The sequence below is a fragment of the Salvia splendens genome, chromosome 1 (assembly GCF_004379255.2).
Source record: "Salvia splendens isolate huo1 chromosome 1, SspV2, whole genome shotgun sequence".
In the NCBI taxonomy this organism is placed as follows: domain Eukaryota; kingdom Viridiplantae; phylum Streptophyta; class Magnoliopsida; order Lamiales; family Lamiaceae; genus Salvia; species Salvia splendens.
Window position 1 is genome coordinate 10,500,852 of NC_056032.1, and position 72,089 is coordinate 10,572,940.

Here is a 72,089-nt window from a genome sequence, read left to right on the forward strand (position 1 = left end):
TTGTTTATGCGTATTGTCAACACATTATCCGTCCGTGTTGAATACTTTCAAACAAGTATAGACGCAACCGGTCGGCAAAGTCTCTCGGCGTTGCAGAAGTGTACGTGTGTCATCCAACAACTTGCTACTGAGCAAACGGCTGACCACTTCGACGAGTAATTGCATGTCGGTGAGTCAACTGGAATCCTTTGCCTTGAAAATTTTTTGCAACGGCGTTCGTTCAGCTTTCGGTGAGGAATTCCTTCGGGCACCCACCACCAATGATTGCCAACGGTTGCTTCATCTTCACGAAACAGTCAATGGTTTTCCCGGTATGCTTGGCAGCATTGACTGCATGCATTGGAGGTGGAAGAATTGTCCGACTGCTTGGAGGGGGCAACACTTAAGCGGCCACAAAGGCGGCGGCCTAACACTTATCCTTGAAGCGGTCGCCGACTACTGCCTATGGATTTGGCATGCATATTTTGGTATTGCCGGATCCAACAACGACTTGAACGTGCTCTATTCTTCACCACTCTTCAATGATGTTTTGAATGGTGTAGCACCGGCGATCGACTTCACCGTCAACGGAAATGCATACCACATGGGTTACTATCTCGCCGATGGTATCTACCCAAGGTGGTCGACTTTCGTGAAGACGCTCAGCAACCCGCAAGACCCGAGATGGATTCTTTTTGCGCAGCGTCAAGAGTCCGCTTGGAAAGACGTCGAAAGAGCTTTTGGGGTCTTTCAAGCTCGATTCAACATTGTGAAGGCTCTGTATCGGCTGTGGTACGTGAAAAATATCGCTGACATCATGTACACGTGTATTATCTTACACAACATGATTATAGCTGACGAAGGACCGATGGCGGCTAGCTTTTACGAAGAGGATGAAGCCGGAAGCTCAACCGCGAGGTCTCCCCCACGCCGAGGTGTGCATATGACAGTGGGCGAGATGATCGAAACAAGGAACACAATGCGCGATACCCGAGGCCACATTGAGCTATAAAAAGACCTAATCAAACACATTTGGGTGAAATTCAGCCACGAGTAGTGGGTTTTTTTAATTTTATGAATTTAATTATGTAATTTTTAATTTTTAGGATTTTAATTATGTACTTTTAATTTTTAGGATTTTAATTATGTAATTTTTCATTTTTTGTAATTTGTAATAGTATTCTAGATATTTTTAATGCATTTTAATTTTGTGGAAATGTTTTTATTTAAATTGAATAATAAAATGGTGGGATCATTGAGTTTGTCCTTGCGAAAGAGCAGATGTGGGTGTTGTGCTCTTGCCTAAGAGCAGTGAGTAAAAGTGGGTCCGGGCTCACATCCGTGCTCATTGGTAAGAGCACGGAGGGGGATGCTCTAAGAGGTGATATGTGACTCAGTGAATAAGGCCATCCGCAATGGGGCGGACGATGGCACGCCCGATGGCGCGCATCGTCCGCGCCCGCCATCGTCCGCCCAATTGCGGGTGCGTGACATAGGCCGCGGACGATCGTCGCGCCCTATACTAAGGGCACGGAGTATAGCCGACTGCCACTAATTGCCAGGGTCTGATGCAGATGCACGAGACGGCGCACGGGTTTCCTGGGATGCTCGGGAGCATCGACTGTATGCACTGGCAGTGGAAGAATTGTCCGACGACGTGGAGAGGCCAATTCACAAGTGGATACAAGGGCAGCCACTCGACGATGATCCTCGAAGCCGTCGCTGACCATCGACTCTAGATCTGGCATGATACTTCGGCGTAGCCGGGTCGAACAACGACATTAACGTCCTCAACTCGTCCACCCTCTTCACCGAGCAATGTAACGGCAACGGCCCGGCCATCGAGTTCACTGCCAACAGACGCCAATACCATATGGGGTACTACTTGGCCGATGGCATCTACCCACGGTGGCCAGTTTTCCTAAAGACGATCAGCTGCCCAATTAGTGAGAAGAGGGTTTTATTTGCGCAAAAGCAGGAGTCGGCGCGGAAGGATGTCGAGCAGGCATTTGGTGTGCTCCAATCACGGTGGGCAATTGTGAAAGGGCCGGCTCGTTCCTGGTACAAGGAAGTCATCGCCGATGTCATATATGCGTGCATAATCATGCACAATATGATAGTCGAGAATGAAGGCAGAAGCATCACCGATTGGAATGAAGATGACCTGATAAAGGTTCCTTGTGATGGAAACCTTCCATGTGCCCAAGAAATACCCAAAGCGGTGTTTGATTTCAATTTTTTTGTGTTTTCAAGGATAAAGTAAAGATAAAGAGCCTAGCCTCCAAAAACTAAACTCAAAATGGTTTTGGATGGAGAGAAAGAAGGTGAGAAGAAAGTGTAAAGAAGGAGGAATCCTCTTTGAGGACCTATGACCTCCCACAAAAAGATGTGGGCAACCCTAGGCTACTTTCACCCAAAGCAAATACTCCATTGGCTCCACATTCATGACTACACAACCATAAATGCATACCTATACTTGATTTAGCCAAATGAACATAAAACAAGCAACCTACAATGTAGGAATTTGGATAGAAATCTCACATGAGAGATGCTCTCAAAGGAGTCTTCATAATAACATTCATCAAAGTCTCCCTTAAAGTCTTACAAAAAGGATATTTATAGTTAGGGTTGGAAACCCAAGAAAAGGGCTAAAAAAATAAGGAAAAACGGATGTAAAAGTTGAATCGCCCGGCCGGGCGTTTTGGGAAAGTGAAATCGCCCGGTCGGGCGAACTTTCTGGATTCGGCGCTGCTTCTTCAAACGCCCGGTCGGGCGTTCTGGGATGGTGAAATCGCCCGGTCGGGCGAACTTTCTGGACTGTGGACGATGCTCAGCGCACAAACGCCCGGTCGGGCGTTTTGGAGGTGTGGATTCGCCCGACCGGGCATTCCATCTGCCTCCTCTATTCCCCTCCTAATGAAGTTTGAAACGCCTTCCCGAAGCCTTTGTCTCATTGATCTCGTGACGGGTCTTCCGGGCAGCTTAAGGGGAGTCGTGGTCGGGTCAGCCCGGGCCTTGGACTTCCCGTTTGTATCATCCTCTCCCTCTTGAGAAGGATTTGTCCTCAAATCTGGGTCGTCCCCTACAAAATCAAACGGGCTCAAGTCAGCCACATTAAAAGTACAACTCACGTTATACTCACCGGGAAGATCAATGATGTAGGCATTGTCGTTCACACGCTCTAGGACCATAAATGGGCCATCCCCTCGCGGGGCAAGCTTGGATCTTGCTTTGTCCGGAAAACGTATTTTCCGAAAGTGTACCCACACCCAATCTCCGGGGTTGAACAACATTTTCTTTCGCCCTTTGTTCACCCTTTGAGCTACTTGTTCCCCCATCTTGCGGATTCGTTCTTGCACTCGAGTGTGCACGTCTTGTACAAACTTGGCCTTCTTCATCCCACCTACATCAACCATATAAGACAAAGGCAAATCGGCCGTGGACAAGTCCAACGGGGTGAGTGGATTGAAACCATAGACAACCTCAAAAGGGGATTGTTGGGTGGTGGAATGTATGGTCCTATTATAAGCAAATTCGGCTATAGGCAAACATTCTTCCCAAGAAGTTTTATTTTCAAAAACCAAGGCACGGAGAAGAGTTCCCAATGAGCGGTTTACAACTTCCGTTTGACCATCCGTTTGGGGATGTGCGGTGGTAGAGAAAAGAAGTTTGGTGCCCATCCTACCCCAAAGCGTTTTCCAAAAGAAACTCAAAAATTTGACGTCTCTATCACTTACAATAGTTCTCGGGACCCCATGGATTCTTACAACCTCCTTGAAAAATAAACTAGCAATGAATTTGGCATCACTTGTCTTCCGACATGGAATGAAGTGAGCCATTTTGGAAAACCTATCCACCACCACAAAGATGCTATCATTTTTCCGAGGAGACATTGGGAGACCTAGAACAAAGTCCATGGACAAGTCTACCCAAGGATGTGTAGGAGTAGGCAAAGGGGTGTAAAGACCATAATTGTTAGATTTAGACTTGGCTTGCCTACACTCTAAGCAACTACTACAAAACTTTTCAACATGCTTCTTCATGCAAGGCCAAAAGAAATGCTCACTTAGTATGTCAAAAGTTTTAAGCAACCCAAAATAACCCATTAGGCCCCCTAGGTGAGCCTCCTTAATCAATAAGTTTCTCAAAGAGCATGATGGTATGCACAACCTATTCTCTCTAAAAAGATAGCCATCCAACTTATAGTATTTATCAAAAGCACCTTTTTCACAAGCTCCGTAAATAGAAGAAAAGTCATGATCATGCTCATAAAGGTCTTTAATAAACTCAAATCCAACATATTTGGAGGCACACATAGTAAGCACACGCTTTCTCAAACACACGGTATCACTCACAAGTAAAGTGCCATCATGCAAGGTCTCAAAAGGCTTCCTAGAAAGAGCATCGGCAACCACATTGTCCTTTCCCTTCTTGTACCTAATGACATAGGGAAAAGTCTCTAGGAAAACACTCCATTTAGCATGCCTTTTATCAAGTTTATGTTGACCTCCTAAGAACTTAATAGACTCATGATCTGTGTGTATCACAAACTCCTTGTGCATCAAGTAGTGTTGCCAATTCTCAAGGCAACGGACTATAGCATACAACTCCTTGTCGTATGTGGGGTAGTTCAATTGGGCTTGATTTAGTTTTTCCGAGAAGTAAGCTATGGGCTTACCCTCTTGCATGAGAACTCCCCCGATCTCCACACCACTTGCATCACACTCAAGTTCAAAAGTTTTATCAAAATTAGGGAGTGCTAGTAAGGGAGCATGCGTGAGGTCATTTTTCAAAGTACTAAACGCTCTCTCTTGCTCCTCCCCCCACTTAAACTCAACATTTTTTTTGACAAGGTGGTTCAAGGGTGAAGCTTTTGTGGAAAAATCCCTAACAAACCTCCTATAGAAGCTAGCAAGGCCATGAAAGGACCTAACCTCACTCACATTCCTAGGTGTTGGCCATTCCCTAATGGCTTTCACCTTTTCCTCATCTACCTGCACTCCTTCCTTTCCCACAACAAAACCAAGAAACACAACTTCCTCAACACAAAAAGTGCATTTAGGCAACTTGGCATATAAAGTATGCATTCTCAACACTTCAAGCACATTCCTAAGATGACTAGCATGCTCTTCAACACTACGACTATAAATCAAGATATCATCAAAATATACCACCACAAATTTCCCAATAAAAGGACGAAGTACATGATTCATCAAACGCATGAATGTAGAAGGGGCATTAGTTAAACCAAAAGGCATCACAAGCCATTCATATAAGCCAAATTTGGTTTTGAAAGCGGTTTTCCATTCATCTCCCTCTTTCATGCGAATTTGGTGATATCCACTAGTCAAATCAATTTTAGAGAAACATATAGAGCCACAAAGATCCTCTAACATGTCGTCTAACCTAGGTATAGGGTGTCTATATTTGATGGTGATTTTGTTAATTGCCCTACAATCTACACACATCCTCCAACTTCCGTCCTTCTTAGGTACAAGAATGACCGGTACGGCACAAGGAGATAGAGATTCACGAATTAGACCTTTGGCAAGGAGTTCCTCGACTTGCCTTTGTATCTCTTGTGTCTCCTTGGGGTTCGCCTTGTATGCGGCCCGGTTTGGGAGTGATGATCCCGGTAAAAGGTCAATTTGATACTCGATCCCCCTCATGGGAGGGAGTTCACTCGGGAGTTCTTCCGGGAATACATCTTCAAATTCCTGCAACACACTTTGGACAATCAAAGGATACGGGTCAAGGTTAGTAGCTAAGCACAAATCCTTACGGACCACGAGGAGAACGGAGAGGTGATTGTTTAGTGCCCACCCAAGGTCGGTTTTACTAGCTATCAAACATTCCTTTCCCCCTCTTGTTTGTGGGTGCTCTCCTTTGGGCGCTTTTATTTTTCTCTCACCACCCCCACTCTCACTTGGCTTTTTTAGCTCACATTCTTCTACTAGCCTTTTTTCCCTATCTCTCTCTCTTTCCTTTTGTAGATGTTGGCTAGCCTCAAACACGGCACTAGGTAGCAATGGCTTCAAACGAACCTTCAACCCGTTGAGCATGTAGAAATACTCATTCGTGAAGCCATTTTTGTAGGCCCTTCTATCAAACTCCCAGGGCCTCCCTAGCAAAACATGACATGCCGTCATAGGAATGATATCACATAGGATTTCTTCCTCAACTTCTCCAATCTTCAATGGAACTTTACATTGAGCCTTCACCCTCAACTCTCCGGAGTCCCCTAACCATTGCAATTTGTAGGGGTTTTGGTGTTTAAGTACCTTCAATCCCAACTTGGCCACCAACCGGTCACACACCACATTTGTACAACTCCCTCCATCTATGATGACCAAGCCCGTCTTGGACTTCACCTTACACTTCATATGAAAGATGTTGCACCTTTGCTCCTTATGCTCCTCAAGGTTGGGTTGTACATTGAGCATTCGGAGTACAACCATAGCCCTTAAGGGTGTATCTTCTTCTTCGCCACTAGAAAAAGCTATGTCGGTGTCCGGGCTCACTTCTTTAGTGCCCACACCCTCCCCATCTTCTTCATCTTCCTCACTATACACGCTACCATCTTGCCCGATAACCATTACCCGTTGGTTTGGGCACTCGCGTGCATAATGGCCATACCCCTTGCACTTGAAACATTGAACCTTCTTGTCTTCCATAGGGGCTATAGCTTTAATAGGTTGAGTACCCGGTAAAGCCTTCGCGATCGGCCTCCCTTGCGTGTTTGGATTGGCCATGTTTTCCACCTTCTTGCCGGGAGCACTCCACTTGCTAGTCCCCGTCCCTCCGGTTTGGCTAGACGCCCATTTAGCCCGGCTAGAAACCAACTCCTTACTTTGCCTCTCAAAAGTGTCGGCAAACCCAATCACCTCATCCAAGGAAATTCCCCTCAATGCCTCCACTTGCACCTTGTGCTTCAAGTTGATGTTAAGGCCATGGATAAATCGATCTTGAGTCGCCTCTTCTCGCTCCTCCACTTCTACCTTGCTCATCAATGATAGGAGTTCATAGTAGTACTCCATTACGCTCTTCGTCCCTTGCTTCAAATCTTGAAACTCCCCTCGAAGTCGGAGGAAATAGGACTTTGGTACAAAGGTAGTCCTCATGAGCTCACACAACTCCGCCCACGAACCCACTTCCCCTCCCCTAACCATCCTTCTCCTCCTCATCGTATCATTCCACCATGTATCCGCATTGCCACGAAACTCGGCTATTGCCACCTTCACCTTATCACCTTCCGAAAAGTTATGGAGTGAGAAAATTTTGCTCATTTGTGACTCCCATTCCAAGTAGGCCTCGGGATCAAACTTGCCGTGGAACTCGGGAAATGTGTGCTTGATAGACTTGGTGGGATCATCATACCGCGGCTCCATCTCCTCCTCATAGTTTCTATATCTTCCATGCCTACCATTCCACCCATGGTGCCCCATGTTTCCATTCCCTCTTCCGCCCATCATGTTCCCGAACCTACCATTCCTATTCCCATTCCGTCCTCCTCCTTGTCCCCCACGCCCCCCATGATCGTACCAACCATATGGCTCTTCCTCTCCATTACTCCCCTGGGAGACATCATGATGTGTGTGATTGCTCCTAGGGGTGTTTGACCTTGATAGTCGCACGGCCTTCAAAGCGTTGAGCTCGTCGTGGAGAAAAGTTTGGTTTTCATGGATGGATGCTTGGTTCACCTTGAGTTCCTTCAAATCCCCGAACATAGCATCTTGAGTGACATGCATTGTGGTTTGGCCTTCTTTTAGATCCCTCAAATCCGTCATAATTTTTTCCATCAAGTTTTTCAACTCATCCCCCGCCACACTAAGACTCGTGCTCGCACCCGGTTGCGGATCCCCCATCGTGGTGGATCTAGTACGATGTGGCATTCACAATGGTACCTACAATAAGAAATAAAAATAAACTAGGATCTAGTCCTAAGGGTTAGTAAATTCCACACTCACACACACAAGAAGGGGAGATTTTAGTAAGAACTCACTTCCCAATTGGTAATCCCACCCCCAATTCACTCACCAATGTCACTCGAAAAAAGGCTTAGAATATAGTGAGGGCTAGGTTCACTCACTCTCAATATCCAACTTCCAAAATGCAAGTGCTAAGACAAATCAATCAAGGTATACACATAGGCAATATAACCAAGCAAGTAAAGCCAATAAAGCATGTGAAAGTAAGGTTCAATGCCTAAGGAAGCTAACAAACAAACTTAGTTGAGCTGAAAATTTATGTAACTCTTGGCTGATCTTTAGGAATTTTTTTTGATATGACTACCCAACCCCAAAATTGATGAAACTTAGTAGATAACAAGATTAAAGGGTTTAGAATGAGGGAAAAATATCCCCAATATAGCAGGTTATCAAGAGGACCCTCGATTTTACGTTTTCCCCAAATCTGTCAAACTAGGGCACAAAACAGGGTAGCAACTTCACACATTAATTTGACCTATCAAACGATGGAATTTTTGGCTGAGATTTTTCAGGAAAATAGTTCATATCTCAAGGTTCATGCACACCAAAAATCAGCTCAATCCTACAATAATTGACCAATAAACAAGCAAAGGCTAAAACAAAAGAAATAAGGAAAAACAAGGAAAATGAAATTTCATAGAGGTTTAAAATCAAACACTTGGTAGGCACCTAGGCTCTGATACCAAATGATAAAGGTTCCTTGTGAGGGAAACCTTCCATGTGCCCAAGAAATACCCAAAGCGGTGTTTGATTTCAATTTTTTTGTGTTTTCAAGGATAAAGTAAAGATAAAGAGCCTAGCCTCCAAAAACTAAACTCAAAATGGTTTTGGATGGAGAGAAAGAAGGTGAGAAGAAAGTGTAAAGAAGGAGGAATCCTCTTTGAGGACCTATGACCTCCCACAAAAAGATGTGGGCAACCCTAGGCTACTTTCACCCAAAGCAAATACTCCATTGGCTCCACATTCATGACTACACAACCATAAATGCATACCTATACTTGATTTAGCCAAATGAACATAAAACAAGCAACCTACAATGTAGGAATTTGGATAGAAATCTCACATGAGAGATGCTCTCAAAGGAGTCTTCATAATAACATTCATCAAAGTCTCCCTTAAAGTCTTACAAAAAGGATATTTATAGTTAGGGTTGGAAACCCAAGAAAAGGGCTAAAAAAAATAAGGAAAAACGGATGTAAAAGTTGAATCGCCCGGCCGGGCGTTTTGGGAAAGTGAAATCGCCCGGTCGGGCGAACTTTCTGGATTCGGCGCTGCTTCTTCAAACGCCCGGTCGGGCGTTCTGGGATGGTGAAATCGCCCGGTCGGGCGAACTTTCTGGACTGTGGACGATGCTAAGCACACAAACGCCCGGTCGGGCGTTTTGGAGGTGTGGATTCGCCCGACCGGGCATTCCATCTGCCTCCTCCATTCCCCTCCTAATGAAGTTTGAAACGCCTTCCCGAAGCCTTTGTCTCATTGATCTCGTGACGGGTCTTCCGGGCAGCTTAAGGGGAGTCGTGGTCGGGTCAGCCCGGGCCTTGGACTTCCCGTTTGTATCATGACCGTGCATCTAGCTCGTCCGACACGTCGACCGAGACACCCGATAGAGGGTTACCGTTAGGCTTCAATGAGGTTCTATCTAGACATGCCTCAATGCGCAACCAACAGGATCATGCGCAGCTCATGAGCGACATGATTGAAGAAATGTGGGCTCGTAACCGCCGTCGCTGAGTTTGCGTTTTTTTTAATTCGCATTGTAATGTATTAATTTTTATTAAATGAAATGAAGTTTTTGAAATTCGTATTTTAATTTATTAATTTTTTTAAATTTGTATGGATTTTGTAAATATTAAAAAAAATTATGATGTGGCGCGCCATAGGACGCCCCACTGCAAGTGGGAGGTAGGAGGATAAAACTGATGACGTGACGCGCCATAGGGCGCGCCTTAGAGCGCCCCACTGGATGCCCTAAAACTTATAGTGAGAAGAAAAATTAATCGATCCGAAATAACAGAAGAGTTGTCAATTTGATAGAGAAAAGAACAATTTAATCGTCAAAGACCACGTGCGACTTTGATTAAAGATCTTCAGAAAACATTCCGTGTTAAACGACATTTTGTTTTTTCTCGTAAATCCATGCATATCCCATCAGAATCTTTGATTCGGCCGAGAGTAACGTCAATTAATATCCACAAATTAATTCATTTTCATACCAAAAAAAATAGGAGTAATAATATGATCGAGAATTTGAGCTCATTTTTCAAGCAACAAATAAAAATAATGACGATTATGTTGAAATATCGTAAATCATGGAAGTAAAGGACGTGGTCTTCTAAGATACTTACACATTGCGTCGGCAACATTTAAAGGTTTTAAACTGGTTCGATTACCCTCATGACTTATGTTCAGTAAGTCTTTAGTTATATTTAGCAGTATTTGCAGAGATAAATCCAGAGTAATTATAGGTAATAATTAAGTTTCAATGATTTATAAAGTCAATAGAAAGGAAAAAATTGACTAATAAAATCAAATTCGCTAACCAAATCAAATTGCTTTGGATGTAAAGTTGCGTGTGTAAACATAAAGAAATAGGAGAAATAGGCAATAATTATACCTAGGTCCAGCCCATTGAGCCAGTTGTATTTCGGGTCTGGTTCACTTAAATTGCGAGCTAATTTGATTATAATTTTATCAGATTGAAAATTATTAACTATAATTCGCTAAATTTAGCAAACTATTTGGATAGGTAAACATGTAAAAAGAGTCATGTTTGATAAAATGTTTAGGAGTCGTTTGGTTGATAGGTTTAGGCAAGTTAAAGATAGTAATATTGCTCAAACAGTGTATTTTATGATGTTTGGTTTGCAATATAGAGAAAAGTGAGGCCCATGTTATTTAACTCAGCCCGTCTTGAATGGCGCGCTTTTCACTGTTTGAGTCAGTTAACTATCTTCCACCTCCCCCTACGATAAAACAAGATAAAGGGAATTAAATTTTCTCTCTCCATTATATCCTTATTCCCCCTCTCTCTCCTCTGATTGAGCTGCATTTTCTCTCTCCATTATATCCTTCTTCCCCCTCTCTCTTCTCTAATTGAGCTGCCCTTCTATTTCCTTCTTCCACTCTCCTCTCTAGCCCTCCAGCCCTTCCCTCTTTACTTCATGAGATGGAGAATTAGAAGAAGGGAGAAATTGAAAGCTTGGGGAGAGGATATTGATCTGAGCTTGGCCGAAAAAAATAATGGTAGTTTCAAGTTTATAAAATTCTTTTGGAGATGGCGATAGGGGTGTCGGTTTCAATGGTGGTGTGTGAATATAGGTGGCTGACATGGGGTCGTCTCGGTGGCGTTTCTGTGGTGTGCCTCTTTCCGTCAAAAAGAAGGCACACCATCGATTGTGTGTCGGGAGAGAAGAAAGAGCACCGCCAAAAAGTATATTAGACTTTTATTATTCTTGCTTGAAAAGTTTTGACATAAATAAATCTTTCATTAATAATATTTGATCTAAAATAATAACTTAGCTAATTTAACAAAAAAGTATACACACAACATTTTGATTAAAAAAAATACTCGGAAGGGCATTTTTGTCATTTAACATCTTATACTGTGTGAAGAATCCATTTAACCAAATAACAATATAAACCACTATCTTAACACTATCTTACTTTCGGCCCGAAAATACTATCTCAACTTAACTATCTTGTTATATCCTATCTGAAAAACCAAACGACTCCTTACCATCTCTGATCTCAAGTTAGCAATCAAGTGGAAACTAAGCAATTCAATTTTGTTTTATTAATAATTACTGAAAAATCAATTAAGATTATAGATTGATGTATACAGTTGGCTGCATTGGACCACCAATGTCTAGGAGAGATAATATTTCGGCCTTTTAAAAATTGATTTAACAGTCGATTTATGCACGAAGTCCACTTATTTCACGTATCTGTTTATACTAGTAATAACATTGCAACATTTAAAGATTTTGTTAACCAAATAACTCCAAATTCGATGTGACATGCTCATTGAAATTGCCAAATTGGTATTCAAATAGTATAATCACAAATAAGGGGTGGAACACATTAATTTATATTGAGGGGCGGAACACATTACTTTATTTCGGTGAGGGCTATATATAAAAAATTTGGAGTTCATAATTTTGACACAATGATTTGCAAAAAAATTGACAGTAATATCACAATGATTTGCAAAAATTTTATAGTAATATATGAATTGAAAAAAAAAATAGGTTGACAGGAGTTGGTTGCAAAATGCAAACACGGCCTTAGTATTTCTATTCATAATTTTTTCAATATCTCAATTAAACTATTGCAAAAGGAGAATTTAACAATTACAGAACGGGCACAAGAAACATCAATGGAAGGAAGGACCTCTCGAGGCTTAAGTCAGTAAAACAATTGGGAATGATTAACATAAAAGATGCGAAAATAGTACTAATAAGTGAGTTTTTCGATTAATCCAGACGTTCCGGGATGATGGAAGTGACACGTAAGGCAGGATGAAGAGTGGTGGCCGAATCTCTCACGAGTCATCACTAACTGTCAAGTAAATTGGCTCTTCTTCTATGGCTTGACATGGTGGATTGTTTTGGCCATAAGAGTAACCACTATAGGGAGCACACTGGTGGGCCACTTGAAAAACGGCGGTGGGCGGCGGACAGGAGGCGCCCGACTAGTCGGCTTGCCCGCAGCTGGTGAGCAGGGCCGCGGTGAGCTATTGCAGAGGCGAGGAGCCGCGGCGGTGGACACTTTGAATTTTTTTGTTCGTTTGTTTTTAATAAATACTCCCTCCCACTTCATTTTCACCCCAATTTCACGCTCTATCCATTTTTTACTCTCTATATTTCACTCTAATTTTATATTGTTTTTTTACCCCCAATCGACGGCGACGACGGCAACGAGAAAGATGGAGAACAAGCGGCGGATTCTGATGACGCCACCGAGTAGACGGTTACGGTGTTTTTATATTATTTTTTAATAAAATGTTCGTTGTATAATTTTCCCGTATCTATAATACAACGAATATTTGGGTCCAAATTTGATTTTTTTAAATTCATTTTCCGATTTATTTTATTTCCAATAACATTTATTCACATTGAATTAAAATATACTATCAATTGAAAAATAAAAGTGTCCACTATTACTGTGGACACTTTTTTATGATTGCGGACAAATAAAAATGACTTGTCCACCAATGTATCCTCCTTATTGTGGATACTCTAATATCGGATAGAACAGTTGGTTTGTAGTACTGGTACTATTATTTTAGTTATTTGGGCTAATGTACAATTTATTCCCGCTACAACTACCAAACTAGTTGGTACAATAAAAAAATATACACATACTAAACCGCACTAACAAGTGTGTGTGAAATGTTTGAATTGATGATAGTAAAAACAATAGGTAAACTGGAAAGGTTGGGATGTGGAAAAAGACATTTGGCCTTTCGAAATTTATGATAGATAGAAACATTACATGAAAAAAAGGAGAAATTCCTCTACCCCAAACATAATCATTAGTAATTAATCACCCTAATTATTAGTACTATGCTCCAACTACTAAATCAATTTGAACAGAACAATCAATCACCTTTATTTAACGACCGATCAATACTTCCCCTAATTATAGCCCATAGCTTAAAATAAAAACATGATAACAATCCTCATTTTTCCATCATCAGTTCCAAAGAGGCTGCTCGGATGAAAACCCGAGATCATCGTCATCAGAAAACGACGTCGTGGTGGAACCGATTATGTAGGTAGCCAAATTATGTTGATTAGTATAATCTTGCGAAGACATGTCCATGCAAATTATGGCCATGAGATTAGCATTTTGGGATTGCATGTTTAGTAGCTGAGCCTGGGCTTTAGCTAGTTGCTGGTGGAGGTCATTCACTTGTTTCTGAAGCTGCCAAATAGCGCCGGCGCACCCATACACCGGCTCTCTTAGCCTCGCGTTCGCCTCGTACACCATGCTGCTCACCGCATCCTCCCTTTGACCCTCCGGAACCTCCTGCTTTTAATTTCACATTGGGACAAATCTTAATTTTGTTACTTCAATTAGATCTCATTGACAAAACAAAACAGAGACAATATTATTGTAACTCAATTTTAGATTATTTTGTCTAACAAATCGAACTGCGTAGAATATTCTTACCTGCAAGAACTTGATGATATTGCTGGCACCAAAGACACGGTGAGCAGTGCTGAACTTGAGAGGATCATGAGGAGGGAAATAAGGAGCAAGGACGCATTTTTCGATGCATCGACGGCGCAGAATCTTGCAGGCGGCGCAGGGGCTGAGCACCACCGCTGATTGAGGAGATGAGGAGGAAGAAGGTGAACTTGCACTTATGTCGTCACTGCCCTCCATTTTTTCAAGGATTTGTTTTTGTAGATTTTCTGTGTTGAAGAAGAAATTAAGGTTGGGAATTTATAGAAGCAGAGGGGCGAGTCGTTTTCTTTGAACAGAAAAAAACTATACATTTTGACATGGTTGTTAGTTACTCTGTTACAGTTAGTATAATTTTTTTCTTTCTTATTTTTTTTAAAAGCTGTATGAAATTATAGATTATAGTTTTTGGACTTTTGGGAGGCAAGACGATTCAATGCTCATATACATTAGATTTTTATAAATTAACTTTCTGTTTTCTTTATAAAAATTGTAAAATGACGGGACATGCGTTTTTAGACAAAACCACATTGTTATATTGAAAACGATAAATTTCTACCCTTCCAAAATTGTCGGGAAATCAATTCCTCACCTGTTAATAGGTGAAACAAAAACAAAAAGCAAAAAAGAAAACAGAGGAAAAAATAAACATTAATCACAATATAAGAATTTAAAGTGGAAATTAATTTCTGAATAATTTAATGTATATGTGAAATCAGTTACCCTCATACAGTTATACTAAAGGAGGAGTAATCATACGTGAGTTAGCCTAAACTCACAATGATAGAATGGTTAATATTGTATATAAATAATATTTGTTTGAATATGTTAAAAGTATGATTACTGAGTTAACTAGTGATAAATAATTTTATTATATATGACTATATGTGAAGTCAATTATTCTTGTACTAGAAAAGTTATATTGTTGCCATATAACACTAAGGTCATCCACAACGCTGTTGCTATACCGTTTCTTAACCGTTTCTTAAACTACTATTTGCGGGCTCCACTGTACTTTTTAACTCCATTTCTTAACTAAGGAACGGAACCTGCAACCTTCCGGTCCTTATCTGTCCCTTAACCGTTCCTTAAATTACTATTCATTCAATTTCATTTTTTTTATTTCCAACCCAATTCAATTAAAACAAACACACTTTATTAAATAAAATAAACTTACAACATAAAATTCGTAAAAAAAACATAATTTAACAATTTCTTAAAAAATAAAAGCACACAATTTAATAATTTCATCCGTCAAAGTTTGCTCAAATGTGCTCAATTAGATCCTCTTGTAGTTGGGTGTGGGAACTAGAGACGCGTGTCATTGCACGAATAGATAACCGTTCCTGTATAGACGGATGCGCTCCACTTCGAGGCGAACTACTTGCTGTAGAGCTTCCGGGGGATTCGGGGTCGAACCAATTTCCCGCCTCGGGTCCTTCGTCTTGGACAATCATGTTGTGCAAGATTATGCACGTATACATGATGTCGACCATGTTCTCCATTAACCACGTACGAGCCGGGGCTTTGATGATGTTGAAGCGCGCTTGGAGAACCCCAAACGCCCTCTCCACATCCTTGCGAGCAGCCTCCTGCTTCTGCGCAAAAAGAGCCTGCTTTGGGTTCGCAGGCCTGCTGCACGTCCTCACGAAGGTAGGCCACTTCGGGTAGATGCCGTCGGCGAGATAGAGCACGTTTACGGCGTTGTTGGCGACGAAGTTCATGGCCGGCGCTTTACCATCCAAAACTTCGGTAAAGAGGTCGGATTGGTAGAGCACGTTTACGTCGTTGTTCGACCCGAGGACCCCGAAGTACGCGTGCCAGATCCAAAGCCGGTAGTCGGCAACAGCCTCGAGTATAGTGGTTGGGTGGGTGCCTTTGTGGCCGCTCGTGTAGGACCCCCTCCACGCCACCGGGCAATTCTTCCATTGCCAGTGCATGCAATCGACGCTGCCGAGCATCCCGGAGAATCCGTGCACTGTTTCGTGAAGGTCGAGCAGGAACTGACAATCGGTCATGCTTGGCCTCCGGAGAAATTCGTCGGTGAATGCTGCCCGGACGCCTTTGCAGAATTTGAGCAAGCACAGTCGCCCAGTGGTGTCTCTGATGTGGAGGTATTCGTCGAACATGTTGGTCGTTTGTCCAGTCGCAAGCTGACGGATTGCTGCAGTACATTTCTGCAGCGTCGTGTGGCTGGGACTGCGTCGAACTCTTCCTGGAAGAACTCTTCCCGGGCTGCCAAAGTATTCGCGATGTGGAGAAATAGTTGTTTCCCCATGCGGAAACGGCGACAGAAGTACGTATCTCCCCAAACCGGGTTATCGCAGAAGTGGTCGCGTACTAACCTTGCGGCGGCTTCCTCCCGGTTACGATGGATGTAGGTACGGGACCGTCGTTAGGGCGGCGCGGCTTTCTCCGCCTCCCGTCAGCGATCTTCTTCAAGTGATTGTTCCATTATTTGACGCATTTGTTCAAAAGGATCCATTAGTTTGATTAAATTTGGGAGAAGAAAAATATAGTTGATTTGAGATGAAAATTGGGGTGGAAATAGAGAGGATTTGAGAGGAATAGATGTGTGTTTGTGAGTGAAATGAGTATGAAATGGGAGTATTTTATAGAGTAAAGAAATAAAAAAATTGAAAAACGGCTATAAACGGTAACATTACCGTTTACAAAAAATTTTTATTTTTTTTAATTTTTTTTAAAAATTTGAATTTAAAAAAAAATATTTATTGGGTCATCGTGACGACACCCACTCGCGGGCCTGCGAGTGGCCGTCACGCATGGCCTGGGAGCTCGCCACGTCGCCTCGGCGCGTGGCGAGACGTCTCGTGCTGCGTCTCGTGGTGGCGGGTCTCGGGACGGGCTTGGAACGGTCTGGGGACGGAACGGCCGACTGCAACGCGTTTCTCCGCGATTTCGTTCCTCCGGCACGGAACGCGGGCCGGTTACGCCACGCGTTGTGGATGCTCTAAAGAAATTGGGATATAGTTGTATAGTACTTGTAGGCTTGTACTGTTCATGAATTTATAGAAGAAAAAAGGGAATAGGTCCACACGGCATTCAGAGCATCCACAACCGTGCTCTTGCCAGCGGCACGGTTGTGGGCCCGGGCGGTACTATTCATGCCTGCTCTCTGGCAAGAGCACAACACCCACAACTGTGCTCTTCCGCAAGGACGAGCACAATTAATATAAAATTCAATTACACAAAAACATTTCCATAATATTAAAATTCATTTAAAACCCACAATAAATATTACAAATGACAAATAAAATTAAACATTGCATAATTAAAATCCTAAAAATTAAAAATTACATAATTAAAATCCTAAAAATTAAAAATTACATAATTAAAATCCTAAAAATTAAAAATGACACTACTCGTTGCCGAATTTCGCCCACATGTGGTTGATTAGGTCTTCTTGTAGTTGATTGTGGATTCGAGTATCGCGCATTGTGTGTCTTGTCTCGATCCTCTGGCCAACCGTCGTATGCTCGCCTCGGCGTAGGGGAGACCTCGCTGTTGAGCTTCCGGCTTCGTCCTCGTCGTAGAAGCTAGCCGCCCTCGGCCCTTTCGACATCTTTCCGCGCTGACTCTTGACGCTGCGCAAAAAGAACCCGTCTCGGGTCGTGCGGGTTGTGGAGCGTCTTCACGAACGTCGACCACCTTGGGTAGATACCATCGGCGAGATAGTAACCCATGCGGTATATATTTCCGTTGATGGTGAAGTCGATCGCCGGTGCTACACCATTCATCACATCATTGAAGAGTGGTGACGAATATAGCACATTCAAGTCGTTGATCTGGTTCGTTGAGGAGGAGGAGCAGGGGTATTCGCCGCGACATATGCTTCGTAAGCGGCACGATGTTGTTCGTAGTATTCTTGTTCTTCGCGTTCCGCTTCCGCCATAATATGGGTGAAATCCATTTGAGATTTTGAGTGGGGGATGAATGTGTTGATAGTTTGTATGAGAATTATGAATGAGAGATGAATGAGAGATGATTTGATGTGATAAATGGATGATGAATGTGTGTATTTATAGATGATTTTGAGGAAAAAAAAATAAAAAAAAATCAAAAAAATTCAGAAAAAACGGGAAAAAAACGGCCATATTTTTGGGATTTGGAAAATATTTTTTTTTTATTTTTAGCATTATTTATAATTAAATACCGATTTTTTAAAAAAAAAATAAAAAAAAGTTTAAACACAACGGCTATGCCGTTGACGAATGGGAGCGCGCCACGTGTGCGTCCGCTGGCACGGACGTGCTCGATACATCGAGCAGCGCCGTGCCAGCGGCGCGGCTGCAGCGGCGGCGGTCCTGCGCCTTGCCAACGGCGCGGACGGCGGTGGCGTCTTTCGCCACCGCTGCGGATGCTCTCAGTGGCAACTGCAAATTGTAACCATTTAAATTTTTCAAGAAAAATTTAAAACTGTCGACGATCTCTTGAACACAACCACTGCATTATTGTGTAGGGAAGAATAGATATGGATATTATACTGGAGAGTTGCATCAACTTTTGGTTTTCAATATCATATTTCATGTGATATTGAATATGCGACCTGCACTAATAAAATAGTAATATAAATAAATTATTGAATATGATAGAATCGGCTATGAACAACGAATCATAGGATCGGTTTTGTTATGATTTGTGAGCATAAAGATAATTATATTTAAATAATGGAATTTATATTAAATCAAGAATTTATAAATTTTCTCAATTATTTTATCATTTGTTAAATAATAATGTCTTCTAGTGATTTTTGTAAATGGATGAGATAATGAAAAAAAATAAAATATTATAATTTATTTATCAAATTTTATAAAACTGATTAGAATCATATTAAATTTCTTAATTCAAATAACTAGTATTCTTAAAAAAAATTGATATGATATCACCTTTTTAAAAATAATATGTACATATTTAGCCATATAGAGGTAGGTCATTTAGTTTGAAATGTTTATCTTTTGAATTTCATTTAGTTTGAACTTTAGTCATTAAATATTAATGTAGTAAACTGATCACTTTCCTTAGTCTTCCTAAAGTCTGGTGGCTAGTTGAGTTAGGTTTATCTTGACCATTGAGAAACTATATATCCATTTTCCTCAAATTTTGTCATTCACTCATTCTCATTCGTTTACTGAAAGGGTCTATTTAATTAATCCTTCTTTACAATGAATATATTTTCGAAACTACCAAACTAATTATCTCATTCCACTTGCGCAATTCAATGTAGCTAATACGGCAGTATTAATCGTTAAAATATATACTATCATTTTATTTTATGGTCTCTTTGTAAATATTTATTTTATTTTAATTATAATACCAAACATTTACAAAATTGCCCTATTTTTGGTAGAAATGCCATAAGGCCCATAACAAAGTCTTATAGAGTTCCATAAGGCCCGTAACAAAGTCATATAAGGCCCATAATAAAGTCTTATACATTATTTTAAGTTCAGGTTGGATATTCTGGGTGCATAATGATGGGCCGTTGCTAAATACAAGTAGTATATAATGCATTAATGTGCAGCTTAGTTTTCTCCAGGCCCATTAGAGTCCAAGTATAAATATCATACCACCATTTTTACTCCTCCCACCACTAACTTAGAGCATCTACAAAGAGAGACGTAAACGAGAGCGTAAAGTGTGATAACTACCAAATTTACCTCTTTTTGATGATACATCATTCTCCAAAATGAAAGGTAAATGAGAATGTATTATACTCCCTCCGTCCCGTGCTACTCGCACGTTTGCTTTTCGGCTCGTCACAAAGTCCTTACACTATTTATAATTTAAGTTAGAATTAATGCATTTAATTAATATGTTAGTTTAAGTTAAGAGCTCTTTTATTAAGTGATGTCTCATTACACCTAAAATTCTTTTTTAATTACCCAAAAAAATCAATCCCAAATTTACGGCCTAAAATGAAAAGTGCGAGTAGCATGGGACGGAGGGAGTACATTTTTCCATTTTAAGAAAGATCTTCACCTCTCCATTAATGGAGAGGTAAAATTTTATAACTACCATATTTATATTCTTTTAATAAAAAATCATTCTCCAAGAGGGAATGTATTTGAGAAGATAGTAATATATATTATGTTTTGTTAGAGTATTTTGAGATGATAAAAACACTCCAACGATTCAACGAGTGATCAACGGAGGCAGTTGGAGGTTTGCAATAGAAAGATCAGTTGCATATCAGTTACAACTAGCAAGAAGCAGTTGCAACGACTGATCTTACTCTTCCTATGAGTACGCTGCAAGCCACAGAGATCATTTGAGAGAGAGCAGCTCCATATCTGGATGAATACACTTGCAATTTGTGCTATGTGCTCTCGAAGCGAGACGACTTTGAGCGAGATTGAGGGAGAGGAATGAGTGTTCATAGTTCCCGTGTGTATTCGATATGAGAGTGTTCTTCTTCATTGTATCCATTGATCATCACTGAATTCTTTCTCATTTTGTCTGTGGACGTAGGCTTATGCCGAACTACGTTATATCCTCGTGTTCTTGAATCGTTTTGATCTTGCTCCGATCTTGATTTCCAACAAATGGTGCCGTCTGTGGGAAAGAAGAGTTTTGAAGGAAAGAAAGGCGCAAGATCATGGCTACAACAAGAAAGGAGATGAAGAAATTCAATTCGGAAGCCATGAAGAGTCTCTGATCTTGAGGAGGCAGAGGAAGCTGTTAGGTGCTTGGTGATCAGAGCAATGCCAGCTACGAGCTGAGGGAGAATACGAAGAAATCTTGGAGGATTTCTTATCCCATCAATGATCGTGAGAAGGTCCAGGGGATTCGGATTCGTGACGTTCAACGAGGTGGTTGTGCGTAAGGTGTTCGATGAAATTCGGGAGAGAAATGTGGTTTCTTGGAACTCCTTGTTGTGGGGATACGTCAAGTGTGGCGATTGGGCCATGGCGCCGAGCGTGTTCGATGAAACGCCTGAGAAAGATGTCGTTTCATTGACTTCAATGGTCTCAGGGTACGCGAGGGGTAAAGATGATGGAGCAGCGGAGAGAATCAAGGCAGCTGCTCTATCAGCTGCGAAGGGGCTGAGTCGTGCCCAGGCGGAGCGGGCTGCCACTGCGGCTGCACGGAACATGAATGCATATGGGCAGAAGGAAGAGGGCCCGAGTAGATGGCAAGAGAGGAAAGACGCCAAGAGGCAAATGTATTTGATGAGTACTGAGAAACAAGGGGAAGATTGACATCAATGAGTTGGGAGCTGGATTACATAAGAGCATCCACTATAACACGCCCGCGGCTATAGCCGCGTTTGGGGCGGAAGCGGGGCGGAAGCGGGGCGCCTTATAGTGGCGGAGTTGTCCGCCCCGGAGGTGGACGCGGCGAGGGGGGAGGGAGGCGGCGGACGCGGGATAGCCGCGTGCGGGGCGAGGACGCGGCGATGGAGCTATAGCCGCGCCTATAGGCGCGGCGCCTATAGTGTAACGAGGAAGAAGCCGCGGCTATTCGGCGCGAATTTTTTATTTTTTTTTTACATTTCAATTCACCTATAAATACACCCCACTCCATTCATTATTTTCACACCATTCAAACACAACATCTATACAAATTTCTCTCACTACAATTTGAGGTCGGAAATGAATAATTTGTGGAGAGACAACTGAAATGCTCTGATTCAACAGGTGCAACAGGATGTAGCGGCCCGTTTGGCGGAGGAGGCGGAGGATGCGGAGGATAGTGGCGTTGTGTAAACTTGGTAGTGATTTGTACTAGATTCAATGTAGTGTGTGATTTTAATTTTAATTTAGTGTGTAATTCTAATTTTAATTTGTATTGTATTTGTATTTTTATTTTTATTTTTATTTTTATTTTTATTTTGAATTCGTATAGTCGGCCTTTCTTAATCCACTAATTAGAGCCCGATAAATTTGTTAATAATTACTTGATATATTATAAAATGAAAGTTGATTATAAAATTTTGGGGCTATTGGAGTTGTCCACTATAGTGGCGGAAATAGAATTTTAGGGCTATGGACAAAAAATTGGGGCTATGGACAAAAAACTGGGGCGGGGCTATTGGGCGTGTCCACCTTATAGTGGACACCCTAAGCTTGGTCATCAAATCCCAGAATCTGATCTCGTAGCTCTCATGGTGGCGGGAATAAAGAAGGGGTTCAAATTGATGGATACAAACAACAATAGGATTGAAACTTGATCAAGGGATTGAAACTTGATCAAGGGAATTCTGAGCAACCACGTGAATCAGAGAAGTCTACTTCAGAATGATCTGCTGCATGATGCAAAGTCTGAAATCGACGTACTCAAGGAGCAGCTCGGTCTGTTGGAGATCTCGAATGAGAGATGCGAAGATGAATAAGAACAACGTCGACGACGTCGTGCTCGTTAGCGGTCTAGGCAGCGATCCTAAGCAATGAAGGTGGCATAAATCTTGACAGAAATTCAGATATCACTCAGTGAGAGATGTGTTATATCTCTAGGGATCAGCAACTCCAATTCTGAACGGGGAAGATTCAGATTAGGTGGAGGTTTTATCGTCCGGTGGAGGCGTTGTAGCTGATCAAGGAAGTGATAAAGGAGAATCTGGGGATGATTCTCGGAGTCAGATTAATTGACAAGAATAGTCAAGATTGGCGCTGAGCAATGATGTCGCAGACATGGGATCGACAAGTTCAAATGACGTATGAACTTGGTAAACTTGATCGAAGAATGATCAACGAAAAAGTGGCCAGACAAAGGTCATAGAAGAGAGAAGTGAGGTGTTTTGAGTCATCTCAAAAGGTGGAGGATTGTTAGAGTATTTTGGGCTGATAAAAACACTCCAACGATTCAACGAGTGATCAACGGAGGCAGTTGGAGGTTTGCAATAGAAAGATCAGTTGCATATCAGTTACAACTAGCAAGAAGCAGTTGCAACGACTGATCTTACTCTTCCTATAAGTATGCTGCAAGCCACAGAGATCATTTGAGAGAGAAGCTCCATATCTGGATGAATACACTTGCAATTTGTGCTATGTGCTCTCGAAGCGAGACGACTTCGAGCGAGATTGAGGGAGAGGAATGAGTGTTCATAGTTCCCGTGTGTATTCGATATGAGAGTGTTCTTCTTCATTGTATCCATTGATCATCAATGAATTCTTTCTCATTTTGTCCGTGGACGTAGGCTTATGCCGAACCACGTTATATCCTCGTGTTCTTGAATCGTTTTGATCTTGCTCCGATCTTGATTTCCAAAATGCATCTTGTTCTATTTTTTATTATAGAAAATAATTTATCTTTCTATATGCTTTTTTTCCTTTTGAATTTGTTATTTTTGAAAAGGTATATTTTAAAAAAAAAAGATAAATAGATGACTACTTTATCCCCTGGAGATGGAGATGCTTTTAGAAATAGAAACCGCAAGATGAAGTTTCCCACTCATCCAAGGTTGAAAAAACACTTGTGAGCAAAAGATTTTGTCATTTTCTGGGTATATCAAGTCTATTAAATGTTGTTAGAGTTTTGCAGTGAGAGATTGCAAATTAAATAAATTCCCAAAATTGAATCTATTTAGTAATTGTACGATTAAACTAATTCATGTATAATGCAAGTTGTTTGCTAGAAATGCTTTTAAATTACAAAATAGAATAAATGCTAAAATGTGAATTCTACGAACTAGAGTCATCTTGATTGATTTTCTAAAGAATCTTCGGTTGCTTTCTATCCAACATGAATCATTGTATTCATAAAAAAAAATCGATTTGTTTTCCGAACTCCTTATTCAATTTTTTTGTGGGCAAAACTTATCAAAATATTCACTGGCTAGAATAAAAGAGAGACATTATTTTAAGCTACACGGAGAAGGAGATGAATAATTTTATTTTATGAAATTAACTTGAAATTTTTGAATTTCTCTTGTAGAAATTTTCAAAATTTCAAGTAGTGAATTAGGGTTTCTGTCTTATGTAGTCCCATTTTTATAAAGTTATGTTGTTTTGTTTAGAGTCTTAAATGATTGAAGATTTTAGTTTATTTCGATGAGATTGATGAATTAATAATTTGTACTAATATTTATGCGAAATTTTATTTACATATTTTTTATGGTGGTAATGTTGTTTAACTATTAAACCATTTATGTTTTTAGTAATAGTATGTTATTGATGCGTGTTTGCAGAATTTTTGTATTGGATATTTAAAATATTTTGATTTATACATTAATAAATATTCGATTCAATCGATCAATATTTAATTAATAAAATTTAATACAAATATGATTCGCACTTCATTAATTAAATAAGCTTTTATTGTTTTTTTAATGTATATAATGTAGTGCATGGAAAATTTAACTAATTTTTATGTTTGATACGAACTAATTTAATCTAAAATTTTATCCAAAATGATCAGCAGCCATGTGTATGATTTATGAACTAGAAGGGCTGCACACAATTCATGATGGTAATTGAAACCTCTCATTTTGACTTTACCAAGAAAATTAAGATTATGGCAATTGACACGCTTCACCGTCTTAACCCATCACACCTCCGATTCTCTTCCATTACACATACAAATTTTTCTCATTTTCCTTTCCCTACATTTTCTGACCATATCAAACAAAATCCTCGCCGCATCCGTTCTTTAATTCTTCTTCCACCAAATTCTAATCTTTTTCGTTTCCGCTTTAACAAATTTTCAAGGAACGGAGGGGCTGCTTATAATTCATAATGGTTCAGATTAAAGAGTTGTATCCTTTCTTTCCCTTTGTTTCCTATCTCTGCCTATGATCATTGCGTTTTTTTTGTGCATATTGTTGTGAATCCTGATGCAATTGCTTGATTTCCATGCTGTTAAAAAACAAGTTTTTTTCTAGGAAATTTCCGAAAGTTTTTATGTTTATTCGAATTTTCCAATGCATATTGTACTCTGTTTTTTCCTTGACCAACCCGCTTTTTCCTTACTGGGCTTGTGTTGCAGTCGGATTGTTATGCCGTTATCATTGGAAGAGGTAATTGCTACAAATATTTCAAGGAATTACAGCATTGGTATATATTTCTGATGTAATGCTCATTTGCAGCCTGTCTGATTATTTTGGTTTTTGGCAGTTTCAAGTAGCTCAGATGTACATGGTTATGAAAATGCAGCAACAGAACACCAATTCGACGGAAGGGGTGGAGGTGCTGGAGAACAAGCCTTTCGAAGACGACGAAATTGGAAAAGGCCAATACACTTTGAAAATTTATAGGCTGCAAAGGTAGTTTTTGTTGCTATTTGCATACTTTAAATTCCTTCAACTGCTTTGTTAGGATTGTGTTTCTATCTAAATGCTGTTTATCATCTTCCTCTGTATTTAATGTTATTGTTTATTTTGGCAGTGGATTATGGGTTTATTTACTTTAATCTGTTATTTTCAGCAAAGCTCCTACTTGGCTCTCTAAATTTGCCCCGGCCGATGCTCTTGTGATGCAAGAGGAAGCTTGGAATGCATATCCAAGGTGTAAATCAGGTTTGTTCTCTCTATCTATCCATGTTATCATCTGAATATTTATTTGAGTTGTCTTTTGTCTTAAAATGTTTTCATCGTTGTTCATTTCATGGTGCGAATCTCAATCCAACTCGAGCAGTCATCAAGGTAAATGAATGATGTATGTTGTTTGATTTTCTATTTACAGGCGATCTTCCTGGATTGTGATAATAGTTTTTTGGGTTTTTGATGTATTTCAGTGCTTGTATTTCACAAGGTTTATTCTTACTATAGAAACCATTCACGCAGCTGACTGCGGTCTATCTGAAAATGTAAGTTATACTCCACTGGATCATGATGTAGGTGTTTCCATGAGCGAAGTTGTAATTCATTTTCCTTTTGGTTAGGTGCATGGCCTCACTAAAGAGCAATTGGCAATTAGGCAGGTGGAGACCCTTGACATAGCTTCAGATTCCAGAGATTATTGGAGCTATATAATTGGGCCTAGCAATTTCGATTTTTCTCAGTTTCAATCAGCTCGAACTGGCCGTGGTCCATTATTAGATGGATGGCAGGTTGGTGTCTCCTCTTCATTTACCTGGAACAAACAAAAGTTGTGGGTGTCCTGTTTTTTCTATCTTCATTTACCTGGAATGAACCAAATATTGCCCATTCTTCTGAAAAATGTCTATGAGTTCCTTTGGTTATCTATGACGCTGAAATTAGTTGGATGGTATTCCTGGATGCTTTCAAAACAAATAATATTATGTTACTTGTAGTTGTCAATTGTCATACAATCCAGAAAATTCAAATTAAATTTAACAGGTCTCTTGTTTCCTAATTGTGAGTGTCAGCATTAGAGCATTAAGTTTAACAGGTTTCTCGATGCCTAGTTCAGATTCAATATAACAGGTTCCATTGACTATTTCTGCAAATGATGTGTGGAAAAAAAAATCTGTAATAAATTCAAATTGATCATCAACTTTTACTGGCTCAAGCATGATAGAGTATTTGAAAATCAGTTAGGAATCGTTATCAAACTTTAGCGACTAAAGAATGAAGTCTATGTCCATGAAATTCCACTCAAAGGTATCTTATTGAAACAAATCATAGATATGGTAATGGTAGTACACATATTGGGCCAGATTTATTTCCTTTCAGGCTCTATATTAGACGAGAACTGCTTGGAGAAGATGCATTGACATGTATATGCTTTTGCTGTCTAATTTGCAATCTGCCCTAAATAAGGTTTTTCTTCAGCTTCATTACTTGATGTTTTCAGGAGCAATGTGATCCAGTTATGACAGCTTACAAGTTGGTTACAATAGATGTCCCGTACTGGGGCTTCGGCAGTAAACTTGAACAAGCTTTGCTTGCGGTATGATTTTTAGTAGGATAATATGTCAATGTTCTAGAGTAGGACAATTTTCACTAATCCTATGTTTCGTCTCACATTTATTTCATGCACATTACCGAAATGAGTATACTGTAAAAAGTAAATACTCATTGAAGTATGTATCATTTTCCCCCAAAGCACATTTTGATGGCATATACCTCGTAGGATAGCCATCCGTTTATACCACCTAGTTTAACTGAATGTTACAGCTATAGCATCAATGAAACTTTATGTATCGTATTTGCATTTGATCTTGTTTTCACATTATGTACTTACGGCCTTTGTCTGCTTAATATTTCAGGGTGAAAAGGCACTCTTTCTTGAAAGTCATAGAAATTGCTTCGGTTGGATTGATGAGTGGTTTGGGCTGAATGTTGATATGATGCGTGAACTCGAGAAACAAAGTGATTCTTCATTGAACGAGGTAAAACATGATTCAAAAATAAAGCATCAATTCTCACTTGAGGAAATGTTGCTGCTATCTACTCGTACATCTCTTCCCCTAGGAATTTAATAGTAGTCTATCCGTAGCTCTTCGTGTTGTCCTGAGTTACTGCTCACCCATATTCTTCCTTTCTATCAAAGTAAAAAAAAAAAAGAGCAACGAAATTTGTTATTTTATCGTCTTTTATTCCGATCCCTGTGCCGTGTTACCAAACGTTTGGTGTCCCTTATACCACTTCAAACGACATGATTGTTTTTATTTGAAGATGAACTTTGTGTAACAACTAATGCCAGATATTTTAAATTCTCGTGCTAATGCAGAAACTAGGTAGGCCTGGTCTAGTTGAAAACGGGGTGGAATCAGATGGTAGACTAGAAGGTGCTGGTGCTAAGGATCTCGTAAGAGTTCCTGAATCCTAGATATCATGCTTCTGATCTTGCTCAGTTACGTTAGTTCTCGTCTCGTGAAGACATCGGGGCATGTTCGACTGTAGAAGACTCTAGGCATAGATCAACACGTGAAAAGGTCAAATTCCTTCTACCTCTTATTTTTGGTTAGAAGCTGGAACACAAATTTTGACATCTGATAACAAAAGCTGCTGCTGCTTTGATGCATTTAGATTATTTGAATCGTATCCTAGTTGTAATTTATTCTTTTGTTCAAATTGTTAATAAGTATAGTAATGTTATCTCGTGTACTTAATTGATTTAGACTATCATATACTGGTTAATCGTTCAATGTTTAGGGGCTGTTTAAGAGAGATAGTTAACAATTTTAGTAAAAAGATAAGTTTAAACAAGAGTTACATATCTTATTCCAATGATCAAATGGTTACTTCAAATCATGATTTCTAAAATGATGCAATCTTCTATTCCACGCAAATTCCCTAATAAGTATCCACAAGTTTATGAAAATGCTTTCTTTCTTAGTCCGGGTCAGAAAAGCCGGCTAGGGCGAGCTTTCTGCATACGGGGTCTCACCATGGGGATCATCGAGCTGTTTGTTGTGTCTGACGCCGGCTAAGGCAACGACATACACTAAAACTAAGATGATGAGGATGATAACGTTGGTGATTGAGACTCTTCTCCAGCTCGTCTTGAGGCTGGCTAATACGCCTGCCTTGCATGAGCCGCAGCTGTAGCATAGCATATGCAGCTCGTTGCTCCACTGTGCACAGTCAGGGTCCGTTCCAGTCAGCCCTCCGCCCGTGATCCAGAATGTCTCGTTCATGTATGTGTACCCACACGACGTTGGTGGCTTGCAGCATCCCGACTACGTACAATTTTCAAAATTCATGTTAATATTAATCATAAAGAAATAAATTATGGATTTTCATTCTCAGAGAGGCCACCAAACGTCAGTATCTGATCAAACATTTATCAGCACATCAAAAACTATAGAGAGCAGTTTGTAAGTTTATTCATGTATTGCTAGTTAAATTCTACTACTAAATCCTAATGCACGACCAAATAACCAATCATACGGAGATTATTTTTATATCGTTTTGGTTCATATGAATACAAATGTCATTTTAAGATCGTTTTAGTTCATACGATCTTATACCTTTCATATAAAATAAAACAATCTAAAAATGACTTCTATCTTAGCAAGAAATGATCTCTGTAGGATTTAATTATGCATATATCATCATGACCATTAGCACTTGTTTTTTTACGCTAAAAAGAAAGAAATTAAAACACCTGCATATTGCAACATAAATAAATCAGAGAGATAGTTAAACTTACCAACTTTTTCGAAACAAATGAATAAAGATTTTTATAGTGGACTGGGAATAAAGCGTGAGAAATAAAAAAGTAAATGAAGAAAAAATGTAAAAAGGTTATTTCACTATGTTGTTTGTCCCTTTTGCCTCATTTGGAAGAACAAGCAATAAAAAAGAGTAAAAGAAACACTACTTTTTTATATTCTGCAGCCACAGAGGTTAAAAGAAAAAGGGTTCATCACCATTCAAGAGAGAGATTTATGCAAAACCCAATAGCTCCTACACGTTTGTGTAACTTGTATTGATGAACTAAGAAATGGTATATATATACTCCATTATTTTCACAAAAATTAGATTACTATTGATAATCAAGACTCTGATGATTAACGATCTTACTATGAGTAATTTTTATTGCCCCAATTTGGTCAAGCATTAATAGATGTAAGCAAATTCAAGTTGGTCTTTTAAAAAAATAAACCTTAATCAACTAGATCTAGGATGTGTGTTATATTTAGATTCTCAATTCACATAAAGCATGATTTGCAATTCGTTCGAATCTGTGTGCTTGACACAAATGAACTGACCAATTGGGAAAGGCACTTTAATTGTTTAGATTCTTAAAAAAATAAAGCATTTCTACTTTCATTGAATCAAATAAAAAAATTAAGTGACACAAAAGTGCAACCACCACAATGACACTCTAAATTTTAAAATAATAATATAATCATCAGATATATAGCTCACCAATTTCCTTATGGAAGTACTCCTCATTTGGTTATGAATTTGATTGTAGGTTATATCCATATTCCCAATTAGGGGTCATTTCTTAATTGGTAAGCTTTCGCATGTTAGACCAACCAAAATGAAATGAAACCGAGGATAAGTTAATTTATCAAATAAAAAGATCGGGGGGGGGGGGGGGGGGGGGGGCACTTAATCAACAATCAAATGCGTATAGCATAATTTTACTTCAGCTTCTCAATTATGGCTTTAGTAGTAACTTACATATAAAATATTTCCTCTAAAATTTCTCTAGATCATTTATATTTCACGTGTCATATACTAATAGTTTATGAATAAAATATTTATATACTTATGAATTACTTACCTCAATGGGGGTGAGTCTCCTGAGGTAGAAGAGCTCGGGCGACTCGGGAAAACCTCCGACGTATCTATGCAGCTTGCGGCAAACGTGCGAGGCCCGAATGCAGTCGCTGATCTTGGCCCAGTAAACGGGAGAGGAAACCCGGTCGGCGAGCCAACCGGAGTAACTTCATGCAATCGGTGCTGCTTGTGCCGCAAGCTGCATAGACACGTGCGAGGCCCGAATGCAGGCGCCCGCGATGCCCGCCAGCGACACCACCATGACGGCGATGCCGATCAGGATTAGCGGCCACTGGAGGAACTTCATGCAGTCGGTGCTGCTTGCGCGGCTGCTCAGCCATACGCCACTGTGATAGACCCTATCAAGATCTATCAATGAAAGCACCAATTGATAGGATGTTGTATCCTATCGATCAGCAATAGAGCACTCGAACGATTACGAAGAAGAAGATAAACCCTAGTTGAAGTGCTAGGGGGCGATTTCCGCCAGAACTGGAATGAGAATAAGTTTATACTTTATTTCTCCATGACTCAAAATACTATGGAATTCTATTATTTATAGAATTCCATGACTAATAGTATCTTGCAACTAAAGCAACATACTTAAATAAAAAGATTGCATAAGATATAGAAAGGATCGTAGGAAGATATGCAAATCATAACTAAATGGAGATGTAGTCTTTGTATCTTGGGAGCTTCGATCCCGTGCATCTCTCGTTCCATGGACTGGTCCGGGTTGCATCGTGCGGACGTTGAGTCCCTATCAACTCCCCCACCGATGAAAATCGCCTTGCCCTCAAGGCGGAGGTTAGGAAAATGCTGCAACAGTGAGTGTTAACCGATACAAGGCGAATTACGGACATGGGGAAGATTACTTCTTTACTGTTGTTTTATTCATTGTACAAGAAACTCCTCTTATAGAGGTTGATACATTGGTATACAAGGAATATTTCTAATTTACGCTAATTATGCTGTCAATATTCTAAATTGATTCCCCAAATTATCTTAATTGATTTGGTGAAATCTTTCCATTCTAACACTCCCCCTCAAGCTTAGTAGTGGGATCACCAATACTTAGCTTGCCCAACGCAAAACTCCGCGTACTGACTGTTTTTGTGAGAATGTCCGCCAACTGATCCTCTGACCTCACAAATGGAAATTCCACGATTCATTTCTCAATTTTCTCCTTGATGAAGTGTTTGTCGACTTCCCGTGTTTGGTTCTGTCATGCTGCACCGGATTTTCAGCGATGCTTATTGCCGCCTTATTGTCGCAATACAGTTGGCTCTTCTGAGGGTGAAAACCAATTTCTGTCATCAACCTTCTTAGCCTAAGTAACTCCGTCAATCCACTCTTGATCCCTCTGAACTCTGCCTCCGCACTAGATAGTGCCACCACCTTCTGTTTCTTAATGCTTCTCCAAGTCACCAAGTTCCCTCCAACGAAGGTGAAGTAGCCGGAGGTGGACCGCCTATCTATTGGGTTATCGGCCCAGTCCGCATCTGTGTATCCACTTATCTCTAGATGTCCTTCCTTCTTGAACAACACTCCATGACCAACGGTTCCTTTCAAGTACTTCACAATTCTCAACGCGACTTCCATATGATCAGTCTGTGGTGAATGCATTAACTGACTCACAACTCCGACTGCGTAGGCGATATCTGGTCTAGTATGGGAAAGATAAATGAGCTTCCCAACTAAACGCTGATACCTATCACGATCTTCCAGCTCAGCACCTTCCACTATCCTCAGCCCATGATTCACCCCAATTGGAGTGTCAGGGGGCTTGCAATCTAACAGCCCAGTTTCAGCAAGGACGTCAAGAATATATTTCTTCTGCCTCAAAAATATTCCTCCTTTGGATCTCAACACTTCGATCCCTAAGAAGTATTTGAGGTCGCCCAGGTCTTTCATCTCGAATCCCTTAAACAAACTATCTCTCAGCTTCTTGATTTCTTCTGCATCATTACCAGTAATAATCATAACATCTACGTAAATGATCAGACAAGTTACCTTCCCTTCTTGCCTTTTGATGAACAATGTATGGTCCGAGTGACTCTGGTGGAATCCATACGAAACCATAGCATCAGTGAACCTCCCGAACCATACTCTCGGTGATTGTTTCAACCCATACAAGGTCTTCTTCAAATGGCCGACTTCTCCCTTTCCGAATCCCTGTGTGAAACCCGGTGGTGCCTCCATATATACCCTCTTCTTCAATTCTCCATGTAGAAAGGCGTTCGTGACGTCGAACTGGTAAAGCGGGCAGTCTTGATTAGCTGCAATCGAAAGAAGAACTCTTATTGTGTTCATCTTTGCGACTGGCGATAAGGTCTCTGCGTAGTCCATCCCATATGTCTGAGTATACCCATTTGCTACCATCCGTGCTTTATACATTTCAATGGATCCGTCTGGTCTCCTTTTAATTGTGAACACCCATCTGCAACCAATTGGCCTCACTTCCTCTGGCAACTTACTCTTATCCCACGTCTAATTTCGAGCTAGGGCATCCATTTCCTTCTGCATGGCTACCCTCCAGTGTTTGTGCCGCATAGCTTCTTCGACTGAATATGGTATCTCTTCCTCCTCACATAGCGCAGCGTCAAATGCTCGTGCCATGTTCGACAAATGACTGGTGGCACTATTTGCTACAGCATAGCGTGTATTCTTCCCAATCTTTTCCGGGGAATACCTTTTTGGTGGAACTCCTCTATTCGCCCGTGGTGGCAATATGTACCGCCCGGTATCTTCATCAACTGTATTCTCCTCTGTTCTGGAGATGTTGTCGGCAACTCCTTGCGACTCATCACCCCCTGCCTCATTACTACCAGATCCATGTGAGTTAGCAGTATCGGAATCGGGGAGAATCTTGACCCGGGGCACTGAGTTGGCTGGGCTGTTCCACTGAGACCTGCTCGGTGGTTCCGACAACCTCCTCGGGTGGGTCCGCAGCGAGGTAGCTTGGTAATGGCAACCAACTTAGTGGGTCACTATTTATGCTCTCCCCCTCTCTCCTATCACTCTCCCCCTGACCACTAAGGTGGTGGAAAAAAATATTCTGATTCCAAGAAATTGCAATTCATCGTGACATGGATTCGTTTGGTTTTGGGGTCATAGCAACGGTACCCCTTTTGACTCACCCCATACCCCACAAAAACACATTTCACAGCACATGGCGAGAGTTTGGTCCGTTCATGTTTTGGAATATGGACAAAAACTGAGCTTCCAAAAATTCTAGGTCGGAAGGTGAAAGGTTGTGGAACTTTAGCTTGTGTCGAGAGGACTTCCAGAGGGGTTTTAAACTTCAATGTTCGGGTAGGCAAACGGTTTACTAGGTAAGCTGCAGTGGCTAAAGCTTCAGGCCAGAAATGTTTTGGTGTTTGGGATTCAAGGAGCATTGCTCTGGTCATTTCAAGGAGGAGACGGTTTTTTCTTTCTGCCACACCGTTCTGTTCCGGTGTGTGAGGACAGGTGGTTTGATGAAACATCCCATTATCCCTACAAAAGGCTTTCATACCCGAGTTGACAAACTCCCCCCCATTGTCAGACCGAAGAGTTTGGATATTTTTTTGGTACTGATTTTGTACAAGTTTACAAAAGTGTATAAATGAGACACAACTTCGGACTTATGCTTCATAAAATAAACTCATACCATACGAGTGCAATCATCCACAAAAAGCAAGAAATATCAAAATCCTTGACCCCCCACCACTGGTGCGGGTCCCCATATATCAGAATGCACCAAAGAAAACAACGCCTCAACCCGTGTATTACTTAACTGGTAAGATTGTCTACGGCTTTTGGCCAAGATACAAGTTTCACAATGCAAATTTTGGGAAAAACTGGGAAACAACAAATGTAAATAACTTGCAGAAGGATGACCTAGGCGACGATGCCACAACCAAGCCTCTCGATTTGCAGACCCGTGAGTCAGCAACGCGGTTCCTTTTTGAGCTATCTCGTCGACGTAGTACAACCCATCCTTCTCAGTGCCACGTCCAATAATCTCCTTCGTCCTGATATCCTTCAGTAGACAAAAATTGGGCTGCATTAGTAAGGAGTAATTAAGTTCTCGGGTGACATGACTAATCGACAATAGCTTATGTGATAGAGACGGGACATAGAGACAGTTTGACAATTTTAATGTCGATGATATATTTACTGTCCCGGCTCCTTCAACATTCGACACTTCTCCACTGGCTGTTTGAACATATGCCTTTCTGGGTTTCATGGGTTCAGTGATGCCGGAGGCATCATAGGTCATTGTATCCGTTGCCCCACAATCAAAGATCCATCTCTCATTTTTTTCCTCACAAGAAGATACTGCACACGCAGTTGACAAATTTCCGAGTATTTCAAAGCGATTCTTACAAGAAATAAGTTCAACACCATCTCCTTTTTGACAAATTGGGGTATTACTTTTATTTTCGAAAGTATTGGGGTCGAATTGGGAGGTTTGCATAGTTGAGGGATCTGGAGGTAAACCATGGGGTGCAATATATGTGGTTTGAAAACTGGAGGGACTTGATTGCAAAAATGCATCAAGCCATAATTTCTTACCTCCCGTCTGCGCCGTTTCCTCATTTGCCCGACTTGCCATATTCGCACTTGCGATTCCTCCTCCATCGGTCGCCGGACGCCACTGTTGCCTCGGGTTGATGCGGCCTCGGTGTTTCCCCCGACGGCGGCGGGCGTTCCGTCTCCAGCCACCGACACGGATACCCAACCGTCGCCTCTGCCTGGTGCCGGTTGTCCTCCTCTGCTTGGGTTCGGGGGCGGTGGCCGGCCGTATTTAGCTTCCCACCACTCCGGGAAACCCACGACTTCGAAGCAGGTCTCCTTGGTGTGTTTCTTCCGGCCACACACCGAACACACCATCTTGGATCTGTCTTCCTCCATCCGTCGATTCCAGCCATTACCGCCGCCTCCACCGCTCCTTTGCGATTGGGGCGGACTACTTCGCACCGCTAGGCCGGCACCTATTCCCGGTAGTGTACTTTTCTCCTCGTTGTAGGCCGGTTGGAGGACGCTCATCCGTGCATCCTCCCTCTTTATCGCAGCGTACGCCTCATCGAGAGAGGGAAACGGTTCCATCTTGAGAATTTCCCTCTTTGTATTTTCATACTTGTCGTCTAGGGCAGTGAGTAATTGATACACTCTATCCTCTTGTGTACGCTTGTCGTAGATCTCGACATCCTCCTGATACTTCATCGGATTTGGTGACTTTTGGTCGATCGCTAGCCATAGTTCCTGTAATTGTGTCCAAATCTCCTCTAATGTTTCTCCTTTCTGTTTCAGAGTAGTTGCTCGGCAGCGGAGGTCGTAGACCTGTATTTTGTCCCTTCCGCTGGAGTACGTCACGGCTAGGCTCTTCCACACTTCCCTGGTTGTTGCGTGTTTGGATATTCGGCTTACGATCTTTGGTTCAATGTTTTGAACCAACCACGTGAAGACACAATGATCCGCCTGTTGCCACCGTGCAAAGGTCGGATCTGTCTTCGGTGGAGGAGAAGGATGCCCGGTGAGGTGGGAGATCATTCCCCTGCCACTGATGGCTCTCTCTATCAATACTAGCCACAGCGAGTAGTTTTCGTTGTTCAGTTTGTAGTCGATGTCCAATGGTTTGGTGTCTACCACGATCTCCTGTGGTGGGTTATGTTGTTGGTTGATTGGATCTGTTGTGTTTGACATGGCAAAACTGTTGCGCATGAAGTTTGCAAACATCGTTGCAAACTCCTCTGTCTCCTTTCTGTCGGTAACGATTTGTCTGGTTTCATCAGATTCTGACATCCTTTTACTGGTTTTTCACAGGTTTTGGTTACAATTGGTTGGGAAAGGTATAGATGATGATGAAATTTCTCTGAGTCACAGGAAGAAATCCCGCTCTGATACCATGTTAACCGATACAAGGAGAATTACGGACATGGGGAAGATTACTTCTTTACTGTTGTTTTATTCATTGTACAAGAAACTCCTCTTATAGAGTTTGATACATTGGTATACAAGGAATATTTCTAATTTACGCTAATTATGCTATCAATATTCTAAATTGATTCCCCAAATTATCTTAATTGATTGGTGAAATCTTTCCATTCTAACAGTGAGTCCGTCGGCTCCAAACATGGATGGGCAGATGAGCTGGACGACCAATAAATATTCCATTGGACGTTAAATCTGTTATCGGAGGGGATACGAAGGCCTCATCTCTTCTCTTCCAATCAGTACTCATTGTCGAAGAATATGGCAGTCTTCTGAAATCAACAAGACCCTCGAACAATGGGATGCAAGCCAACACATCTAGTACACCTTCCAGTGCCTCCATAGACAGCGAAACCGCGATCAACCAAGCACAACCCCGTTAGGCCTACTTCTCTAGCCACCGTTGAAAAATGGGCTCCGAGGTCTAGGGGAATATGATCCACAAACACCCTTGGCTGCAACGTTAACAACTTTGAATGTGGTAGACTATGTTGATCCATGGTGAAGGAAACAACACTTTGGTGTGAGACCAAAGCCATGCTCGTTAGCAAATTCACTCTCAAAATAGGCATCGATGCCCTTCCATAATTGCTATTATTGTACCCCATAAGGACCTCCTTCCAACCGAATTTCTTCACAATTGGTGCATCGACACAGTAACATGGCAATAGGATATTTGAGTCTTGTTTGGGGAATAGCATTGCTCGATCAAATGTGGCATCGATAGTGATCCCTGATATAGATCCAGAGTTCGTTGCAATTCCAACCCTTTCAACCTCCCGTTGCGACACAACTGAAGTAACATTCGATGCCAAGTTGGGATCAAGAACAAGTGCAACATCTTTTCTCTTTGACCCTGTAAGTTCGAAATCAAGTGCCAACTCATCGCCTTCCATAGTAGTTGATTCCTCTGAAACAATAGTAGTAGCTAGTCCATTAGCCACACCTACCTCCAAAGAACTCTCAGGACCCTCTAAGTTCGCAACCGGGGTGACGTAACTAAGAAGCTTATTACACATCGGAAGCACATGTGCGTCAACACAAGAATGACATGTAGCATCCAATATCAGTTCTCCGATGTTAACGGGTTCCATGGTGTTAACATCACCGAAAATTCCTTGAATATGTCGAGCAGCATGCTGCCAATTATCCTCGTCCACGTTCCAACTTGAGATTTGCAACTCATCTTCCACACTCAAACATCCCAATTTAGAGTATGAATTAGAGCAGGCAACATGGTTAACATGATCAAAATCATTTAGTTTATCTATCACCACAGAAACCTCAGGCTGCCCAAATTTATATGCAATATCAGCAGCGATATCCCCATCAACTACACCCTGACTAATTGCTTCCCAATTCTCAGAATATTGTGAAACCTCATCCTTGATTAATTCTGGAGCAAAGTGCTTACGAACTGCAAACAAGAAATCCTCCCATGAGCTATTACCGTTATTTTTCTGATAATAATGAAATAAATTTAACGCCGGTTGTTCAATAATTTTTTCAACCACGGCCAAGCGAACTGATTCTTCAGTTAGAAAACAATTGAAATAGTCTTGAATACCAAAAATCCAACCTAATGGGTCATCTCCGTTGAAGAGAGATGCTTCAATTCGAACATGGGTGGGGACAAATTCTCCAGTGGTGCGTGACGGTGGAGGTCTCCAAGTCCAAGTTGATGAAGCGACCTTTGGCTGCGGCGGTTGGACTACCGAGTTGCTGCTGCCGGAGGGAAGTGCGCGAAGTTGACTGTTCACATCGGGTGGCCGAGTATGCCACGTTGAAAGTTGAGGCGAGCGCGTGTCGAGGCTGATCGACGCTTCCTCGGTCAGCGAGTGCTGCCCAAACTTTGCTAAAAATTTGCCATGAGATTGAGATGCTGCTGTAATTCCACGAGCAAATCCTTGACATCCTGGAGTGCATGTTGTTGTGATTCCTCGAGAAGAGGCATGGTATGTAGAGAAAAATCTGGGTGCAATGAGTTTGTGACAGATTGTAGGATGATTTGTGTGAACTGGCGTGAGGAAGATTGATGGATTTTGAGAGATCAATTTTGATGGAGGAAGAGTAATCAATGAGAACACCAATTGATAGATCCTATCAAGATCTATTAATGAAAGCACCAATTGATAAGATGTTGTATCCTATCGATCAGCAATAAAGCACTCGAACGATTACGAAAAATAAGATAAACCCTAGTTGAAGTGCTAGGGGGCGATTTCTACCAGAACCGGAATGAGAATAAGTTTATACTTTATTTCTCAATGACTCAAAATACTATTATTTATAGAATTCCATGACTAATAGTATCTTGCAACTAAAGCAACACACTTAAATAAAAAGATTGCATAAGATATAGAAATGATCATAGGAAGATATGCAAATCATAACTAAATGGAGATGTAGTCTTTGTATCTTGAGAGCTTCGATCCCGTGCATCTCTCGTTCCATGGACTGGTCCGGGTTGCATCGTGCGGACGTTGAGTCCCTATCACACCGCCTATGATCGGAAGGGAGAGGAGGAAGCTCAGGAAGTTGAGGAATCCGATTAAGTTGTTGCTCTTTGCCATATAGTAGTAGTATCCTTTTTTCTGTTTTTTTTTTTGCAAATGATATATAAAGGAAGGGATATATAGGAATGTGGAAAGACCACTTTTTATGGTTTTCACTTTATGATTTTATTTTATTCATTTATGTTAAATTCTAAAAATTATTTTTTCTTTCCAAATAAAAATATACCACATAAATATATTTCAATATTGTACAAGAACACTGTTCTATGTTTCTATTTTGATAGTCTACTCATGTGTGGAGGTAGGCTTGCACAAGGGTCGGAACCCGCCGGTTCCGGGCCCGAACCGGCGGGTCAAGGGTCGGAAAATCCGCGAACCTGAACCGGCCCGCCTAGCTCCCGGCGGTTCCGGTTCAGGTTCAAAAAACCGGCGGGTTACGCGCCGGTTCAAAACCGCCGGTTTTCGGCTCGAACCGCCGGTTCCGGGCCCGAACCGGCGGGTTGACGAATTTTTTTTTTTTTTTTTGCATTTTTCAACTTTTCAATTTTAATCAAATTACATTACACTTTTCAAGTTTGCTTTTGTATGCAATGTGAGTAAATAAAATTGAAAAAAATACGTCTAAAGTTGCAATTTTATTGAAATTGCATGTTTACAAATTACACGTTACAAGTTACAACAATTACAAATTGAAAACATATGGCGGTCTTGAATTCTTAAACAAAATTTAAATACAAATGAGACTACTAGTGAAGAACTAATTACAAATGACAAGAAACGACGTTGAAGTTCTTAAACGTATAAGTGTATTATATATATACTCTTAACCGGCGAAGAAGATCTTTCTACATAACTAAATTAAGGACACCTTTAGCAATTCAACTTTAAATGTTGAGTTTCGTCTAACAATCAACAATTATAGTAGAATTGTCAAAAGTTTCCCTCATTTAGCCGTATAGAGAAATATACTTCATCGACTAGAGTATATACAAATACAATTATGTAATTGTATTTGCATATTTTTAAAGTAGGAATTAATGGGAAAAAAAAGAAATAAAAGAAAAAGGACTTGAGCTCAACTTAAATTAAAAATTTAAGTTGAGGTGCCTACGTATCCCAATTGCTCATTTGCATTAGGGAATCAAAGTCCACGTAGTTCTCTTACCTTACTTACCTATTTGGTTTGGCCGGCGGCGGTTGACGGTTGGCCTAATCTTCATCCCCGGTGAATTCATCTTGTGATCCCTCTTGACGATCATTCCAATCATTTTCTTGTTCTCGGACGTCAGCTTTGGCCCAATCATCAAGTAACATCACGGCTTCCATATTTTTCGCCGAGAGCTTACTTCTTGATTCATCCAAAACGCGCGAGCCAACACTAAAAGCGGACTCGACGGCGACGGTGGAAGCCGGAACAGAAAAAATCTCCTTGGCCATTGAAGCAAGGATGGGAAAATCTTTCTCGTGGGTTCCCCACCAATCGAGGACGTCGATTTGGGCGGGAGGAGTAGGACCTTCATCACCAAAGGAAAAGAGTGATTCAAAATATAAATCTAATTCACTGACCATACCTGAGGACCTTCCGCCGGTGCTGTAGTTGTATAGGTCGGCTAGTTGGGATTGCGCGTCGGGGTCATCATAATCGGCTTGAAATGCAAAGCCATAGTTATGTTGTGGAGGAGGGGGTCTTCTGACTTGGTGAGTGGTGTTATACTTGGTTTCATATTCGGTGTAGAGAGAGCGCAAGTTATACTCGAGGTTTTGTTGCACAACTGACCGGTCCGGGAGGTTTATTTGAAAGGTTTCTGACAGGTCGACTCCAAATTCGTCACTGGTATCGGATTGGATTGCTTGAAGGGGACCAAGATCAATTGAACTCAAATTGTTATAATAAAAATCTAAAATTCTAGAGGTACCTGCTAATTTCCATTTTGGATCCAATACCTTTGCAATCAAAAACACGTTAGGAATCTCACTGAAATACTTGAGCCATTTTTCAATCATATAATACAAAACGCACATTAACTCGGGAGAAGAGGAAGCATTTTTCATTGAAGTTTTAAAACCAAGGGATATGTACATGCAATGCTCCAAAACACGAACAGCAGTGCAATAATAAACACCCGACAATTCAACAGTAGCATTTTTGAAATATTTGAACAATTTAAATAAAGCCAAACTGTTATCCCAACAACTATGCGAAAGATATAAATCACGGTAGGGGTTAGTTCTATAAAAATCACATAAAGCATCTTTATGTGTCAAGGTAGAATTCAGACAATCATATGTCGAATTCCATCTATGAGACACATCTATAGTAAAATTCGTGTACCTGACATTCTTTTGATGGCAATATTTCTTCCATGCTTTGCCAATAGCTGGCTTTTGATGGATTAATCTAACTGCATTTCTAATAGGAGAGACATGCTTTTGCCATAATTCAAGGGCATCCTGTACACATAAATTTAAAATATGGCAAATGCATCTTTGATGAAAATACTTACCTCCAATTACCGGTGTACAAGCCGCAATCAAATCGGCAATACTTGCGGTGTTGGCAGTTGCATTATCAAAACCAATAGAAAATATCTTGTTGCATAGCTGAAACTCATTCAACACTTGTATAATCAAAGAAGCAATTTCTGGTGCAGTGTGTGGACTTTCAAATTCTCTAAAACCAATTAAACGCTTGTTCAAAGTCCAACTGTTGTCCACAAAGTGAACCGTAATACCCATGTATGAATGACGGTTAAAACAATCCGTCCAAACATCTGAGCAAATGTTCACCCTGTGGCCCATGTTAACTAAATAACGTGATAATTCTACCTTTTTCTCCAAGCACTGCCGAACGGTAGATCGTTGCACGGTCATTCGACCTATTCTTTTGATTGCTACATTCAACCCACTTTGCATAGTAACCTCAAAACTTTTGTCATCAAAAACATTAAAGGGCATATGCTTCATAGCCGCCCATCTAGTCATTGTATCATCAAAATTCTTTTTATCATATTTAAATAGAGGCGCACCTGACGAACCCGAGCCGGCGCCGGCGGGTTGGAAGTTTAGTTGGCTTTGGGTAGAGGCAGTGCCGCATTCTACCGGATGCTTTGCCACTAAATGGCGACGGAGGGTGCCATATCCACCACCGGCGGACCATTTGTACACTTTATCGCAATAGTTGCAATAAACATGAAAGTCCGAAGTCTCTTCTTGAGAGTTCGGATCGTGAGGACTTGGAATCACCACCGCCACCTTCTTGTAGTGTTTGATAAAAATGTCCGATTTCAAAGGTTTTGTCGTGTTAGTGGGTGCAGGGGGAGGCATCTCCTCATTTCCGCCGGTGCTAGAAGGAATACGAGAATGCGATCTATCCTCGTTGTTGTCCGAGTCCGACGATATAGTAACGTCGAACTCCTCATCTCCCCTACCCCCGCCTTGTTGCATTTCAGCAAGTAGCATGGCGGTCCTATGATCTTCTTCCATCTACAAATATTATGTACGTAGAAGTTAAAAGTATGAACGCAAAAAAAAATTAATGAAATTTTGTGCATGTGAATTGGAAAACAAATTTTTCATTACTTACTTGCATGCGTTCGGCTGCCAATCGGGAAACCTCGTCCATAACATCTCGACGACTAGGTCGTCGAGATTTTGAGGGACGCGTAGTGCTTTGATCTTGGGCTATTCCCTTGCCCCGATCACCACGTCCCGATCCACCACGAGAAGAAGACATATTGAATATATTGATAAATGAAAAGTAATATGGACTTGGAATAAAATATGTATGAAGTATAAAAGAAGTGGTAAATTATGAGCACAACAAATATAGTAGTGAGTAGAAAGTGTAGAATTAAACTTGCGCAATTAGAGAGAATGATGAGAGAATAGAGAAATGGAGATTGAGAATGAAATCCTTGTTAACACAAGAATGGGGTAAGGAAATATGAAGGAGAAGTGAGGTATTTATAGGAGTAAAATTGGAAGAAATAAAAAAAAAAAATTCAAATTTCAAACTTTCAAATTTTCGGCCGAACCGCCGGTTTACCGCCTGAACCGGCGGTTCAACCTCAAAACCGGCGGTTTTTCCACGAAACCGGCGGGTTGGTCCACGGTTTTCCGACACAAACCGCCGGTTTCTGACCTCACCTAGCCCCCTACGCCTGAAAAGCTTCCGGAACCGGCGGAAACCGGTCGGAACCGCCGGTTCAAACCGGCGGTTTTCCTCCAAAACCGGCGGTTTTCGCCCAAAAAACCGGCGAACCGCCGGTTCATACCTATCCCTACTTTGAACCCCTACGAACCCCTACGAACCCTAGCCGTTCGACCCTTTGAACCGGCGGTTCGAACCGCCGAACCGCCGGTTTTGAACCGCCGGTTCACGGTTCAAGTTATGCCCGAACCTGAACCGGCCCTTATGACCCTCCGACCCTTCAGCCGGTTCAACCCGCCGGTTCCGGGCCCGGTTCCGGTTCATGAACCGGCGGGCCCGAACCGGCTGTTAACCGGCGGGCCGGGCCGGATTGTGCATGCCTATGTGGAGGTTTGCACCAATCGGTTTCTTTTTTTATATTAAATAATCATATGTATTATTTTTAATTAAATTTAGTGAAATTATGTATTGAATTAATACTAGTAATGTCTAATCATAAATTATTAAATACTACTTATTAAATTGATTGTAAACTCTAATTATGGTTACTACGAATTACAAACCAATAAATAAACAAAAATTCAAGGTAACACCAAAATTTATGTCCTATCTTGATATATAAACAAAGACGTTAACTAGTCTTTACCTAATGACAATACTAATGATAATCAAAGTGTTCTATGGAATATTGCATAGCTCTTGTAACAATAGAATGAAGATATTCGTACTTTGATAGTATAAAAGTTATTTTGATGTAAAATTGAAATTTTATCTCTCTCAATTTCACCATTTCAATTTTATAATCAAAATAAATATTTTTTTTCTTTGCTTTTTCCACTTATTTCTCAAGCCTATTAAACTCGACAAAGTTACACAATTAAGCGAATGCCATTTGTACTGACTGAGATAACTGAACGAGATAATGCTACTACTGTAATAGTAGTATAGAATATTAAATGATTCTTCAAATATATGGAAAATAAGATTCAAGTTTATCAACTTTGGACCACATGAGCTAGAGCCCATTCACCAATAATGGGCTTTTGATTTAGGCAGATCACAATGTTACTATTTTGAAACTTTTGATTGGAAAAACGGAACGATCTATATATATGTAAATAAATATTAATACATCTAAATTTGTAGTGTGAGATTGACTTCACATGTAATACTAATGTTATACTTGCACACTTTTTGCAAGCTTAAATATGCAATTGACCTTCCAATTATGGGTTTATTAGTTGTGATACCATTTTTGCTTAAATATGCATTTGACCTTCCAATTAATTCTTAGTTGTGATTCCATTTTTTTTTCACTTGGAGCATCTTCAAAGAAAATGGTAAATGAAGAAGTAAAGAGAAATAACTACCATATTTACATCTTCTTCATAAAATTTCATGTTCCAATAAAAAGGGTATTTGATGAGGTATTTTACCTTCTTTTATTTTGAGAATGTATATTTACTTCTTCTTGATAGAAAAAGGTAAAAAAAATTAATTATTTTCTTTTCTTAGGATTCATTACTTTTTAAGAAAGTGTAGTTACATTTTTAAAAAGATAAATGAACAATATATGTTCTCAATTTACCTTTTCTCTTTAAAAATGCTCTAATACAAGTCTAGTTACATTTTAAAAAAGATAAATGAGAAGTCTTCTCAATTTACCTTTTCTCTTAGAAGATGATATGATACAAGTCTAGTTTCTTGGACATAACAACCCTCTATGCAACGAACTTGAGAAGTTAATAAACCATTTGTAACAAACGAAATAGATTTGTATGACTTGGATTTGAAATAGTCTATTTGATGTATTGACACCTAGCACTAACACCATTGTTAGTCCATTTTATTTTGTCATGTGGTAGACTGTAATTTATTTATGTCAGATCCAGGTGCCTATATAAGTTTTGATAATTCAATAGATATAATAATTGGAGTACTTGATCTCTATTAATCTAGATTCGATATAGTTTTAATCTAGTTCTCAAGAAGTCAGTACAATCCTTAATAACAACAATGTTCAACAAATGTACCATACTGTTTTTTTCTTGAGGACATGTTCTGCTTTTTATAAATAATGTTGAAATTGGAGATGTTAAACTAATCATACGCTAATAAAAATTTCCGTAATAACTTTAGAGCATCTGCAACGGTGAGCACAAGCTTTCTGTCCGTCCTTGCCACTGGCAAGGACACGCTTGTCCACCGCTGCGCTCTTGCCGCTGGTACGGACGTGCTCTTAGCTAAGAGAACGTCCGTGCCAGCGAACAAGGCGACGTGACGTGTTTCTATTGGCCGTTGACATTTTCTTTTTTTCTTTTTTTTTTAAAATCGAAAATAATACCAAAAATAAAAAAATATTTTTTGATTCCCAAAAAAATAGCCGTTTTTTTGAAAATTTTTTGAAAATTTTTATAAAAAATTTAATCCTAAAACCATCTATGAATACACACATTCATCATCCATTTGGACGAAATTTGGTCACTTATGAATTTAATTATGTAATTTTTAATTTTTAGGATTTTAATTACGTACTTTTTAAATTTTAGGATTTTAATTATGTAATTTTTATTTTTTAGGATTTTAATTATGTAATTTTTATTTTATTTGTAATTTGTAATATTATTCCGGATATTTTTAATGCATTTTAATTTTATGGAAATGTTTTTATTCAAATTGAATAATAGAATGGTGGGGCCCTTGTGCTCGTCCTTGCGGAAGAGCACGACTGTGGGTGTTGTGCTCTTGCCTAAGAGCAGGTAGAAAAAGTGGCCGGGCCCACAACCGTGCTCGTTGGCAAGAACACGGTTGTGGATGCTCTTAGAACTGATTTCATCAGCGAGTTATTGAAAATTGATACCGATCGAAAATGAAAAACATAATATTATTATTATTATTATTATTATTATTATTATTATTATTACTGAAAAAGAAAAGAATATTTATATGGAGTAGTATAAAACTGAAGTGAGTGGAAAAGCAAAAACAAGGACACTGACCTGAACTTGACGAATTGGGCGTCACAAATCACACCCATGTGCTGAAGTTCAACTAAGACAATCAGTCCAGTCCCACTTTCCATTCATAATCTTCCAAACAAATTTCCTAAATTACAGGTGATGTACAATAAATTGGTTCAGTTTTGCCTGGATGAATCGCATTCATTAATGCAAATATAAAAACCAAAGATCAGAAAAGTTTTGTTATGAGGAAACAATTATCAACGAATCCTGGAAATATTTCACTTATTTAGTTTCTTAAATCATTCATTCACTATACATTATTCGTAGTTTGTAAACACTTTTTACCTCATTTTGTACTTAAGGTAACAACTCACCATTTCTTCATTTAACAATTTAGACGAAAATAGAAAGTGCAAATATTTTAATGGTACGGAGGGAGTACCAATTTAAAGAAATGTTCATTCAAAACCATGTAAATCAAAATTATATCCCTATGTACATTGTTCTCTTTTTCTTTCTCGTCATTCATAAATTTTTTTATAAACTCTAATTCCTCTGCTTTATAACATACAAAACCACTAATTTATATACTCCCCTTAATAGTAATTTTTTCTTTTCTATTTTATTTTCTTGAATAAAACTTCATTTTCTTTAATTTTGTAAAAAAACAAAACCTTATTTAGCAATGGACGGAGGAAGTATAATAAAAGAAAAAACAAAATCACGAGAAGGCAAAAGGAACAATTGCAAATTACGTAATAGTTGTAGGAAAAAAGAAATGGCCAAATATAATCAAATTTCATAAGCTAAACGACAACTATTGATGTCGTCTTATATCCTAAAAATTTTGTGTTAAACTTTATCTATAGTGAACTACACAAAATGGTACCTGATCTTTCACTTTCGCACGAAAATGGTATCTGATCTTTATTTTATATCGTTTTTGGTACCTATAAATCACATTTTTGGTACTTGGTGTGATTTTCATCCCAAAATTCACTCTAAACAAATACATTTTCCCATTTGTGTTATAGAAGATAATTTTGGCATACACAAAACTAGTACCAAAAGTGATATCATAATATCTTCTCTCATTCTCCTCACTTTTTATACTATTATTATTAATTAATATTAATATTATTATTTTCATGTTATATATTAATAATTAATTTATTTTTTAATATTCTTTGAATATACTTAATTATCATTATAATTATATTTAATTATTATAATAATATTATTGTTATAATATAAAAACTAATAGTAATTAATAAATAATTATAATATAATTATTTAAATTATGAATCATATAATATTATATAATAATAATAATTATTATTATTTTATATTAAATTAATAACTAATCAATATAGTCTTAATAAAAATTTAAAATTGTGAATTGTATTCATAATGATATAAAGAGTTGAATATTTTTAGTTAAGTGTTTCAATCCTAAAATGAGCATAAAATAATTTAATAAAAAATATTCAATTGATTTAATTACTTTAAATAATTAATTTAATTAGGTGTTTGTTTTTTATTTATATTATGAATGCAATTAAATTAGATGTATGTATAAAGAAAAAAGAAAGAAGAAGAAACTAAAGAAGAAAAAAAGTAATAAGAAAGGAAGAAAAAAATATCTCATGTTTGGTACTCTCTATTTAATTGAAATTTCCAAAAATATCATTCCTAACAAAAAAATTACACTAAGTTATTTTTGTCGCTGAGTACCAAAAATGATAAGGTGAAAGATTTTCAAGAACACTTGTGCCGACTACTTGCTCACATCAAATTACCCTCATTATTCGCCTAGATAACCGAACTCCTTCCCCACTAACAATTAGACATGCCCACCGGTTCCGGTTCCGGCGGTTAACCGCCGAACCGGAACCGGCGGTTCCGGAACCGGAACCGGAACCGGCGCAATATTCCCGAACCGGAACCGGCGCAATTCGGTTCGCGGTCCGGTTCAGGTTCAAGATATTTCGAACCGGAACCGTCACCGAACCGGCGGTTCGGGACGGTTCGGAACCGGCGGTTAACCGTGGAACCGCCGGTTCCGGCGCTTAAATCGAGGCAGGGGGATGAGGGGCCGGTGGTGATCTTCAAAAACGGTCGAAACCGCCGGTTTTTCGGCGGTTAACCGGCGGTTAACCAGAAAAACCGGCGGTTAACCGCCGGTTTAGTGACTTTCGAGGCGGCGCGGAGCACGAGGCGACAATGGAGCAGCTTTTGCAGACGGTTCGTTGACCGAACCGGCGGTTTTATTTCGGAAACCGGCGGTTTTGGCCCGGAAACCGGCGGTTCCGCCGGTTCCGGCGGTTTTCCGCCAAAACCGCCGGTTTTGTGAAAATTCAATTTTTTTTTTTTTTTTTAAATTTCAAATTCGAATTCTTCCATTTTCCCCCTCATTTTTTTCTATAAATACCCCCCTCTATCCTCATTTACATTCACCCCACTCTTGTGTTAATAAGAGTTTCTCTCTTCAATCTCTCAATTCTCTCTCTTTGTCTCCAATTTCTCATTTGTGCTATTGTGCTTCCATTTAATTACGCAATTGCTACTCTTATTACGCATTGTTATACACTTATACAGTTATACTTGTTCCCGTAGTTCTATAAGTTGTCTTTCTTTCTCAATTACTAAAACAAAAAAAAATATATTATTCCATATTTCTACATTTCTACATACCATTCCAATATGTCTTCATCCCGAGAAGGTCGTGTTGATAAGGGAAAGGGAAAGGCCAAGAGGCCATCTCGGAGATCCGTTATTGATGAAATTTCTCAAATGAACATGGATGAGTGGCAGGTTAATATTTATTATCTACTAATTTCATTAATTTTGAATTACATTTCATTATTGTTCATAATTTTATTTTGTATTTACAATACAAATATTATTTTGTAGGCTCGAGAAGAGCAAGATGTGGCACATGCTATTGCTCTCTCTCGCTCTCAATACCAAGGCGATGCTTATGTTGGTACCGGTAGTGGTGCTCCCGGTCGCGGTGCCTATTCCCAACAAAGTCCAACCCCCGTGAATGTTGATGAAGACGATGATGATGATGATGATGACGACGAGGAGGAGGGGGAGGAGGTAGAAGAGGTTCAAGAAATGCCACCCCCACCACCACCAAGGAGTCGGCGTGGTCGTGGTGGTCGTGGACGTGGACAACCTCCTCAACCTCCTAGACCAGCTGAAAGGTCTTTAACCTCAAACATCTTCGTGAAACATTTCAAGAGGGTACAAGATAGTAACGATCCAAACACTTATAATGTGTATTGCAACTATTGCGAAAACGTATACACATTCCGAAAGGGTGGAGGGTACGGTACATTTACCCGTCACCTGGAGAAAGCGCATCCGGTCGAGTTTGGTATCGCTCCAACCCAAACTCAACTCAACTTTCAACATGGAGTCGGAAGTGGGACGACGGGTTCATCCCAAACATCAGGTATGTGTAGCAATACTCTTTTGAAATATGATCACAAAAATGCTCTTAATGTGATGTCTAGATTTGCCGTTATGAAACATTTTCCATTCAATGCTTTTGATAACGATGCTTTTGAGTCGAGTATGCGGCAAGTATATAATGCCGCTGCAAGAAAATTGAGTCGAACTTCAATGACGCGAGCCGTTGTTCGACAATGCATGGAAAAGAAGGCGCAATTAGGTACGTTTATTATTAACTTAGGGCATAAAGTTTCTATTTGTTCTGATGTGTGGACTGATTGTTTTTGTAAAAATTCGTATATGGGCATCACGGTGCATTTCGTTGATCACAGTTGGACTTTGAACAAACGTTTGATTGCATTTCGGGAATTTCCCGCACCACACACTGCACAAGCAATTGCTCAATTGATCATTCAAGTTTTGAATGAATTTCAATTGATCAATAAAATTTTTTCTATTGGTTTTGACAATGCTAGCGCTAACACTGCTAGCATAGATGATTTAATCAGTGCATGTTCTCCTGTTATTGATGGTAAATATTTCCATGTGCGATGTATTGCCCATATTTTGAATTTGTGTGTTCAAGATGCCATCGATTTGTGGCAAAAGTATGTTGATCCTATTAGAACTGCTGTGAAGTTGATTCATAACAAAGCTCCTATTGGTAGAGCTTGGAAGAGATATTGTCATGGTAAGCAATGCAGGTACACCAACTTTCGTTTGGATGTTTCAACTCGGTGGAACTCGACATATGATATGTTGGAGTCGACTTTGAACCACATTGAGTATTTATGTGATTTTTTTAGAAGTTGTCCTCATGTTCCTTCTGATTTGATTTTGATACCCGCTTGTTGGGACCACAGCATGGATTTATTTCGATTATTCCGCGCTTTCAAAAATGCCACTGTTGAGTTATCCGGTGTTTATTATCCTACTTCTGTGCGCGTTTTGGAGCATTGCATGTATGTGGCAATTGGTTTTAAAACTTGTGTGAAAAATACTCAATTCGTTGAGTTGAAGGCTATTTTGTTTTACATGGTTGAAAAATGGTTAAAATATTTTTCACGTATTCCAAATGTGTTTTTGATTGCAAAATGCTTGGATCCAAAGTGGAAGTTGCATGGTGTTTATAAAATTTTAGACATGTACTATGGTTGTTTGCACGCTTTGGATTTTTCTCAACTCCGCGAAATGGGCTTGACAAGAGGAGAATGCTTCGAACTAAGTATTCCGGATGTTGATGAAATCAAACATAGGTTAGATAGTGCACTTCGTTCTCTCTACGCGGAATATGAAATGCGGTATAACACCGCTCACCAGGTACGTGCTCCTCCTAGTCCTTCTACATTTGATTTTGGTGGAGGGGATTTTTCCAATGTCATGATCGATCCCGACGTAGTATCACAATTGCAAGATCTATACGGTACTACAACCAATAGGACTAGAGCGACTAGTGAATTAGATATATATTTGGAATCGCGCTCTATTTTTCAAGATGCAGGTCCTCCTACTCAACAAATTGACGTCCTTAATTGGTGGGGAACACATGACAAAGAGTTTCCGATACTCTCCATCATGGCTAAGGAGATATTCGCCGTTCCCGCTTCCACCGTCGCCGTTGAACAAGCTTTTAGTGTCGGCGGTTGTGTCCTAGACGACAAAAGGAGCAATCTCTCCGCCAAGAACATGGAAGCCACTATGTTACTTGACGATTGGGCAAAGGCGGACATGAGAGCACAAGAGCCGGATTTCGACTTCCGTGTAGAGAGTGATGGTGAAGAATTTTCTTCCGATGGCGATGACGAGGTCAGAAGCGATAGCACTCAACATTAGCAATGAGTCGACGGGGGCGGTGAACGGCGAGCACTGCCGACCAAAAAGGTAAGCAAGGTAAGAGAACTACGTGGGCTTTGATTCCTCAATAAAATTGTGGATACGTAGGCACCTCAACTTAAATTTGAAAAGTTTAACTTCGAAAGTTTAAGTTGAGCTCAAGCCCTTTTCAATTTTTTTTTTCCCCCTATTTCATAGATCATTCAGGATGCGGCTATGTTGTACTTGAAGATCATTAAAATATATTCCCCATTTGATAAATATCAAATGCGGAATATATTTTAATGATCTTCAAGTACAACTTAGCCGCATCCTGAATGATCTATGAAATCTTACCTTGGAATCAACCTTTTTTTCTTGCAAAATGTTGCCCATTTTCTAAGCAAACACATATCAGCACGCTATATACACATTGCTGCATTGATTGCTTTGGAAGATCAAATTGCCCCTATTAGAAATGTAGCAATGTGTATATAGCGTGTTGATATGTGTTTGCTTAGAAAATGGGCAACATTTTGCAAGAAAAAAGGGTTGATCCCAAGGTAAGAGAACTACGTGGGCTTTGATTCCTCAATAAAATTGTGGATACGTAGGCAACTCAACTTAAATTTGAAAAGTTTAACTTTGAAAGTTTAAGTTGATCTCAAGCCCTTTTCAATTTTTCCTTTTTCCCCCCCATTTCATTTTTTTTTAAATTTACCTTCCGAGTCCGACGAGGCGACGAGCCGACGCCCGACGACACTTGTAAATTATATTACATTGTTGTATGTTGTTGTATTGTATACTTATGTATTGTAAATTGTAATGTATCGTTGTCCGTTACAACTCAAAATCAATAAAATTTATTTCATTTTCTCCTTATTCGTCTTATTTGTGCTTGAATTATGCATTGTCTTGTTCCGATTTGTTGTATAAAGCCAAATTTCAAATTTAAAAAAAAAAAAAAAAAAAAAAAAAAATTGAACCGGCGAAACCGCCGGTTCAAAAACCGGAACCGCCAAAACCGCCGGAAAACCGGCGGTTCCGAACCGGAACCGGAACCGCCCGGTTTTCGAACCGGAACCGGAACCGTGAAATAGCCTCACGGTCCGGTTCCGGTTCCGCTTCCGCCAAAACCGGAACCGGCGGTTCCGAACCGGAACCGCCGGTTTTCGAACCGTGGGCATCTCTACTAACAATGACTTCTTTTTTCTTCCAAAAATGTCTCTAAATTCTTTTGCTGCAGCACACAGCCTCTCTATTCCACATTTTCTTGGTAAGGAGTAGTTATTTAAACTCGCAGATTATTTAAAACTGAACGTCCTATCCTCATAATCTTTGGTTTTTAGAAATTGGGGTGGGAGAAGAAAATGGTTTCTCCCCCAACTAGAAAACGTAGAACATGGAAAATGCCGTTGCCCGTTGCACTCTTTAAATTTTGTTCGTGTGTTTGCACTTTTGAAGAAAAATAAAGGTCTGGTAAAAAAAATAGAATCTTTTCTCAAACTTATTTGATTTCTGCTTCCAGTTTTGCCTTTTCGTCTTCTTTCCTGCATTTATCTCTAGAAAAAAAAGGAAATAAATAAAGTAAAGAATCCCTCAGCTTGCATAATTATGAGCACAAATAGCCATTAATTTAATTTCCAAATGTAAATACGGCATCTTTGCATTTGACTTAGCAATCTAAAAAATATACTACTACTGTTTAGATAGAGCCGCCCCGCTTTTGACTTGTTTCGTCATCTGCATTATTATAATGGTTTTGGTAACAATAAGATTTAGTTTTTCACCACCAATCTCGGCTGCAATGGAGGATATCTGTAGTCTGTCGAAAATGCCCCTGATGGAAGTGATATTTCCCCGTCGTGTCCCCACTCCAACTTGGGCGTCCCTTTTATAGGTGTGATTGCCTCGTGACTGCATTTATTCTGCACGCCTACTATTCTTGATCATTGAGTTTGAGTTCTTGCACCTTACCATTTATTACACTCCTTTTCATCACAACACCCTTCTTCTGTCCGTATTTTGCGTGAAGACTAGGTATGGATTTTGGACGCCCACTGCATTTATTTTCATTGGATTCTCTTGTTTTTTTTCTCTCTAAAAAACTTCACTGTCCCAAAACTAATTAGCTTGTGAAATTGCTGCGGTGTTGCAGGCTGTGTGGTAGGAAGCATTTAAGGACCTGAATCATTTTTTTCTTTTACTACATTCAATTTACTCTGTCACCACTGGTTAAGAATATGCAGACCCCCAAAGCAAGGTATGCTTCTTCCAAGATTTTATTTAGTTTTACAAATTTCATTTCAATTAGTATGGCTTCAAATTGGTGGAGATGGTTCTTACTAGGAGTACTAAACTAAGACTAGTTTCACCTTGTGAGCACTTGTTTTAGAATTTGGATGGTTCATTAGTTGACTTGCATAGTTGCGCATTCTTGTTTGAACTTATCATCAACACCACCGTTGTAGAGACTTTTGATTTTGTATGATAAGCCATTCTTGAGAAGATTACTATATTCCATGTCGAGCCATTGGTAAATGCTACCAATTTGATGTGAATGTGCAGAAGCAGTCGTTCGGGCGCACCACAGAAGAGTTCTCCTCGATCTATATCCTCGGAGGCATCTCCCAAAAGCTCCTCTCCTCAAACTGTATCATCAGAAGCTCCCCAAAAGGTTTCTCCGAGGGTAGTGCGTCACCTCAAGACAGGGCCGCGTTTCTTAGACCCTACCGCATCTTCATCAAACCAAGCAAACCGAGCACCAAAAGAGAGAAGTCCTAAAATAGCCGATCGCAAATCCCCTAAAAGCCCGCTCTCTGAGGTATAGAAAGCTCATTCTTCTCTATTACTGCAACAAGATTCATCCCTGAATGTTTAGAAGGAACTTTTTATTGATGGTTGCTTGCATTAAGAATTTGTACTAGATTCTGTATTAGGCTAAAGAACATTATCTGTTCGACTTCCAGAAGAAGCGGCCTAGCAAAATACCTGAGCTCGAGAGACAGATTTCTCAGCTTGAACATGATCTGGAAGTTGTCAAGGATCAATTAATCTCTACGGAAGCACAGAAGAAGCAAGCGCAGAAAGATGCCGAGGAGTCTAACCACCAGCTCTCGGCCCTGTCTTTGAAGCTCGAGGAGTTGCAGAAACACCTCTTGGAGCAGCCATCTTCGGAGGAACAAAAGTTGGGCTCACCATCTGAACTTGAGGCTTTCAAGAAGCAGAGCTCTCATGATTCGGCTGCACTAGCATCTGCGTTGGATGAAATCACGCAACTTAAGATTCAGCTTGAGACGGTAGCTGTGTCCGAGGCCCCTCAAGCTAATCACTCGGAATCTGAGCAAAACGACCTCCTTAAATTGAAAGAGAAGTTATCTGATACACTCTTGATCGTGGAAGAAATGAAACAGCAGGTAATGTATAGCAAAGAATCTGAAGCTCAGGCTCAGGCACTCGTTGGAGAGACTCTGGTGCAACTGGAAACGGCCAAGAAGATGGTGGAGACGCTGAGGTCGGATGGACTAAAGGCCACTGAAGCTTATAAAGCCATTGCTTCTGAACTGGAGCAGTCGAGAGCTCGTGTTAATTTCTTGGAAGATCTTGTGAGCAAACTCCAGGCGGACATCAGTAGTGGTGGCTACAAACAGACTCAAGGCAAAGGCGAAGGTGAAATGGAGGTTGGTTCTTTGAAACTCGAAGTTGAGCAGTTGAGATCGGATTTAGAAGCCCATGAGATAAGATACAATGAAGAACGAAGCCGTAGTGTGGAGAAGATACAGGATGCTATGGAAATGGTGGAGAAGTTCAAATCCGCTTCGAGTCAGAGAGTGTCTGAGCTGGAAAAGGAGCTACGGAGATCCAAATATGAGATCGAGGAGCTCAAGGCGAACCTGATGGACAAGGAGACGGAACTGCAAGGTATATGTGAGGAGAACGAGGGCCTCACCATGAAGCTTGAGAGCTCCGTGTCAGGGCAGAGGGAGATTGAGCTGGAGAAGAAGTTCCATGAGTCAAAGACCGAGTTAGATACTCTGAAGGCTAGTTTGGCACAGAAGGAGGTAGAGTGGCAATGCACAATAAAGGAAAACGAAAAACTGAAGGAAATGATGAATGGCAGAAGGAGTGAGGAAGTTGGTGACTTGGAGTCGGATAGGGCTGCAGAGAGTGAGGCGGCCGTGAGGGCGAGCTACATGGTGAAGGAAATAGAGAAGAGTAACAAGAAAGCGGCGAGAGTGGGGGAGCAGCTGGAGGCGGCACAAGCAGCGAATGCAGAGATGGAAGCTGAGCTGAGGAGGGTGAAAGTGCAATCGGATCAATGGAGGAAGGCTGCGGAGGCTGCTGCTGCAATGCTGTCGGCAGGGAACAACGGGCAGATAATGGAGAGAACGGGGTCCATGGACAGTCATTACAGCCCACAGACAGGGAAGATAAGCTCGCCTTATGCCGACGATCTTGATGAGGAGTTGAAGAAGAAAAATGCCAACATGCTGAGGAGGTTTGGGGTGTTGTGGAAGAAGCCACAGAAATAGGAGGGAGCAATGAGCATCATTGATTAATCTTTACGGTGGTTTTCTTTAGGCATCCACATCTTTTGGTATCTTGAACCATATTATTCTGTGTAAGCATATGACAACCATTTATGTTATATATCTTCAGTCAAAAGGAGCTGTAAAATCAATCTGTGTGCGTGTGTGTGTGTTTCTGATAGAGTTTCTCATGAAGATGCATGTAATTTTTTGCTGGCTCTCTCTCTCGCCAGTTTATTTTATATAATTCTGTGATTGGTATTGGCAAACCTTTTCCACAATGTTTAGACAAAATCAATGTGACAATGTCTGAAGTGAAAAACACCTACTGTGTCTATGTTACAGCATTTTATGGTACATTGAATTGGATATGGGTCGGTTTGGTCAAAATCAGAACATTTTTTAGAGAAATTAAAATTCAATACTGATCCATCTAAATTTGAAGTCAACTACTGTGGTTTTACTGAAAACTGGTGCAAATTGAGTATTGCTCCCTCCATATTTAGTGTGTGGAATGTTTGAATGGCTGAGATTATGTGCTGTTTTATAGTAACGAGAATCTTATGATATCATATAGTGTGAGTTTAATGCTTGGAAATATTTTTTTAGACAAAATATATTAGTAGTATGAAAGTTTTCTTAGGGAAATAGTAGTACTACTTAGGGCACCCGCAAAACGTGCCGCCGGCGTTCCGCGTGCCGTTCCGCCGGAACGGTTTCGCCGCCGAACGCGTTGCGGCGCACCGTTCCGCTCCCATTCCGTTCCGCGTGCCGACGGCACGGAACGCGGCACGACTTGTGCCGCCACGCGCTCGGGCGACGTGGCGCTCCCCGCTTCGTGCGTGCTTCCCACTCGCCGGCCCGCGAATGGGACACGTCAGCGATGACGCAATAATTATTTTTTTTTAAAAAAATATATTTTTATAAATTTTTTTTAAACGGTCATATTACCGTTTTTTAACTTTTTTTAATTTTTTTTTATTTTTATTTTTATTTTCTTATTCTATAAATACACCTAATTTATTACATTTCACACACAACTACACATCTACTCTTCCTAAACCAACATCAATTCCTCTCCAATTTTCTATTTCAATCTCCTTCACAAAATGTCCGGCGACGGGAATTACGGCGGTGGCGGCTCCGGTGGGTGGGATCTCAACGCGTTCGGCGATTGGGAGACCATGCACAACACACTAGGTGGTTCCGGGTCGTCGACGCCGGGCACCCAGGGGTCGGCGACGCCGGGTGGGTACCAACCACCCACTTTCGATGTGGATGCCTACGCTCGACCACCCGGCTCGCGGCTTTCTCAGGGTTTTTCCCAGATTCAGGAGGATATTCCCGTAGAACCCACCCAGGGAGGAAGCCGAGGCGGTGGAAGCTCTAGGGCTGCGTCTGAGGCACCCGAGATGGAGGAGGAGGAGAAACTGGAGGATCTGGGCCGGCATCCGTACAACAACGAAGAAACTAAGGCTGTGTACACCGCCTGGCTCACCGTCTCGTACGATCCCATCGTCGGGAACCAACAAGCCGCCAAGTGCTTCTGGGAAAAGGTCCGTGATGTCTACCACCAGACTAAGCCGAAAGGGGCCCGGAAGCGCAAATATACAATGCTCCGTGCTCACTTTGGCCGAGTCGACGCACAGGTCAAAAAATTTTGCGGCATCTACGCGGCCGAAGCGGCGAACTACCAAAGCGGAGCTTCGGGCGCCGACATTCTGAGGGCGGCTTTGCGCGTCTTCTACCAGGACACCGGCCTACAGTTCAAATATGTTGATATTTGGCAGCTCGTCAAGGACGAGGAAAGGTGGGCCGGCGGTGTCCGCTCGAGCTCAGGCTCAACCTCAAAGCGCACGAAGCACACGGCGAGCGGCCGCTACTCGTCTGGTGACACCGGTGAGGCCAGCGAGGGTACACCGCAGGTGTTTGGGGGTACGGGGGATCCAATGCCCGACGAATACGGGGGATCCAGCCGTGGGCGCCGTCGGCCGCAAGGGACGAAGGCGGCGAAGACGGCTAGAGCGAGGAAGGGCCGAGGCGAATCAAGCCAGTCGGCCTCGGGATCGGGCTCGCGGGGAGGCTCGGACACACTTATGGTGGCGTACATGACCGCCACAATGGCGGACACTTCCCGCTTCTCGTACGCCCAATTCACGGCCTGGTGGAACGGAATTGTGTATATGGCATCACAACTTGGCCTTCCGACTCCCCCTCAACCTCGACCGCCTCCGGAGGATGATTCGCCGGCGGAGTAGTTTTTTTATTTTCCCACGTTTAATTGTGTGTTTTTTATGTTTTTAGGATTTTAATTGTGTGCTTTTTTTTATTTTTTTTAAGTTTAAGTTGAATTTTTTTTTAATGTTGTGTGTTTTTTTAATAAAGTGTGTTTGTTTTTTATTAAAGTGTGTTTATTTAAATTGAATTGGGTTGGAAATAAAAAAAAATGAAATTGAATGAATAGTAATTTAAGGAACGGTTAAGGAACGGTTAAGGAACGAAGGGTTGCAGGTTCCGTTCCTTAGTTAAGGAATGGAGTAAAAAAGTACAGTGGGGCCCTCAAATAGTTGTTTAAGGAACGGTATAGGAACAGCGTTGTGGATGACCTTAAGAGCATCCACAACCGTGCTCTTGCCAGCGGCACGGTTGTGGGCCCGGGCGGTACTATTCATGCCTGCTCTCTGGCAAGAGCACAATACCCACAACTGTGCTCTTCCGCAAGGACGAGCACAATTAATATAAAATTCAATTAAACAAAAACATTTCCATAATATTAAAATTCATTTAAAAACCACAATAAATATTACAAATTACAAATAAAATTAAAAATTACATAATTAAAATCCTAAAAATTAAAAATTACATAATTAAAATCCTAAAAATTAAAAATTACATAATTAAACTCCTAAAAATTAAAAATTACATAATTAAACTCATAAAAATTGAGATTTAGAGAGTTGTTTAGTATAGTGTCATTTTTTGTGTTTGAAATGAGAGTATTTATAGATGAAAGTATGAATTTTGGGGTAAAAATAATGAAAAATAAATAAATTAAAAGTGTGGAAAAAATGGATATATATTATAAGGAAGTGAGAAAATATTTTTTTTATTAATTTTGAATTTTTCAGATTTTTTCGATTTTATTAAAAAAAAAAAAATGATAAATCAACGGGCCAATCAGAAGCTGTCACGTCGCCACCTCGTGCTCTTGCCGCTGGCACGGACGTGCTCTTAGCTAAGAGCACCACCCTGCCAGCGGCAGGGCGCATCAACGGACGAGCTCTGTCCTTGCCAGCGGCAAGGACGGCGGTGAGCATGCTGCTCACCGCTGCGGATGGTCTAATAATAATAGAACGAATATTAAAATATCATAAAAGCAGCCGAATAAAGAATATTTCAAAAGTCACCAATTGTTTATAATAGGCCCAGTATTATCAAAGCCCACAACTCAGCCCACAAAACGTCTATAAAACACACAGCATTTCTAGGGTTTAGCCATCAATCCTCATTACTATCTGAATAAGCGGGTGCCGCAATAGCAAAACTATCAAACAAAAATCCAGCTTCGCCAGCTCTATTTCTTAATTTTTTCTTCTTCAAAGAAAGATTTTCTTGTTTGCCTTTCACTTTTCTTAGTTGTTTTTAGAGTAGTGTTTTGATGAATTTATTTTATGAATTTGCAGTCCATTCTTGGCAAGGCTAAGAGCTCTTTGAGCTATGAGCAGCTTTGAATGCTAATGGACTTAAATCAAATGTCGCTCTAAACTGTTCTCGGCTGCTTTATTCATGGAGTTGCAGATCAGTAGAGTTGAAACATTTTTATAATTTTTTCCAAACGTCACTATTTGTTAATCATTCCATTGCTATGTTGTTCAGTTTATACAATTAATTACTTCGGAGTGGTGCATTCAGGAAGAGCTCTTGTTTGTTGTTTTAAACCGTAAATGTGATTTTAATATTCTATTCGTACTAGATTTCTGATTTTTCTTATTGATAGTGTCTACCTCCATTTCACTATTTTATCAATTTCTGTTTAATATAATTCCATTATCATTTGTAGTTTAAATGGGCATTTTCATTTCACTTTTTGTTAAAAACTCCTTTCCGAAAGAGAGTGATAACTTACACATTAAAGAAAAAAATCTATTGTAATGTATACACAGAACTTGATACAGGTCATGGCCAAGCAAATCTCATAAAAAGCTAAACTATCGTGAACTTTTTACATGTGTGTGATACGATGTTGATCGTATCGAGACAAGGATCGACGGCGAGAGAGCTCGGCGATCAAATTCAGGCTGCACGCGGAGGTCTCCTCCGTCGGACAGTTCGTCAGTTTGTTGAGAGAAAAAATAAAGTGAACGCAAATTGGGAAAATTTCTTATCATTCATTCATTTTCTAAAATGTGTTGAAAAGTTTCCTTTTTATATCTAGGACCTAGGAACTAGGGCGGTTCAACCTACCTATCTCTCGGGAAAGAACCACAAAGAAAACCCGAGATAGAGCTTATAAGTATGCTCGACACTTTGTTCATATTACATTATATTTGTACTAAATAACTAAAGAAAACCATAACTAACCATAATCATCTAATGAACAGCAAAGTCGTGAAAATGAGTTGGCGGCCTCCGTGTGCGACGAGCTCTGTTGTGACTATCAATCTGGTCGACGGCTGCATCAAGATGGGTTGCTGCTGTGGAACTCTTATCAACTCCCCCCCGATAGGATCATCCTTGTCCTCAAGGATAAATGGAGGAAAAGTCAGGGAATTGTCTACCGAATCAGACCACTGAAACAGCCCTTGTTCAACCGGCTGTCCGTGTTGCATCACCATGCTACGTTCCTGCAACCTTATTAATTTGACGACAGGTCGCGACATGAAAAACTCTTCAGGAAGTGGTGCCACAGCCTGCGATGCAGAATCTGCCGAGAATTGGGACAAAACGTGAAGGGCAGTAGGAGGCAATTCTTTTGGAAATTCATCCCGGAGGCCAGGCTGGTCTATAGGCTGATCTGCTGGAATTTCAGCAAGCTTTAAAAAATCCAGCTCATCCATATGTGACATCAACATCGTCAAAGCAGTCGACATTCGGTGCGGCAAAGTTGAAAGGCTACGAAGGACGACAAGAGCATCATCACGGAAGAACTCCATAGTCCGGGCCAAATAATCATGTGTGACACATCCCAATGATTCCAACCATTCCATACCCAATATGATATTCGGACCATGAAATGCCAAAATATATAAACCAATGAGAAATACATGGCCTTGTAGATCGACCACCGTCTCCTTGCTGACATGAGAACAAACTAAGGATTCACCATTACCGACATAAACACGAAAAGGTTTAATCTTCGTCAAAGAAAGACTTAGCTTTTCGGCGATGCACGGATGTATAAAATCATGGGAGCTTCCGTTGTCAATTAGATTATTCACAGCAGATTTGTGGATTGTTCCCACAAAATTAAAAGACTTCAGGTGTTGTCGGCCGTCAACGGCATTCAAGTGAGATAGGGCCGTTGTGTTAGCATTATCATCTAGCAAATCACTCTCTAGTGCAACCACATCATCTTCGTCAGCATCGACGCCCATGTAAGCCAAAAAATTATGGTTACACACATGACCTGGGGTCCATTTGTCCTCACAATACCAGCATAATCCCCGGCGAGAGCGATCTGCCTTCTCCGACGCAGAAAGGCGTACAACAGGCAGTTTGCTGAACTCTCGGAATCTGCCACCTGAAGGACGCGGACCTTGGAAAGACGAAGCCACGGTCTGATTAGGCACTGTGGAAGGATTGTGTGTGGCTCTTGATTCTTGTGAGACCCATGGCTGAGGCGAATAAGTTGAGGGAGACAGTTGGTGCTCCGGTCGACATGCCGATAATTCCTTGGCCAAAGCAAAAGCTGCCGCCAAGGTTGTCGGTCGATGTAGCTTGACCTCACGTTGAAGCGGTTGTTTGAGACCGGCAACATATATTGGCAGAAGAATGTAGTCTGGAACACCCGAGAGTTTATTCTGCAAACGCTCAAACTCGAGTTGATATTCCGAGACCGTGCTGGTTTGACACAACTTTGCGATCAAGCCGATGTAGCTTTCATAACAGTCTGGATCGAATCTGTATCGAACCTCGCTCAAAAATTCTTGCCAAGTGACAAAATCATTATTGGAGCAATAGTGTTTAATCCATTCAGACGCCGGCGGGTCAAATAACGGAACAACATAGTGAAGTCGTTTGGCATCGGGCATCATCATGTGATCAAAGTAGTATTGGATTTTGAAAATCCAATTAGCCGCATCTGACCCATCGAAACGAGGTGGATCCAAACGAACACCTCGATGTTGATCATGAGGAGGATGACCGCGAAATTGGCGATCGTTCAATGGGTACCAACAAGATGTCGGTCTAGGACCAGGTAAAGGAGTATAAATCTGACGATCCATGGGCAAGTACATACTGTGTTGCTGAGGTAAACACTGAGATTGCAGAAAATACCCCATGTTAGAACGAGAGGGACCTCCTGGATCAGTTGCAAACCAAGGTGGAATCATGGAAGAAGATGACGGTTGTTGAGGTGTAGGCGGTTGCGGCAGTTGGAAGCCTGAATATGGTGAGAAGTTGCTGCGTTGAGAAGTTATGAACGGTTGATTGGGTATGTGAGTGTCAATAACCGCCGGAGGAAGCGGTTGCTGCATTGAATGAACATCACGAGCAGATGTAATATGCGGACCAGCCGAGGCAGACACCGGCACGGCGAACGGCGGATCAAATTCTGGATGATGTTGCGGAGGTCGGTAATCGATCGAACGTCGCTCAGACGCAGCCAATCTTGACTCCAATCTTACCATGGTGGACAAAATCCAATCTAACTGACCGGTGGGAACAACGCTCGGGGCCGGAACAGCCACCGTTGGAATGCTCTGATCAGGCAGAGTATCACTATGGTGTGGATCGGTAGCCATGAGAACCTCAATGAAAGCGCCAGATGATACGATGTTGATCGTATCGAGACAAGGATCGACGGCGAGAGAGCTCGGCGATCAAATTCAGGCTGCACGCGGAGGTCTCCTCCGTCGGACAGTTCGTCAGTTTGTTGAGAGAAAAAATAAAGCGAACGCAAATTGGGAAAATTTCTTATCATTCATTCATTTTCTAAAATGTGTTGAAAAGTTCCCTTTTTATATCTAGGACCTAGGAACTAGGGCGGTTCAACCTACCTATCTCTCGGGAAAGAACCACAAAGAAAACCCGAGATAGAGCTTATAAGTACGCTCGACACTTTGTTCATATTACATTATATTTGTACTAAATAACTAAAGAAAACCATAACTAACCATAATCATCTAATGAACAGCAAAGTCGTGAAAATGAGTTGGCGGCCTCCGTGTGCGACGAGCTCTGTTGTGACTATCAATCTGGTCGACGGCTGCATCAAGATGGGTTGCTGCTGTGGAACTCTTATCAGTGTGAGACTAATTGTACATCTTACGAGCACTGAAGAATGGAAAATCTGTTTTTAAATTAAATGCTTTGAACGATACGGTATTTGTAAATGGAAATTGCTGTAACTAGTTTATCCAAGCTTTGCGTATTGTGATTGTTTCTCTTGTCATTAATTCGAAAACTAGGCTAAAATTTTACCGTTGTCCGCATAAGCAATGGGAGAAAGAAGGATGAAATGGAAGCCATCAAGCCCATACCGGCCAACCGAAGGCTAACCATCATTAGGGTGTCCACTATAAGGCGGACACGCCCAATAGCTCCGCCCTAGTTTTTGTCCATAGCCTCAATTTTGTTGTGCATAGCTTCAAAATTCTATTTCCGCCACTATGGTGGACAACTCCAATAGCCCCCAAATTTTATAATCAATTTTCATTTTTAAATATTTTTTAGTTTCAATCAAGTGTAATTTAAATAATCGCAGTGTAAATAACTAAAATACGAGGTAATTACGGCTGAATATTTGTTGTATTGTAAATTGGTAAAATTATACAACGAATAATTAAAATAAAATACAACTACAAAACTCCGGCACCGTCTACTCGGTGTCGGAGTCGGCTTTCTCGTCTTCCTCTTCTTCTCCTCCTCCTCTCTCGCTGTTGCCGGTCTCGGTATCCCCAGGCGCATTATCAACCAACCCCAGTCGACTCTCAAGCCGATTGATGAGCCTCTTGTAGACGTTTCTGACGTACGGGTCAGTTTCACCTGCGTATGACCTGCATACGTCTTGCAGTTGTTGCATCAACGTTACGTCTATGCTATTGGCCAATACCTCGTGGGGTTACACCGTGGGCTGTGGGATTGGGGCAGACTGGGGGATGCGCGATCCGGACGCGGCCGCCGTTTGGCTTGAGGCACTTCTACCCCCTCTAGCTTTGCAGATAGCGACCTGTTGTATTCCCGGGCAAGGTTGTGCCTTGTGCGCTTCGAGCCAGGAGCTGTTTCCACCTCGTTCGCCACGATCGACCTGAATTTCGGACAATCCGCGAGGACAAGATACTCCTCTCACAAGGTGAACTTCGGCTGGCCCGTCTTGTGGTATTGGCCCTCCGACAGGGTCTTAACATCTGCTACGCTTCGGCCACTCTCGGCGTGGCGAAGGTTGTTCTCGTATATGGACGCGAACAGCTTGGTAGCCCGCAGTATCCTACCGAACTTTTTTCGGATATGTTCTGGGTCGCGCTTCTCGGCGCCGTCGGGCTTCAATTCATCGTATGCCAACATGACGCGCCTCCAAAAACTCCCCGACTCCTGATCGGTACCCACCACGGGGTCCGAAGTGATAGAATCCCACGCCTTCGCCACGGCAATGCTCTCGTCTTTGCTGTATGGCTTGCCGCGGCTGGACCGCTCGGGCTGATCACCCCTACCGCCGGCGCCACTGCCCTCACTACTCGCAATGCCGGGGCAGCTGCCCGAGTGTCCACCGACGTTGCCGGTGCCACGACTGCCGCCTCCGCCCCTAGGGCCTCTGCCCCTACCGCCACCAGAGCCCCGACTGCCGCTACCTCCTCGGGTTGGAACGGGTGTTTCCACCCGCGCTGCCGGCGTATCTGGGATGCCGGAACTGAGCAGACCAGCATAGTATCAAGTGCGTCTTGATCTGCTTCGGTGATCGGAGATTGGCTGGCTTGGAAAGGGGAACCCGGCCGCGGCAGGTGAAGCGCGTCTAGGTTGGGTCGGTAATCTCCAAAAGCGGAACGACTCAGATTCCGATGTAAAGCGGGCGGCGTTGGTGAGGATCTCCACGACTGAGATGGAGGAAGGGGTGGACTCGATGCCCACGGTGGTGGAGATTGATTCCAACTCCAAGGCTGTGACGGAGCCGCATATCCGCCAAATCCCGACGGCTGAGAAGCATATCCGCCAATACCCGATGGCGGCGAATGATGGGCCGACGGCTGAGATGGATTGCTGTCATATCCCGATTCCTCAGTGTCGGGTGATTCGTCGTCTCCTCGGTGCATTTTGTAGAGAGTGTTTTTGTAGAAAGTGAGTGTATGGATTTTGTGAAAATGGAAGTGGGGGAAGAGGGGGAGTGGTATTTATAGATGAAAAAACGAAAAAAAAAAAAATTCATAAAATGCGGCTATAGCCGCGGCGGATATCCGCCACTATAATAGCCGCGGCTATAGCCGCGCCTATACACCCACCGCCGCGTCCTCGCCCCACTCGCGGCGAAGCCTCGTCCGCCGCCCTCCCCCCACCAGCCGCGTCCACCCTCGCGGCGGACACCCCCTCCACTATAATAGCCGCGCCTACCGCCCCGCTTCTGCCCTGCTCGCGGCTATAGCCGCGTCCACCTTATAGTGGACGCTCTTAAGAAACAATGACTAATGAGGGCATTCAAAACTTTATCTCAAGTAAGAAACATGGTTACTTTTTGTTAAATATAAAAATAATTTATTTAACTTAGAAACTTTCTGAAATAGTAAAATGAATGTTTTAATTTCAGACGAGGAGTATAAAGTTATAGGAGTACTATTTACAACTATAATCTATTTTACTCAAATGAAAACATTGTATAGTTTAATTATGGAAAATTCATTGTTTAGTCGAAAATAAAAAATTACAAACCTAAAACTTTTTTTGAAAAAAAATAGCTAAAACACATCATCAATGTTGGAAAATGTTGATGCGTGTCCAAATTTCTTCAATTATGTTGCTTGGAGTTGAGTGTGTACTTCGTGCTTCTCAGTTGAACTGGCTGTGACATTGCGCGTGGTAAGAGGAACACCCTGCACTAGAGGGTCATTTACAACGAGCTAACTGGCTGTCCTAGAGCTTGCGTCGTCGCTCCATGCCTGGGCTCGAACCCTCTCCAACACTGGGCGGGACCGCAACCAGGCTCAGCCTCAGGCCGCTACTCTGGGAGCCCGGGACCCATCTGCCGTCCGGACTGCCTGCGTTAAGGATGCCTTGATGATAATAATTTTATGGTGTTTTCCATTATGATAGTTTGCTAGAAACTTTATTTGTTGCCTACATATAGACGTTAAATTGGATGAATTGTTTGGAATATAAATATTGATTCTTCGTCATTGTTGTCATATTTATTTTGATTGATTTGAATATCATATAAAGTGCCCGGGATATGTTATATTGCTAATTATTCTTTAAATTGTTGACTATAATTAAATAATATGTCTTAGATCTTCAAATCAAAGGCTAAGATAATTAACAACAAATTAGTTATAAGTAACTTTTGAAAATTATCGCAAACCTTTAAATACATATAACTGTCACAATTTAAATATTTTTTCTCATAACATATATCAAATTAAAGATAATTTTATAAGGATTCTAACGAGATGTCACTTGTGTTTCAATGTCAAATTTTTGAAAAAAAATATTCAATTTTCAGATTTTTATGAAGCATTTTAATGTCAATGTAGTTATCAAAATATGTCATCTAATATGTATAAAATGTCTATTTGAAATTGTATTGAAATATTCAACACATCGTATTAATATGTCTAATACACTATATTTACATTTTGATCAAAAACCCTAATTGTGAGAGTTTTAGTGACTTAATATTAAATATTATGTTTATCTCTACAAATCTACAATAGAAATGACATCTGAACAGGGGCAGCCGGATCCAAGCCCCCGCTGGAGCGGTGGCTTGGCCAACACTGTCTCCGTCCCTGCCCAAGTTGGCGTGGAAGTCGTTCTGAGCTGCCTTTCTTAAACTCTCTCAAGATGAAAATGTCTATTTTGTTTGGCGTGTCACAGATGAATTTAGGAATTATAATAAGTTACTTCAATGCACACTTCTTCAACAACTCAATTGATATTAAGTAGGAGATCTCTCTCTCTCTATATATATATATATCCATCAATCTGTCTGTCTAGATATCCCTGCCCTACATGTTGTGAATCAGTGAATGACCTACTGGATTATAGATGTTATGTTCTGCTTTGGTATCAGGTATGAATGAATATGTGCCGCAGATGATCTTCCTTAACAGCCTTTTTGGATATCTTTCTCTTCTCATTATTATCAAATGGTGCACCGGTTCTCAAGCAGATTTGTATCCTGTGATGATCTATATGTTCTTGAGCCCTTTTGAAGATTTGGGGGAAAATAAGCTGTTCTGGGGTCAGGGCGTACTTCAGGCATGAATAATATTGAATCTTCCTTTGATTTTGCTACTTATGCAAGTACAATAAAACAAGTTTAACTAATGTAGATTACCGATAAAATTTAACAGGTCATATTGTTGCTCGTAGCTGTTATTGCTGTTCCGTGGATGCTATTTCTAAATCCCTTTATTTTAAAGAGACTTCATACTGAGGTATCCCCTCCACTCATTGTTTCTGTTATTTCCCTTCAAATTGCTGTCGTCCTGGTAATGTTTGTAAATTCTTTCTTTTGAAATCTGCATTTTTCTGTTTGTAGTTGCTCTTCATAATTTATTCTTTTGAGTAAAGGCCAAAATTGGTCCTGAACATATAACCATTTTACGATTTTGGTCATAAACATTATCTTTTGGATTTTTTAGTCCTGCACATATGAACATTTGATCATTTTGGTCCTGCACATATGGAAATTTGATCATTTTGGTCCCCCGTCAACATTTTCGTTAAAAACTAACGGTCAACATTATCTTTTGGATTTTTTGGTCCTGCACATATGGATATTTGATCATTTTGGTCCTGCACATATGGAATTTTGATCATTTTGGTCCTCCGTCAACATTTTCGTTAAAAACTAACGGTCAACGGCCGATTTTTGACTAAAACAATGGGTTGGGTTGGGTCGTGTTTGGGTCGGGTTTGGGTTACACGTTAAGAAAAAAAATAATTATTTTTTATTAATTAAAAAATTATAAAACTTTAATTTTTAGTTATTTTTGTTGATTAAAAATATTATAACGACTAAAACATGATGTTATTATACGATTTAAACATGATATTACACAATAAAATAAAAAATTACCAAATTAAAATAATCATTTTTTAATCAAAATAATAAAATTAAAGTATATTAATATTAAATATATATAATAAAATTAAATAATTAAAAAATTATTTTTAATAAAATCTAAGCATGATATTTTCTTCAAATTCATGAAAAATTAATTAAAAAATACTATACTTTAATTTTATTAATTAAAAAATATTAATTATTTTTTTAAGAATATTATGCTTAGATTTTAACGAAAATATTATGCTTAGATTTTAAGAAAATATTATTTTTTCTTAACGTATAACCCAAACCCGACCCAAACACGACCCGACCCAACCCATTGTTTTAGTCAAAAATCGGCCGTTGACCGTTAGTTTTTAACGAAAATGTTGACGGATGACCAAAATGATCAAAATTCCATATGTGCACGACCAAAATGATCAAATGTCCATATGTGCAGGACCAAAAAATCCAAAAGATAATGTTGACCGTTAGTTTTTAACGGAAATATTGACGGAGGACCAAAATGATCAAATGTCCATATGTGCAGGACCAAAAAATCCAAAAGATAATGTTTAGGACCAAAATCGTAAAATGGCTATATGTTCATGACCAATTTTGGCCTTTACTCTATTCTTTTTTATCTTCCCCTTTACACCCCTCCCCCCCTCCCACCACAAAAAAAAGGAAGAAGGAGAGAGACTGTTGGAAAACATGGGCGCTATAAATGGTCTACTTTAACTTCAAACTATTAATTGGGAGTTCTTAGTTAAACTTGTTTCCTCAAAATGGTTTACAGCTGAAGAAAGCGAGTAGTGTAGCTATATACAGGTACTTAAAATTCCATGAAATATGGTGAATTAATATGGCTATTTAGGAACTCTTATATAAATTTGGATGAGACAGTGATATGGAACATCTATTGACCTTTTTTCTCCATGAAATATGAGATTGCACAATGCTTCATATTACAACTTAACATGAAGCAGTAACTTGATTTGTAGTACTAAATCATAGCGCTGAACTTCCTTTGAACGTCTGAACTTAATCTCAGTCAATACTCACCATGTAGGCTTAGACTGCCTTACGTTCAACCACGCCTAGGGTAGTTCCTGAACATCTTGGAACCTTTGATGTTTGACTAACCTTTGATGTTTGACTAACCTTTTCATCTTGGAAATCTTTGGTAATCTTGTATGTTAGGAATGTAAAGTTTGAAGTAATGTGAACAAGATGATTCTTTGAAAATTTCAGGTACAACAATTTGATGATACGTCTAGTGGGGCTGGCAGTTTTTGCTTTCGCAACAGCATTCATATTACTTATGATGGAAACTCTGAGCGCGTTCCTCCACGCCTTGCGTCTACATTGGGTGGAATTTCAAAATAAGTTTTACAGTGGGGATGGATGTAAGTTCAAGCCATTCTCATTTGCCTCACTAACCAATGAAGATGACTAGTTCTTTTTTGAGGTAGCGGGAAGAAGAAATTTTGCAGTCGCAACGGGCGATGATGATATTAGTATGGCACGTGAAGAGTCGTCCACTTGTTTCTTTAACATGATACTAGTTCGTATTAGAGTTCTTATTGTAAGAGCCTTGATTCGAAAATTCTTTAGATGCTAACTCTCTCAGGGGATTAGAGGATTTAGGAGTTCTAAAGATGGACCTTCTATACTAGATTCTCAGCCCTTTTTTTTTTCTTAGCGACACCCACATTTGTACAAGAGCTCTTTCTTCTTTTATGCCAAGAAGTTAATGGAATTCCAAAATAATGAAGGAGAATAGATTCATTCTAATTGAGGGAGTGACGCATAATGTTTGTGCGTCGTTCAATATCGACGCACAATAATTATGCGTCGTTAATTAATGACGCACAAGGATTATGCGTCGTCTAACGACGCATAAGAGTTGTGCGTCATTAATTAACGACGCATAATTATTGTGCGTCGATATTGAACGACGCACAAACATTATGCGTCGTTAAGTCGGTTTTTAACCCCCTCCGGGCAGACGCAGATCACAGAACGAACATTCACACACTTTCATTTCCTCTCTCGGCGATTTCCGGCGTTTTCAGGCGATTTCCGGCGATTTCTCCATAAGATCCGGTAATTTGTTAATCAATTTAGCTATATTCGACATTATTCATATTTATTGTGCTTTCATTTGTTAGTTTGACCCAATTTATACAAATTAGGGCTTGTAGGAAAAATGTCCTTAATTGTCGTTGTTTTAAATGTCTTTGATGCAGAAATCATGCAAGTATTTGTGAGTTTGTATTGGGGTGGTAGAGTAGTTCAACTACCACATATGGGTATTGGTTATGAACCACCTCGTCCGAGGAGCTCCATCATATTAAATTCAGGTGTTTCCTATTCTGAATTGGTAGCAATGATCTGTGATGCGATGGGAATAGATATGAACCAACACACAATTGAATTATTATGGAGACAATGTATAGTCGTTGCTTCCGGTATGAGTTATACATGTTCTCTGATTTGCAATGATGACAGTGTGATGTTTATGTTCAACAATGCTCAAAATTCAAGTGGGTGTATTGAATTATTTGTTGAGTATTCACCGGTGAGGAGTGCAGAAATCCCGCCAGTTGTTGATTATGGTATTGGAGCATCTGCGAGGTTTGAACAAATGAGTTTTGACTGTGGTATTGGTTCATCTACGAGGGTGGACCAAATGAGCTTTGATCGTAGTATGAATGAGCAGCGAGATGTTGTAGATGTTGTAGATGTTGCTGATGTTGGGGTTGGATTGAATGATGAGGTCGATGCTGCAGATGATCTTGCTGAGCCAAGGCCACTATCTGAGACAGAGGCAGACCCCGATCTCAGTGATGGTGATGGTGCTGATGATGTCGGTGCTAGTTCTGATGATGAGATAGTACCATGTAAACCTGTTATGCAAGGTGAACAACCACTTCCGGAATACAATCCTAGTGGGTTTAGATTCTTTCGTGAATTACCAAGTCGTCCTTCTGGAGTATCGGATGATGTGGTTGGTAATGAACACAGCCTTTTGTATTGGAATGAGAATGAGCCGCATCGGATTGTGTTGGGAACAAAATTCGATTCCAAGCTACACGTGAAGACTGCTATTACTATGTGGAGTTTGTGGAATGAAAAACAGTTTAAGGTTGTTGAGAGCAAACTAAGAAGGTGGCATGTTGTATGCAAATTTCCAGCAGGAACGACAGTAACAGGGGCAGGCATCATCAGCACCACCGACGCTGAAAAGGCGAGGGAATGTAAGTGGGAGGTTTCGGTTACACAAAGGTCGCATGACGATATGTGGGAAGTTAGGAAGTGGAAGAATCGACATACTTGTATAGCCAAATGGATGAATAATTACCGAAATATGTTTGGTATTTGGTTGAAATCTGTCGGAAAACGCCTCAAATCGCCGGAAATCGTCGCTGAAATCGCCCCTCCTGCGCTGCTCGCTGCGTCGTCTGTCAATTACGAGCATTCTGCCCTCTTAATCCCGATTTTACGACGCACAAATAATATACGTCTTTAACGAATGACGCATATATGTTATGCGTCATTAAATAACGACGCATAAATTTTATGCGTCGTTTATCGACGCATATTATTTGTGCGTCTTTCAGTAAAGACGCATAACATTTGTGCGTTTCATTAATAACGACGCACAAATGTCATGCGCCACTCACTATGGGGGAATTCATCTATTGCTCTTCATTAAATTGGAAGTAATTTAACATGCCTTCACAAAAGAAGAATTCTTCCATTTGTACAACTCTTTTTATACCTTCATTCCTTGTTAATAAATGTATTTCTTTTCGGTACGAAATTTAATAATAGTATATTAAACAAATGGGGAAAAGGTAAGAGAAGATAAAGTAAGAGAGATGAAGAGAGAATAAAGGAAAATGGTGAATTATTTTTTGCCAAAAATAAAAATGACTCAATTAATTTTGAACTTCTCAAAATAGAAAAATGAAGAGGGGTATTACTCAAATGCTTGTAGGC

At 40.6% G+C, this 72,089-nt stretch overlaps 3 protein-coding genes and 1 pseudogene across 3 annotated transcripts; 2 read left to right on the top strand and 2 right to left on the bottom strand.

The window, feature by feature from the left end:
* Nucleotides 1-13,410: 13,410 nt before the first annotated feature.
* LOC121803335 (LOB domain-containing protein 1-like) lies at nucleotides 13,411-14,371 on the bottom strand. Its single transcript, XM_042203018.1, has 2 exons — nucleotides 14,142-14,371; nucleotides 13,411-13,997 (listed from the first exon to the last, which is right to left on the bottom strand). Exons 1-2 carry the CDS (start codon nucleotides 14,355-14,357, stop codon nucleotides 13,662-13,664), a joined length of 552 nt encoding a protein of 183 aa, XP_042058952.1. The 5' UTR covers nucleotides 14,358-14,371; the 3' UTR covers nucleotides 13,411-13,661.
* Nucleotides 14,372-24,640: 10,269 nt separating this feature from the next.
* On the top strand, nucleotides 24,641-28,130 carry LOC121799501 (phosphatidylinositol transfer protein 2-like). Its single transcript, XM_042198898.1, has 10 exons — nucleotides 24,641-24,870; nucleotides 25,101-25,131; nucleotides 25,229-25,377; nucleotides 25,538-25,629; nucleotides 25,748-25,755; nucleotides 25,848-25,919; nucleotides 25,995-26,162; nucleotides 26,870-26,965; nucleotides 27,285-27,407; nucleotides 27,749-28,130. Exons 1-10 carry the CDS (start codon nucleotides 24,851-24,853, stop codon nucleotides 27,845-27,847), a joined length of 858 nt encoding a protein of 285 aa, XP_042054832.1. The 5' UTR covers nucleotides 24,641-24,850; the 3' UTR covers nucleotides 27,848-28,130.
* A 233-nt stretch (nucleotides 28,131-28,363) lies between these two features.
* Nucleotides 28,364-38,807, bottom strand: LOC121804987 (annotated as a pseudogene).
* A 14,216-nt stretch (nucleotides 38,808-53,023) lies between these two features.
* On the top strand, nucleotides 53,024-55,932 carry LOC121741877 (interactor of constitutive active ROPs 3-like). The gene is made up of 4 exons (XM_042134808.1): nucleotides 53,024-53,174; nucleotides 53,293-53,397; nucleotides 53,703-53,958; nucleotides 54,104-55,932. Exons 2-4 carry the CDS (start codon nucleotides 53,378-53,380, stop codon nucleotides 55,664-55,666), a joined length of 1,839 nt encoding a protein of 612 aa, XP_041990742.1. The 5' UTR covers nucleotides 53,024-53,174; nucleotides 53,293-53,377; the 3' UTR covers nucleotides 55,667-55,932.
* The last annotated feature ends 16,157 nt before the right edge of the window (nucleotides 55,933-72,089 follow it).

Bases quoted from the DNA above. Each gene is read 5' to 3' on its own strand.
- LOC121803335 (XM_042203018.1), bottom strand. From the start codon at position 14,357: ATGGAGGGCAGTGACGACATAAGTGCAAGTTCACCTTCTTCCTCCTCA. The intron at 13,998-14,141 runs GTAAGAATATTC...AATTAAAAGCAG, and splicing joins ATATCATCAAGTTCTTGCAG to GAGGTTCCGGAGGGTCAAAG.
- LOC121799501 (XM_042198898.1), top strand. From the start codon at position 24,851: ATGGTTCAGATTAAAGAGTT. The intron at 26,163-26,869 runs GTTGGTGTCTCC...TGATGTTTTCAG, and splicing joins CATTATTAGATGGATGGCAG to GAGCAATGTGATCCAGTTAT. The intron at 26,966-27,284 runs GTATGATTTTTA...TTAATATTTCAG, and splicing joins TTGAACAAGCTTTGCTTGCG to GGTGAAAAGGCACTCTTTCT.
- LOC121741877 (XM_042134808.1), top strand. From the start codon at position 53,378: ATGCAGACCCCCAAAGCAAG. The intron at 53,398-53,702 runs GTATGCTTCTTC...GTGAATGTGCAG, and splicing joins ATGCAGACCCCCAAAGCAAG to AAGCAGTCGTTCGGGCGCAC. The intron at 53,959-54,103 runs GTATAGAAAGCT...TTCGACTTCCAG, and splicing joins CTAAAAGCCCGCTCTCTGAG to AAGAAGCGGCCTAGCAAAAT.